Consider the following 72,089-nt stretch of genomic DNA (forward strand, 5'->3'; position numbering starts at 1 on the left):
CCGAAAAATTCAATCCCAAAAATAATTAAACCAAAAAATTGTATATAACAAAACTATTATTTTGTTAATTACGAAATGATACGCAAATTTGGCTCGACACCACTTAGTCAAAATTTTTGTTATTTACTTACGAGGCTTGATGAAGTTATTCTAAAACAATAATCTAGTTCTTTTGATTTTTACGTATATTACTTCCTATACAAACAAATATATCAGTTTTTCTGCAGCATACCAGCGTTAGACATTTTCTGCTTGTACGGCAGTAATTATGTGAATACAAAATAAAAAGTGTACATTGTTTATGCTGTTGGCGGCAAGTTTACAATTTATCTTTTACCCGAAAGTATAAATATATAAGAGGTCGATATTCAGGTAAAAGATAAGTTATAAATTAGCCGCCACTTTTATCGTCGATATAAAATAAAAATTTTACGTTGTTTGTGATGTTTGCGGCAAGTTTTTAATACATCTTCTACCTATATGTTGATCTTTTATATATTTGTACTTTCGGGTAAAAGATGAATGGTAAACTTGCCGCCAATAACGCAAACGAAATCATCTTTTTATTTTACATCTATGAAAATTGTTGCGGCTGGTTTCTAATTTATTATTTGGCTCTAGGGCCAAAAATGCCTAAAACTCTCGTTGAGAATTTTAGGGCTACTTTTTAGTTCAAAAATCCGCAACGCTAGATGGTGCTGATCAAATAAATTGTTACTAATACTTACAGAAGAGCCATTTTATCAATTATAAACCAGCCGCAACTAATTTTGTAGATATAAAACAAAAAGATAACTTTGATTGTACTGTTTGCGGCAAGTTAACAATTTATCTTTTTTCCGAAAATCCACCTCCAAAAGTGTAAATATGTAGGAGGTCGATCACTCAAAAGTGCGCAGCACAATGGTATTTTTAAAAAATGTATACTTTCATAAATAGGTACTACTTGATGTGATAACTGTTTCTTGAAACACGGCTAAAATATTAAATAATAAATAGGCCTCACCACGTGATCTAGACATATTTTAAGAAAAAACGTGAAATTTGTTAATCCAAGTAAAAAAAAAAGTTTTTGCGCCTAAGAAAATATATTTATATTGTTACCTACGAAGTTGTATCAAAGTTATTGTTGATTCTGTTAATTTCAAGTAATATTTTTATACTTTGGTGTAAAATATTTTGCCTTTACTCAAAAAACCCAACTTGTAGCGATTAATTTAAAACTTATGTGTGTTTTATAACCACACTTGTTTTCTTGGATGACAAATGGATTGATTGTACGTTTGTATATTAAAGCATATATATTTTTGTTATCAGTACAACAGTCACTGTACCAAATTATACGAAAAATTAAATAGCACAGCATGAAATTTTTATCAGATGTGAAACAAAAACCAAAATCATAAGTAAAGTGGTGTAAAATTTATTTTAAAAAAATATATACATATATAAATATTAGACTGTTACAGGATACGTATTCATGACAAACTGTATCGATTGTAGAACTTAATTGGTTTTAAAATTTTGCAAAGACTACTTGTGTTACTAAAGATGTACATCATTTTGGAGCAAAAAAACAAATTGCACCAAATCTTACATGTAACGACATACTTTTCAAAGAGTCTAACAATACAATTCAATTATATGACATAGAAAATCACATATTCTGTGTTACAAAAAAAAATATATACATATATTAAGTACATCGATCTGTACCGATTTAGTTCTCTTATATTTACATACTATACAAGTCACGCACAACGGGTAAAACGTAAAATGTCCATTTTTGGCAACGTAGTCAACAACATTGGGAGACCACTGCCTTGAAAATATCAAAAAAAATCGGATGCTGGGTCGACATTAAATCTACAAAATCCGGCTTATTGATGATATTCTTCGCATTAGTCGCGATAAACCGAATAGCCCTGTGCCTCAACCTGTCGACGTTGTGTCTATCCGCGAGGATCATGTACTCGACAACGTTGTCGGCGCTCACTTTTTTCACGAGTTTGTCCACACACATCTTTTTCAGCTGCTCGATCTGGTACTTGTCCGCCGCGTACAAAAGGTCAACGGCCACGTCACCCAAACCCTTGACCTCCCCGGTGTACATGAACCGCAGCATTTCCCGCAGAGTTTTGTACTCAATGTCATCGACGTGGATGGTGCTCGTCTTCTGCTCCACCATCAAAGTGCGGAACATGCTGGCGAACACCGGACTCTTCACCGCCAGGACGCACCGGTGGGCGTACATCATTTTACCACCAGCCACGACAACCACGTCGCTGAACTGCTCGTTGTCCAGGAGCATCTTGTAGTCGTCGAACGCCTTGGCTTTTTGCCGCAACAGAGCGTACTTTTTCGGGTGTTCGTCCAACTCCTCCCAGTCGCTTCCCGAATCGTCGTCCTCCTCGACATCCGTCGTCAGATAAACGTCGACCTTGTGGAACCAAAACTCCACCATGAACACCTGTGGCCCGGCCCTCGTGTCGAAGCAATCGCACTCCAGCATCGTGGACTCGCTCGACCATTCGGTCCGTGAGAATTGGAAGCTCCGCGTGCCCGTGTTGTTGAGGAACCGCACTTCCACGTCGCCCTCGATTTTTTCCTCGTTTTTCAAATTACAATGCAATATCTGTTCGTATTCCGTTTTTTCGGAAGACTGTGCAAACAGGAACGATTGGGTGGTCAGTTGAAGCTGCCACTTGTAGCCCAGACAAGGGTCCTTGAACACTGGCGACACTACTCTTCCGTTTTGGCTGATGTCGCTCAGGAATACCGTCCACTGGTAGTGGTTCAGTTTCTGACCGATCACGCCGGACGTGCAATCGGTGTCCAAGTTGAATGATGCCATTTTTTTTCTTGTATTGAAGTCGCACTGCACAACCAGTCCTTGGTCAACTGTTTGTTTTGGTATTCTTTGACTGATGCCTTTGCGATAATTTTCAAAAAGTGAATATTTGAGGTGATACTCGTGGAACAGATAACTATTCTTTGACACTAACTTATTGTGGAGAACATAAGCTACGACTGATGCCTTTGCAATGATTTTCAACGTACAAATGTAACGAAGTGAAAATGGATATTTATCATCGTTCATTTAGTTGGTCGTTAATAGCCAAGTCGGTCTTGGGATTGGTCAGCTACCTGATAAGCGCTTAATGAATTTGGCCCCGGGGCCTTTCTTTTAGACCTCTGCGTGCGCTTTCGCTATGAGGTGGCGTACAAACTTCATGCCAGAAATTACGTCAACTTTTAGTCCGAATTCGCTTCTCGACTTTCTAAGCGTTCATCGACAACTTTCTTCATGGCTATACTGATAAATGCACATACTATGCAAACAGCCCAATCGTTATATAAATATAACCCAAATATAGCCCAATATTTGTCACTACTTAATGCAGTTGCTGGCAGGTATAAAAGGCATCCATTAATACTTAAAATAGTAAAAAGGAGTTTTCAAGTTAATATTTAAAATAAATATTAGTAATAAATTAACGACACAATTTCAATAAATTACATAAACATATTTTTCGGTGTTCTAAATGTCTAAATAAAGAGGAGCAGTACAAGTCGTTACTCATCGCTACTTTCGATCCGAGATTACTTAGTATTTAATATTAGGCAGCAACGTAGTGACGTAAAATGAAATGACTCAAGGCTTGTTATAGACCACTGACGTTGTTAACACGTAGGAGAAGAAATCGATTTTTAATTTTAATTGTGTTTAACTGTGGTTACATGTAAAACGTATTTCAAGAAAAGAAAATTTCTCAAAAATATTCATGACAAGCCGTAAGAGGGGTTTTTATTAGTTGTTGACAGCATCAATTTTATAATTGTAATACATTTATTTTGAATAAGTACAACCTATTTTTTTAAACACACGCACAATTTGGTTTGTGATGTTGTGGCTTGTTAAAAATTCAATGAAAATTATCGACTCACTGATTTGATTTTCTCAATAAGTTATAAATGGAATATGATACTTTCAAAATCTGCAAACAAAAATGTAATCATGAATTTTATAAATCGAACAATATTGGTAAATACTACGGATGATTTAATTACGGAAATATAAGAAACGATGTCTTATGCTTTGCTCATCACACAGATAGGCTCACGGACACAATACACTACTGTAAATTTGACGGTGTGTAAGTGCAACGGCCATGACAACCGCGACGTGCCCTGGCACCATCTGATTCAAGCTTGACGGTAGAAGAGCCTCATAGATGTTAACCATAACTATTTTTGTTATTTATAAAGTTGCTATTATAGTACAGCAATACTATATGATCTATAGTAATAATAATAATGATAATTATAACAATAAAATTATTATTATTACAATAATAATAATAATAATAATAATAATAATAATAATAAAACTTAATATGATTACTATTATTAATTACTGAAATGACAAAATATTGTAACTACTCGCATGGAATTCTCAATTTTTTAATTTTTGGTCTTGAAATAAGGATTTGTCATTATAATATTCCGAAAAATTCAATCCCAAAAATAATTAAACCAAAAAATTGTAAATAACAAGACTATTATTTTGTTAATTACGAAATGATACGCAAATTTGGCTCGACACCACTTAGTCAAAATTTTTGTTATTTACTTACGAGGCTTGATGAAGTTATTCTAAAACAATAATCTAGTTCTTTTGATCTTTACGTATATTACTTCCTATACAAACAAATATATCAGTTTTTCTGCAGCATACCAGCGTTAGACATTTTCTGCTTGTACGGCAGTAATTATGTGAATACAAAATAAAAAGTGTACATTGTTTATGCTGTTGGCGGCAAGTTTACAATTTATCTTTTACCCGAAAGTATAAATATATAAGAGGTCGATATTCAGGTAAAAGATAAGTTATAAACCAGCCGCCACTTCTATCGTCGATATAAAATAAAAATTTTACGTTGTTTGTGATGTTTGCGGCAAGTTTTCAATACATCTTCTACCTAAATGTTGATCTTTTATATATTTGTACTTTCGGGTAAAAGATGAATGGTAAACTTGCCGCCAATAGTGCAAACGAAATAATCTTTTTATTTTACATCTATGAAAATTGTTGCGGCTGGTTTCTAATTTATTATTTGGCTCTAGGGCCAAAAATGCCTAAAACTCTCGTTGAGAATTTTAGGGCTACTTTTTAGTTCAAAAATCCGCAACGCTAGATGGTGCTGATCAAATAAATTGTTACTAATACTTACAGTAGAGCCATTTTATTGATTATAAACCAGCCGCAACTAATTTTGTAGATATAAAACAAAAAGATAACTTTGATTGTACTGTTTGCGGCAAGTTAACAATTTATCTTTTTTCCGAAAATCCACCTCCAAAAGTGTAAATATGTAGGAGGTCGATCACTCAAAAGTGCGCAGCACAATGGTATTTTTGAAAAATGTATACTCTCATAAATAGGTACTACTTGATGTGATAACTGTTTCTTTAAACACGGCTAAAATATTAAATAATAAATAGGCCTCACCACGTGATCTTAGCATATTTTAAGAAAAAACGTGAAATTTGTTAATCCAAGTAAAAAAAAAAGTTTTTGCGCCTAAGAAAATATATTTTTATTGTTACCTACGAAGTTGTATCAAAGTTATTGTTGATTCTGTTAATTTCAAGTAATATTTTTATACTTTGGTGTAAAATATTTTGCCTTTACTCAAAAAACCCAACTTGTAGCGATTAATTTAAAACTTATGTGTGTTTTATAACCACACTTGTTTTCTTGGATGACAAATGGATTGATTGTACGTTTGTATATTAAAGCATATATATTTTTGTTATCAGTACAACAGTCACTGTACCAAATTATACGAAAAATTAAATAGCACAGCATGAAATTTTTATCAGATGTGAAACAAAAACCAAAATCATAAGTAAAGTGGTGTAAAATTTATTTTAAAAAAATATATACATATATAAATATTAGACTGTTACAGGATACGTATTCATGACAAACTGTATCGATTGTAGAACTTAATTGGTTTTAAAATTTTGCAAAGACTACTTGTGTTACTAAAGATGTACATTATTTTGGAGCAAAAAAACAAATTGCACCAAATCTTACATGTAACGACATACTTTTCAAAGAGTCTAACAATACAATTCAATTATATGACATAGAAAATCACATATTCTGTGTTACAAAAAAAAATATATACATATATTAAGTACATCGATCTGTACCGATTTAGTTCTCTTATATTTACATACTATACAAGTCACGCACAACGGGTAAAACGTAAAATGTCCATTTTTGGCAACGTAGTCAACAACATTGGGAGACCACTGCCTTGAAAATATCAAAAAAAATCGGATGCTGGGTCGACATTAAATCTACAAAATCCGGCTTATTGATGATATTCTTCGCATTAGTCGCGATAAACCGAATAGCCCTGTGCCTCAACCTGTCGACGTTGTGTCTATCCGCGAGGATCATGTACTCGACAACGTTGTCGGCGCTCACTTTTTTCACGAGTTTGTCCACACACATCTTTTTCAGCTGCTCGATCTGGTACTTGTCCGCCGCGTACAAAAGGTCAACGGCCACGTCACCCAAACCCTTGACCTCCCCGGTGTACATGAACCGCAGCATTTCCCGCAGAGTTTTGTACTCAATGTCATCGACGTGGATGGTGCTCGTCTTCTGCTCCACCATCAAAGTGCGGAACATGCTGGCGAACACCGGACTCTTCACCGCCAGGACGCACCGGTGGGCGTACATCATTTTACCACCAGCCACGACAACCACGTCGCTGAACTGCTCGTTGTCCAGGAGCATCTTGTAGTCGTCGAACGCCTTGGCTTTTTGCCGCAACAGAGCGTACTTTTTCGGGTGTTCGTCCAACTCCTCCCAGTCGCTTCCCGAATCGTCGTCCTCCTCGACATCCGTCGTCAGATAAACGTCGACCTTGTGGAACCAAAACTCCACCATGAACACCTGTGGCCCGGCCCTCGTGTCGAAGCAATCGCACTCCAGCATCGTGGACTCGCTCGACCATTCGGTCCGTGAGAATTGGAAGCTCCGCGTGCCCGTGTTGTTGAGGAACCGCACTTCCACGTCGCCCTCGATTTTTTCCTCGTTTTTCAAATTACAATGCAATATCTGTTCGTATTCCGTTTTTTCGGAAGACTGTGCAAACGGGAACGATTGGGTGGTCAGTTGAAGCTGCCACTTGTAGCCCAGACAAGGGTCCTTGAACACTGGCGACACTACTCTTCCGTTTTGGCTGATGTCGCTCAGGAATACCGTCCACTGGTAGTGGTTCAGTTTCTGACCGATCACGCCGGACGTGCAATCGGTGTCCAAGTTGAATGATGCCATTTTTTTTCTTGTATTGAAGTCGCACTGCACAACCAGTCCTTGGTCAACTGTTTGTTTTGGTATTCTTTGACTGATGCCTTTGCGATGATTTTCAAAAAGTGAATATTTGAGGTGATACTCGTGGAACAGATAACTATTCTTTGACACTAACTTATTGTGGAGAACATAAGCTACGACTGATGCCTTTGCAATGATTTTCAACGTACAAATGTAACGAAGTGAAAATGGATATTTATCATCGTTCATTTAGTTGGTCGTTAATAGCCAAGTCGGTCTTGGGATTGGTCAGCTACCTGATAAGCGCTTAATGAATTTGGCCCCGGGGCCTTTCTTTTAGACCTCTGCGTGCGCTTTCGCTATGAGGTGGCGTACAAACTTCATGCCAGAAATTACGTCAACTTTTAGTCCGAATTCGCTTCTCGACTTTCTAAGCGTTCATCGACAACTTTCTTCATGGCTATACTGATAAATGCACATACTATGCAAACAGCCCAATGCGCCTATCTTCGAATATCTTGTATTCACCAATTTTTTCAAACTTTTCGCAAAAATATTTAATCTAACGGCCTTTATTTGTCAATTTTTTTAGCAAAATTTGGTACAACTGATGGAGTAGTCGACAAAAGATTGGTCTGGTTACTTGTAGGAAACACTACAAAGTATTTATGGAAAAAGATATTTATATAAACTAGAGTTTTACCAATGTGCAAGCTTATAAGGACCATAAAGGCTTTAGGCAGTTTAGCCCTAGAGCCATTTACTGAATGAAGTTTATAGAGCGGCTAGTATATGTTTTACATCGTGTTATTGAATTGCAATTTAAAAACTACTTCTTAAAGATAAAATATTAATTAATAATTCTTAATTACTCTGTTTATGTGCTTTCTTGACTGGTTAGGATGCATTTTTCGTCCTTCTAAATAAAATGAAGGAAAAAGTAATTGTTTTACTTTTCTGTCGTAAATTTTATAAATTTAGTTTTTTTTTTTTTTTTTTTTTTTTTTTATTAAATGGGGGAACTATTTGGAAAAAAATTAATGAATCAAACGAAAAAAAAAAAATTGTCAATTTATTGTTTGCAATGGTAAAATAAAATTTAAATACTTTTCTTATGAAATGCAAGTGCCATCCTGTTTAATGTTTAGTGATGATTATTGTTTTATCTTGCAGAGTATGAATTTTCAAGGTTCCATATGTAATACAGAGTGGATAAATCTAAGCACTTCTTCACGTAAAAGTGTTGTATTAGTTATGATGCGTGCTGCCAAACCCATTGTAATAAAATGCGGTCCCCTGATACATTTCATACTCGTTTCTTATATTTCCGTAATTAAATCATCCGTAGTATTTACCAATATTGTTCGATTTATAAAATTCATGATTACATTTTTGTTTGCAGATTTTGAAAGTATCATATTCCATTTATAACTTACTGAAAAAATCAAATCAGTGAGTCGATAATTTTCATTGAATTTTTAACAAGCCACAACATCACAAACCAAATTGTGCGTGTGTTTAAAAAAATAGGTTGTACTTATTCAAAATAAATGTATTACAATTATAAAATTGATGCTGTCAACAACTAATAAAAACCCCTCTAACGGCTTGTCATGAATATTTTTGAGAAATTTTCTTTTCTTGAAATACGTTTTACATGTAACCACAGTTAAACACAATTAAAATTAAACCTACGTTGCTGCCTAATATTAAATACTAAGTAATCTCGGATCGAAAGTAGCGATGAGTAACGACTTGTACTGCTCCTCTTTATTTAGACATTTAGAACACCGAAAAATATGTTTATGTAATTTATTGAAATTGTGTCGTTAATTTATTACTAATATTTATTTTAAATATTAACTTGAAAACTTCTTTTTACTATTTTAAGTATTAATGGATGCCTTTTATACCTGCCAGCAACTGCATTAAGTAGTGACAAATATTAGGCTATATTTGGGTTATATTTATATAACGATTGGGCTGTTTGCATAGTATGTGCATTTATCAGTATAGCCATGAAGAAAGTTGTCGATGAACGCTTAGAAAGTCGAGAAGCGAATTCGGACTAAAAGTTGACGTAATTTCTGGCATGAAGTTTGTACGCCACCTCATAGCGAAAGCGCACGCAGAGGTCTAAAAGAAAGGCCCCGGGGCCAAATTCATTAAGCGCTTATCAGGTAGCTGACCAATCCCAAGACCGACTTGGCTATTAACGACCAACTAAATGAACAATGATAAATATCCATTTTCACTTCGTTACATTTGTACGTTGAAAATCATTGCAAAGGCATCAGTCGTAGCTTATGTTCTCCACAATAAGTTAGTGTCAAAGAATAGTTATCTGTTCCACGAGTATCACCTCAAATATTCACTTTTTGAAAATCATCGCAAAGGCATCAGTCAAAGAATACCAAAACAAACAGTTGACCAAGGACTGGTTGTGCAGTGCGACTTCAATACAAGAAAAAAAATGGCATCATTCAACTTGGACACCGATTGCACGTCCGGCGTGATCGGTCAGAAACTGAACCACTACCAGTGGACGGTATTCCTGAGCGACATCAGCCAAAACGGAAGAGTAGTGTCGCCAGTGTTCAAGGACCCTTGTCTGGGCTACAAGTGGCAGCTTCAACTGACCACCCAATCGTTCCCGTTTGCACAGTCTTCCGAATAAACGGAATACGAACAGATATTGCATTGTAATTTGAAAAACGAGGAAAAAATCGAGGGCGACGTGGAAGTGCGGCTCCTCAACAACACGGGCACGCGGAGCTTCCAATTCTCACGGACCGAATGGTCGAGCGAGTCCACGATGCTGGAGTGCGATTGCTTCGACACGAGGGCCGGGCCACAGGTGTTCATGGTGGAGTTTTGGTTCCACAAGGTCGACGTTTATCTGACGACGGATGTCGAGGAGGACGACGATTCGGGAAGCGACTGGGAGGAGTTGGACGAACACCCGAAAAAGTACGCTCTGTTGCGGCAAAAAGCCAAGGCGTTCGACGACTACAAGATGCTCCTGGACAACGAGCAGTTCAGCGACGTGGTTGTCGTGGCTGGTGGTAAAATGATGTACGCCCACCGGTGCGTCCTGGCGGTGAAGAGTCCGGTGTTCGCCAGCATGTTCCGCACTTTGATGGTGGAGCAGAAGACGAGCACCATCCACGTCGATGACATTGAGTACAAAACTCTGCGGGAAATGCTGCGGTTCATGTACACCGGGGAGGTCAAGGGTTTGGGTGACGTGGCCGTTGACCTTTTGTACGCGGCGGACAAGTACCAGATCGAGCAGCTGAAAAAGATGTGTGTGGACAAACTCGTGAAAAAAGTGAGCGCCGACAACGTTGTCGAGTACATGATCCTCGCGGATAGACACAACGTCGACAGGTTGAGGCACAGGGCTATTCGGTTTATCGCGACTAATGCGAAGAATATCATCAATAAGCCGGATTTTGTAGATTTAATGTCGACCCAGCATCTGATTTTTTTTGATATTTTCAAGGCAGTGGTCTCCCAATGTTGTTGACTACGTTGCCAAAAATGGACATTTTACGTTTTACCCGTTGTGCGTGACTTGTATAGTATGTAAATATAAGAGAACTAAATCGGTACAGATCGATGTACTTAATATATGTATATATTTTTTTTTGTAACACAGAATATGTGATTTTCTATGTCATATAATTGAATTGTATTGTTAGACTCTTTGAAAAGTATGTCGTTACATGTAAGATTTGGTGCAATTTGTTTTTTTGCTCCAAAATGATGTACATCTTTAGTAACACAAGTAGTCTTTGCAAAATTTTAAAACCAATTAAGTTCTACAATCGATACAGTTTGTCATGAATACGTATCCTGTAACAGTCTAATATTTATATATGTATATATTTTTTTAAAATAAATTTTACACCACTTTACTTATGATTTTGGTTTTTGTTTCACATCTGATAAAAATTTCATGCTGTGCTATTTAATTTTTCGTATAATTTGGTACAGTGACTGTTGTACTGATAACAAAAATATATATGCTTTAATATACAAACGTACAATCAATCCATTTGTCATCCAAGAAAACAAGTGTGGTTATAAAACACACATAAGTTTTAAATTAATCGCTACAAGTTGGGTTTTTTGAGTAAAGGCAAAATATTTTACACCAAAGTATAAAAATATTACTTGAAATTAACAGAATCAACAATAACTTTGATACAACTTCGTAGGTAACAATAAAAATATATTTTCTTAGGCGCAAAAACTTTTTTTTTTACTTGGATTAACAAATTTCACGTTTTTTCTTAAAATATGTCTAGATCACGTGGTGAGGCCTATTTATTATTTAATATTTTAGCCGTGTTTCAAGAAACAGTTATCACATCAAGTAGTACCTATTTATGAAAGTATACATTTTTCAAAAATACCATTGTGCTGCGCACTTTTGAGTGATCGACCTCCTACATATTTACACTTTTGGAGGTGGATTTTCGGAAAAAAGATAAATTGTTAACTTGCCGCAAACAGTACAATCAAAGTTATCTTTTTGTTTTATATCTACAAAATTAGTTGCGGCTGGTTTATAATTGATAAAATGGCTCTTCTGTAAGTATTAGTAACAATTTATTTGATCAGCACCATCTAGCGTTGCGGATTTTTGAACTAAAAAGTAGCCCTAAAATTCTCAACGAGAGTTTTAGGCATTTTTGGCCCTAGAGCCAAATAATAAATTATAAACCAGCCGCAACAATTTTCATAGATGTAAAATAAAAAGATGATTTCGTTTGCACTATTGGCGGCAAGTTTACCATTCATCTTTTACCCGAAAGTACAAATATATAAAAGATCAACATTTAGGTAGAAGATGTATTGAAAACTTGCCGCAAACATCACAAACAACGTAAAATTTTTATTTTATATCGACGATAGAAGTGGCGGCTGGTTTATAACTTATCTTTTACCTGAATATCGACCTCTTATATATTTATACTTTCGGGTAAAAGATAAATTGTAAACTTGCCGCCAACAGCATAAACAATGTAAACTTTTTATTTTGTATTCACATAATTACTGCCGTACAAGCAGAAAATGTCTAACGCTGGTATGCTGCAGAAAAACTGATATATTTGTTTGTATAGGAAGTAATATACTTAAAGATCAAAAGAACTAGATTATTGTTTTAGAATAACTTCATCAAGCCTCGTAAGTGAATAACAAAAATTTTGACTAAGTGGTGTTTTTAATTGTCGAGCCAAATTTGCGTATCATTTCGTAATTAACAAAATAATAGTCTTGTTATACACAATTTTTTGGTTTAATTATTTTTGGGATTGAATTTTTCGGTATATTATAATGACAAATCCTTATTTCAAGACCAAAAATTAAAAAATTGAGAATTTCATGCGAGTAGTTACAATATTTTGTCATTTCAGTAATTAATAATAGTAATCATATTAAGTTTTATTATTATTATTATTATTATTGTAATAATAATAATTTTATTGTTATAATTATCATTATTATTATTACTATAGATCATATAGTATTGCTGTACTATAATAGCAACTTTATAAATAACAAAAATAGTTATGGTTAACATCTATGAGGCTCTTTTACCGTTAAGCTTGAATCAGATGGCGCCAGGGTACGTCGCGGCTGTCATGGCCGTCTCACTCACACAACATTACTTTTCAGTATTGTATGTACATAGGAAATTAAAATGTAGTGGTAAAGCGCAATATTTGAAATTTTGAAATGTATAAGGAAGACAAGAAAGAATATTATGGGAGCTTAAAAGTTTCAGAATTGAAGAAGCTTTTAAAAGGGAAAGGAGCAAGAGTCAGTGGAAGAAAAGCAGAACTCGTGGACAGGTAAGTGTACATTTTAGTTTATATTTACAAGGCTATTTATGTATTTGTTTACTAATGATTGGTCTCTCAATTGCTTCGAGCCACTTTTTTTTATCACACTCTCAGAAGGAAATTTAAATTGCACTTTGTTATCGTAGGATATTACACTGCACTTCATTTTTCCTACTATCTTTAAACGTAAATGCAAACAAAAATTGTCTGCAAACAACAGCAATCATTTACAAAGGTTATGTCTTATGCTTTGCTCATCACACAGATAGGCTCACGGACACAATACACTACTACTGTAAATTTGACGGTGTGTAAGTGCAACGGCCATGACAGCCGCGACGTGCCCTGGCACCATCTGATTCAAGCTTGACGGTAAAAGAGCCTCATTAAAATCGAATATTAGATTATGTATTAGTAATTATACAAATATATTTACAAATTATACATTACTGCTCTCTAATGCAATTTGTACTGGCTTCCCTATGATTATACATTTTTTTTTTTTTTCAAGTGTCTATAAATTGTAATTCAAATTCTCGCGCTTTAGAACGGGAGCGGTTTGGACTTGGGAACTGGAATCGGAGATGCAAGGTGCTACCAACTTAAACCTTGCATCCTCGGAAAAAATATTTTGTCTCTGAGCGCTGGACGTAAAGTACTATCATACGAAATAACTATATATACTAATATACGGTCCTAGCTCTAGCTGCTAATTTCGCCATCTGTCTGATATTTAATGAAATAGCACAAATATTTCACAAAAAACCATAGATGTATAAGAAACATAGACTGCTCAGAAAGAGACATAGCATAGCACCACAGAGATGTAAGAATTATATTATCTGATGTCTATATGCATAGCATCGAGCGGGGGTATCTGTCTCTCTCGCACGTTGCCAACTGTGGGAGGTTGCATCAGCCAGACTTAGTTTACTGACTCAACCTCCACACCGTTGGAAATTCGCAAGAGAGACAGATATCCACGCTCGATGTAGTATCTCTTTCTACTTGTGCTTCAGTATGCCGTACATAAAAACGAGCAGTCGAGTTGTCGAGTAGTCTAAACTTCTTACATGTCTATGTGTTTGATTGGATATAGTGTCACATTGCTTGGTGGTTGTGAGTCACAGTGAGTGTGAGTGGTTGCCGTGTTGACTGTTGGAATTTGGACTTGGCAGTAGGAATTAAGACTTGTCAGAGGAGGAAGGTGTAATAAATACAACTTTAGAGCTTTAGACGTCCAGACTCATGAGATACATCTCACTCCCCTGCATGGTGAAAGTTTACGCCAGTTACGCCATATTATAAAGCATGCGTCTTATTTACCTGATTAACAGATATATTATCAATGATTCAGTGCAGTTTGTTTGGTCTTCCCTTTGTTTATTCTTAACAAGGTGAGAGGTAGCAAAATTTATCAGTAATCAAGTCATGTAGCCGTTGGTTAAAGGTTTAAGTAGCAGAAAAATGCCTAAATTGCAAGACTTACGAATCGACTTTAACAAGCCCGGTGCCATCTATTTACCTGGAGAAATTGTCTCGGGCAGAGTGTTTTTAAGGCTTTCCGGGTCAAAAAACATACGAGGTAAGTGTATTCCATGTACTGAAGCTTACATCCACATAAGATTTGAATGCATTTTGTTTTTCGCATCTAAGTAGCCATAGCTCGTTCGGGGATGAGTGTCATACCGTGCCCCCGGATATGATACTCGTGCCGACATTTACGTTGTCGTTTATCGGTTTCATGTTCTCAAACGTAAACAATAACATATAAACCTCAAATTAATGCGTAGTCTACCCAATATTGAATAACTAGCCGTTTCTACAGTCATACACTTTAGGTGATCGGGGTGATATATCACAGAGTACCTACACATACTTAAGTATTATACATTGTAGTACAAATAAAAACTGCCGAACGGGCTGATAAACAATAAAAAAAAAACAAGCTTTTTTGGACTCCTATTCTGCTAATATTTAACTAGGGTACATTGTTGTGGTTCTTAGTAATTTAAAACTCTGTATTGCGTCATGTAATTTCAGCTTCAATGGAAAACTTACACCCGTCATTGTTTTTAAATTAAAATGCTAGAAATTCGTCGCTAACTTTTTAATTAGAATTTGGATATGCATCAAATCTATTGTATATTCATATTAATTAAATAAAATTTAATGAATGAATTTTGGGAATAAGTATCCAAGCAAAAATTATCTCATTAATTTAATTATTTATCAAATAAGCAATATTTGTCAGTTGCTCAAAAATTTTTTGATTATTCATAGATAATAATCAGTACACATAATAAGCTATAAATTTCAATTTATTATAATTTGTAACAGTTAATATCAACTGTTATGTTTTTGTACTATTGTCTCCTTATAAAAAATATCCAATATATTGCAAAATTACTTACAAACTCCGATCGAAGCATCGTATTAAGAGAATCATTTAATACTATAGTTAAGATAACGATTGAAGATAATGTCTTTGTCTGTACGACATCGATACTATGCTCTTGCAGTTATTGCGCAGCGAAAATTTGCAATCGCATGTATGAAATCATGTGATGTTATCATCACAGCCCGATCCGATCCAAAAGACGCTGTAAACGTCTGAAGACTAAAATCGATCACGGGGAGAGTACGATTTCCGTGGCGCCGTTGTATACATAGATATATTCGGTTATTGGACAGTAAAGGATAGAAATATTGAGCGCCACGGAAATTGTACTCGTGCCGTGAGAAATCGGGAGAAATTATTCCCACCCATTTTTTTGGGCTTACTTGCTCAAAATGTGGTACTGTTATACCTAAAAGTTCATCCTGCTACCCAGGAATGTGGTCAGGTATTATTTAAACAGTTTTTTGTTAACAACTTCGTCAAAGTTGTTTTTTTTATCTGAAAAAAAATATTTTCATATTTTTTGGCACATTAGGAACAAAAAACCACTTGGGATGTATATAAGTACCTAAGCCCCACAGTTTTCGGGTAAAAAATTCCTGAAGTTTTGAAAAATGCGATTTTTCAGAGCTCGGTGACAATAATTCTAAAAAAAACACTTTCATACGTTACACAAAAACAAACCATTAATTTTCCTTTACCATCTCCGAAAAAAATATCTGTTAATTGAAAAGCAACATTGTTTTTTGCTATGTACGTTCGGGGCGTTTTAGCGAGCGCGCCCATACGAGTGTATACCTATATATTATTATTTCTACATGAGCCACGTACTGTAAGTACGGATACACAGGTACACTTTAAATACTATATTTGCTAAAACACCCTGATTGTTTATTGCAAAAAACAATGTTGCCACTCATTTTTTCAATATTTTCGTTCTTACGAGTTGTATAGAAAGTTTTATTGTGTATAGTTGTGCATTGTAACATATGAAAAGATGTTAAATACTTTCGTGGAGCTATGAAAATCAGAAAAATTGCCTTTACTACTTAGTATTTTTCACTAAAGTTTTGACTTATATACCAAAGATTCTTTCATCCGAGGTAGTTCATTCATTAGCAAAAGGTTACATACACGTTTTAAGGCATCATGTATTACATTTTTCGCTAGGATGTCCTAGAATGTGTTACGTATGAGTTGACAAAAAATAATGAATTTTTTGACACATTAGCTACAAGCATTGCCAGGCATCAATCATCTACGATATTACAATAAATATTTTGAATTTATTTGCTTATCGTACTAGAGCATGTTATATTACTTGAATAAAAATCTATGTTTACCGTGTAAAATAGTATATTTTGTACTAGTATACGTTCTGAAAGCTCGAAGAGCGCGCTAGTTGAGAACATTTTTCTGTACTTAAGGGGACGCAAAGTGCCGTTTAGGACCAATAGACACACTGCGACGTATGATGTGATTGTTTGTGTCATTAATTGAAAATTAATTATTTATCAAGTTTACACCGCTGTTTGGTCTTGTAAATGACGATGCTAAATGTTTGGGAAAATTTAACGTTGTAGAAATAACTAAACGAGAAGAAGAGTTTGTTATACAATTCAATTCGTAAGTGACGGCACAAGAAAAAAGGAATAACTACTTTGTTAAAACTAAAATTCCATGTAAATGTAAAAATTTACAGCATCAATTAACTACATTTTTGTACGAAATATACATAACCACACATTTAGACAGTAAAAGTTTGTTGGAAAAGTTGGAAATAGTTCTGATTTCTATCGATAATAAAATAAATGAAAAAGTACATCTCAATGCCAGTGTAAGTAGATACTGCGTAGTTATAAAATAAAGATATATTTCTAAGAATTCTGACTCGGCACAACTACTAACGTTTGCACCCCCTTCGGATCTCCATCTCTTCGACTTAATGTTGTGCTCATATAATTGTTATAGATAGGAGTATAAGTATATACATATAAGGAGTGCGTACATAATAACGTATAATATATCATCTACTCAGTCGTACTCACAAACAAATGCGAGTGCACTGTGTAGTTGTGTGAAAAATGCAGTTGCACGTTGCACTCTTATCATTTACTTCTGTGAGGTCATTCCTCCCTTTATTCATTATACCTCTCTATTTACCGTTGTTCACGAGTAACGTTATATCGCGTACACGTCATTCGGTACTCAAGTTTCAATTGCAAAACTATTTTTAATTAAAAAATTTTATGATTATTGCCCTAAATTTTCAAATTCATGTAAGTATGAACGAACTAAACTGATTTTTCATAACTGAACTATAAACCACTATAAAATTTTGTATATTTATTTTATTTTTTTGTGAGCCTGTTAAATTTTCAAAAAATCTACAAGTTTGAGATGACTTAAAAATTTGTTTTGTCGTTTCAAAATGTATTTTGTTAAATTTTATTAATAATTTCTTTTAGTAAAAAGCTGTTGAATGTATAAAACTATGCCAAAGGTCTCATTTCACTCGTTTTCAAACGTTTAAGTTTGCTTATTAAATATTGAATAACAAAGTCGAACGATATTTTTCTTACTGAGTACACATAACTTCTGTTTTGCGCACTAGGCCGTAAAGTACTTTGGACTCGATGGATCGAAATAATAGATTTGGTACTAGTGGTGCTTATCGCTAGGGCAAGCACTGGTACCAAAGGACACCTTATGCTTGCCCCTGGTTGTATGCGCATCAAAAGTAAATGTTACTTTGTCAAAAAAAATTTTCTAATGCATACTATTTCTATGTAATTTTCTAATGTATATTGTATATTATTCAGCAACTGTGCGATCTTTATTTTCGCACTTAGTGCCGACTTGTCAAAAAAAGTGATCTACACGTGATACATATTTTGGACTCATAAACACTTCTCAATTAAAAAAAATCGCGAAAACAGAATGAAATTGAGGTGGCTTGGACGGTTGTTACCGAACCTAGGGCAGGGTGCAATATGGGCCCCTAAAAAGTCAACGCTCTTCGACTGTGAATTTTTCAATAAATATAGTTTTTTTTTTTTTTATATATATTATAGTGCTCTATGTCCGGCTCCTTTAATAAGGGCACTACTATAGGCACTTAGCACTTGGGAAAGGGATGGGAGGCCTCCCATTACTGGGAGGGGGTAGGGGGAAATTAGGCAATTTTTGCTGCGAGAAGATTACCTAAACCCTCCTCGAGGGGCATTGCGTGGTGAAAAAGCACATATGAATGTCACAGAGGTACTTGCCCCAAAAGTCGCACTGGCCGGGAATCAAACCACGGTCTCCCGCGTGCCAATCCACGGCCTAGCCGACTGAGCCACCGCACGCTCAATAAATATAGTTATTTCGATAAAACCAAAGTACAAGATCAAGAAATCGCCAGAAAAGTACCGTGAAATTATATTAAGTGATGTTGCGAGGCAAATCAGATTAATATTTCATGTTTTTCTTCTAATTTTCTCTTAAATTAAGTCGTTGACCGTATATTTTTAAGAATTTATTAGATTCTTTGTAAAAAAAAATAACAAAAGTTATTTTAAATTTTTGAAGTTAATCAAAGATTTCCGAAGACATAGTCGATTTTATGACCACTGTCCATAAGAGTAGGTGTTAAATTGGGGAATTTTCAGTAGCGATTTGCGAAAAAATGAGGTCGTTGACCCCAGTATTTTCTTATCACAAATGAATTCGGCATGCTTTCTTTACATAATTCTAGAATCTTAAAAGTTTTGATCAAGCCAATAAAAATTGCTCAAGCCACCTTAATTTAAAAAAAACATACTTTTTGTGTCCTCTTCAGCTTAAGGGAAGACTGTTTGTTCATTCATGACGTCACAAAGGTTATAACTAACAGGAAGCGTTTTGGTGGTCCACGTGATACAATTCAATTTTTAATAATTATATTATTGTAATGAAAATGGCATCAAAAAGTTCTGGGGGAAAAAACTTATAACAAACATGAAGGATCTAGATTCAGAAAATAATTAATTTGAAATTCATAGCATTGTGCCAGCAAAAGTCCTGAAATTACGCAATTTTCTCTCACAATGGGCTCTTCGGTCGCTTTCTGATGTGACCCCCACCAACTACTTTCACGAAGCGGATAAGCGAGTTAAAAGCATTTTTCACTGTTGCCACAGATTTAATTTTTACCTGAGGTGTTAAGAAAACTTATCAAATAAAAATGTTTACCACAACAGCAACAATAATAATAATTATTATTATAATAATAGTATTATTGATAATAACGATAGTAAAAGCAATAAACATTAGTTTTTATCTCTGAAAATTTTATAATTAAATACGCGAGTACACTAAACCGAACATATGTCTGAAATTTTCAGAAATTCGCATGGAAGCTTGCGGTGAAGCCGAAACTCATTGGACGAAAAAAAAAAGAGATAAAGACAGCAGTGGACGAAGTCAGACTCGGATTGAACATTACAGAGGCAACCAGCATTATTTTAGCGTTACTAATCGACTGCTTGGCAATGGTATAGGCAAGTTGACTTGAATTTCGTTACATACTAATTCTAAATTTTATATTAAGTTTTGTTTTCCACGGAGAAAATATGTAAGTATTTTCAATCCTGAACGATATGTCAGAAGGGTGTTTCAAATGATGGTACAACTTCAAACGTACTATTTACAAAATATGCATTAGAAAATCCTCATTCTTAATTTGGGACAAAAAAATAAAATTTTCTAAACATAAGGACACACTTTTATGTAAATAACAAGTTTAAAAATTAAAAAAAAAATTTAAGTTTTTTAACCGAGTAGTCTGGGATCCAAATACGATTCCGTGAATAACAAGAGGCCCATCGATAAACCCAGATGTTTCTATGTTTTATGTATGGAATTAAATTGTCCAGTTAAAACTGTCTCAGAGTGGAATCATTTATGTAAAATTTTAGTTTTCGCGACACAAAATTGGTTCACAAACAAGAAATTTAATTTTTTACTGGTTGAAAAGTCGTTCGAATACTATGGTTTATTAAAAATACAAAAGTTGAAAAAAAAAAAAAAAATCGAAAACTTCGACTTGTATTATTCTTTGATTGTTAAGTGTTTCGTTAATTTAAAAAACAGAAAATATTTTTCCTTGAATCGATTTCAGACTTCGATATTATGATTGCAACATAAACATACTAAAAGTATGTCCGAGGAATGTATATACAAGTACGCCACTTTGGCTGAGTCAGCTGAAAAATGTGAATCTCTCAATAAAACCATGACCCACATGGCTGCGTAAACTTTAACAAAGAAATGTAGGCTCTTGATTTAAAAAATTGCGAAAATTGAATACAATTAAAAAATGGAAGAGGTCGTTATTTTTTCGAAAAGCTAGTTCTTGCAGTACTTAGAGTAGTAATGGACAACCTCAATTAAATAGTAAGATACTACATCCAATGAATTTATAGACAAAGATTTTAGTACTTTTTCCTTGTAGATTGACGATGAAAAGTTTTTAATAAACTCAATGGAAAATACTATGCACGTCCTTTACACCGATTCTGTGAAAAAATATGCAAAACGGAAAATTGACAGTCATATTCAACATCAAATATCGACAAGTGCTGCAAGTCGAAATGGTCGAGATTACATATCCAATGTTTAATATGTAGTGTCCAACTTGCAGCCATTTGATCCAAGATATGAATGACTATACGAATATCGCGAATTGAAAAACATTGATTCATATCGACTATTTTTTCCGGCTGCCACATTAGTCAACTTTGTTACACGATCATTCATATGAAATTTCGATCTATGGTCGACAGTGAACTTTTAATGCTTATATCGATTTGGAACGACTACTTTATTTGTTCACACCACAAGAACCTCCTTTATGATTTATGCAACCCTATGATTTATGTAACAATTTATGATTATATAAATTGCATATAATACAAAATGATGATTCTTTCACACAACAGGAGACGAGCATTCGACGCTACCCTCTGGTGAACATTCGTATCACTTTAGCTTCCAACTACCCTCAAACATTCCATGCAGTATCGAACATGAACTAGGATTTGTTCGGTACACCGTGAGAGTCCTTCTAACTCGCCCTTGGAAATTCGATCACAAAGTGATATCGGCCTTCTCTGTCATCTCATCTTACGACTTGAACGCTGTTTACGATCTATCGGTAAGACACGTGCACACATGGTAATGTAATTATACTCATTATACGAATGTATTATTTTTCCTTGTAAAAGTACACAATGAATAATGATATTAGACGGGCATCAGCGAAGAGTTCCGGCGCAACTTTCGCTACTGGTGTGTACTCAGCGATGGCGGAGTAAATATTCGTTTGGGAAGCCGAGTCAAGGGCTTCGTTCCTGGGGAGACGATTGAGCTGGTCGTCAAGTACGATAACAACTCCACTCGAGTTGACTTTACCAAAATGAAGCTCAATCTGGAAAAGGTGCTTGGGCCCTACTTTTTAGCATCATATTGCCTGTACTCTCTTGTTTTTCCAGTAACGTTTTTGCAACTTTTTTTTGTTGACAAAGAGTTTTGAGTCCGAACTATTTTGTTATCTGCACAACTTTCCCATCACTCGTACTTTAATTGTACACACACGGTATTTTGATTCTTTCCCCGCAAAATTCAAAAATTGCCATGTTTACCATCCGGGTAACAGTGATTCTCAAATTAAATTTGAATTTCGCAGGGAACGAATCAATAAGATTACACTACAGAAGGTCAAGGGGTAGTGTGGCAAATGCGGGAGCTTCTCTTGATTATCTCTGCCATATTCAGGACCAACACGCACACGATCCTAATCAGCCAATCACTGGCTCGAAATCTCACGTCTGTGAGCTTAATAAGTTGAATGACATACATAGACATACAGTTTCTGTGTTGAAGTCCTGAAAATGGTGGCCGATCTTGGCCCTCTGTAGTGTATACATCTTGCAGAGCTCAACTAGCTCCAAAAACATTTTTTTCCTCCTACAAACGTCTGATGCACACGCGAATCATAACTAGACTTAATATCACATTTTATTATTATTTTACCGTGAATTTGCTCAATTTTTTGAAGAGCATGACATTCTACACGTCGTCGCCGAAAGACAAAAAGCTCAGCAGCGAGATCGTAAAGAAGACTAAAGTAGTGGGGCCCTTTCCAAAAATCGGCGAGACCATATTGAAACTGGAGGTGCCGCCGGTGCCACCCTCACGCCTGGAAAACTGCTCTCTCATAGACCTTTGCTACAAGCTCCACCTAACTTTGAGCGTATCCGGATTGTGAGTATCTATCTCCAATAAATACACTGAAATCAAACGCTCATGTGACGATAAAAACAAAATGGTTGATGCCCACAGACGCTTCCCGATTAAAAAGTCTTACCCCGTTGAGATCGGCACCGTGCCGATTTACGGCCGTGCGGCTGCGGCCGGCACGATCCCGGCACCACCGTGCGCCGCCCCCGCGGCACCACTCATCGAACAGATGAGCCCAGCTGTTGGGCAACACATGTCCCAACCCGTAAACCCGATTGGCTTCGTCATCGTGGGCGCACCGCCTTCTGTCACCAGTGGAGTCCCACAACTTGTACCGATGGACGCTATGCGTGAGTTTGTTCTTCAATAATGCAGCAAGATCATTAAAGTGAAATACATAAGATAGGCACAGCGTGTGTCCGCTCAACTGATACTTTTTTTCAACGATGAATACTAATCTAAAATTTAAATCGCTCCGACACGTCGCAGTTTTCGTTCTATTTTATGGTAACGTTTTTCTTATTAATCAAAATGAAAATGTAACGTGATCAAGAAATGTGAGCTGTTGATTCGTAATTAGCAACGAAAAAAAAATGCATTAAGCGACATGTGTTATTCTTGTGCTTGACCAATTTTAACTAACTTACTACAAACATGATTGTTTCAATAATTCATATTAAATATTTTTTCATCTCATAGCTCCTCCAGCCTATGAGGAGTGCATTTCTGGAAGTAAAACGATTACACCAAACGAACAGGGCATGTATGGAGCCGATGTCCAGTTTGCTCCTAGATATCCTGTCTACAGATTTCCCACGCCAATGCCTTGTAAGTGCGGATTTTCTTAATGTTAAAAATGTTAAATTTTATCTCTAATGTCCGTCAACTACTCTATTAGTTTTATAACTCCTGATTAAATTTCTTCGCAGATTCCACATAGATACTTTATAGTACTTGGTTTGACTGAACAGGATTGTGATAATAGACTTACTAAGACAATACTCGCTTCAAAGACTATGAAAGAAACTATGTAATTTCTACGAAACGTTTGACGCTCAAGTAGTGCTTCATTGTGAATACGAATTATATATTCTTAAAAATATATTTATTACGTATATGTTAATATATAAACTAAACTGTAAGGCACAAATCTGATTGTTTAAATGAGATTTAATGATTATTGTACATGCGCTAGCCAATGTACACGTTATTTTAGTGTACGTTTGAACAAAAAGCTATACAACTTCGTTAAAACGATTAAAACGTGATGCGCTTATTCATGTTAATGTAAGTATCATCTTCTTTTAAATGATCATGAAGCTTGTTTACTTATACATAATTCATTTCACAAAAAATGCGGTAATTTAAGTTATAAAATAAAATTGTCGAAATTCCGTGCTTAATATTTTTTTTACAACTTTTTCCATGTGACACAAGGCCCAAACAAGCTAACAACCTTTGGTTTTGCATCTTACGGCCCCGCAAAAAATTAATTCAAATGTATTTAGGGAATACTAATGCGCACATTTGAAAGAAAGTATTTTTTTGAAATAGTTTAATTCACCATTTTGAAATATAAGCTTCATGGAATATCACGGTTTTTGTGAAATGACAAAAATAATAATAAGAAAGTATTTGTTCTAAATAATTGTATTACTGAAAAGTCATGCAAATTTGCCAAGTAGTTACACTACTTTACCAATCGTACGTTGCACTTTTTATACTGCTTAAGTTTTTTGAAATTAAATTTTTCAAATTTTGTGATGACACTTGTTTTATATATCATGCATTTAAATGCAAAAATACATTGTATCATATTAAATTGGTCTCAATTTTTTTCTCCCAATTCATCTAAATTAAATGTATTTTTCAAGGCTATTTTCTGTGGAGCAAAGAACTACGCAGTAGCAAAAATATTATTGTATAGAGTTGGAAATTTGAAAAAAAGAAAGCAGATTTCATGTATTTACACAATTTATTTTATATTTCAACATCTTAATATTGTTATAATCATCATCATGATCATTGTCATCATGATCTTCGTCATATTATCATCATCTGTCATCATCGAGTCATACTAGCAGTCAGTAGCAAAAGTAAATCTTAATTTACTATAAATAGTAAAAGCATAATATTGTTATAACTTTAAATAATTCAAGATGACGTGAAAGAACACTCATTTCTATTAGCTTCAGAGATAATTTTGATAAAATTGAAATGGTGATAAACAAATTATGGAAATATAAGTCGAATTCCACGAAATAACTACAAAAGTTAGTCATAATAGTTTTTTGGCGATCAAGACAATTTCTACAATATATTTATTCACCAAAAAATGTTCGGTATATTTTAGTCTATTAAAACAACGCTTCCATCTTTTTTTATCTTTTATCTTATAATCTTATTGATGGTTTAAACAATTTTTTTAATCACAAACTAATTACGTTATTTCGAAGTTACTCAAGTTTTACCGTCTTACAGAGTATAGACACCGTTACGCTCGCTTAATAAGTCAATACAAACGGTTTTGTATAAAACGATAAGGTCTTAACAACTATTTATGTGTCTCAATTTAAAGAAATTCGATTAAAAAATGTTACAAAGTGTACATATCTTGCATCAAAAACATTTCAAGATAAAAAATTTAAATTATGATATAGAACTTTACAAAAAAATATCATCGAAAAACAATAATTACAAGTCTAAATTACGGTAAATTTATTGTAAGACTCGACAGTGCGTCTTTAACCGATATTCACTTCTTCAAACTTTTATTTGTTTTTATTTATTATTTTTTTTAATTTTTTTTTTTTTTTTTCATCAAACACGTTTCTTATCTATTTGCATTTTTCTTTTTTTTTTCTACAATGGTCCTGTATTTTATGAAGAGGAAAAGGAACTGTGCGCTCCAGCTTTACAAAATTTGCTCACTTTATGATACAATAATCCATTTTCCTCGATTTAGGACTAACAACCTTTTAATGTATTATTATCATAAATAAATTTGGTCTATCGGTAATAATACGAATACGCCAATATAATTACCACACTGGCAGTATTTGGTTATGTAAAGACATGATTGCTATAAATCATAACGCTTAGAGATTTCATTGCATTCTATTATTTTTTTGATAAATTTTGTACAATAGAGAAAGGATCACAGAGAAAAAAGGAATATTGCATTAAGGGCGTTATGACTTATAATAAAAACGTCTTTAATTTTCATAAACAATAAACCAGAAATCTAATAAGTTTGTAGAAATAGGTGAAAATTTAGTTGTAAAACACAGGAATCAAGGGTGAATTTCACATAGAAAAGGTATCCAATAAAGAAAAAGCAATAAATGCTTATATATTTGAATATGTCACGTTGTGCAACTTCAAATGAGACTTTCGATGTTTTTTTACAATAAACTTGATTCACTATGTGAACTTTACTTCTACTATTATAAATAGTTTAAGTCTGTTTAGAGCTTTCCCAAAAATACAATTAATGGAATCGGTTAAGCTAAGAAAGACAATCATTAACAAACAGCACAATGATACAGTGAAATTGAATAATAAAATTTTTTCCAACTTGCAACTTATTAAATGTATTCATATCTAATAATGATATTGGTTGTATTAATCCTAATCAAGAATCAGAGGTCAGTAATTCTAGTGCAAGTATTTTCAAAATTTCTATGGTATCTTTATGTGTTGTTTTTATAACGCAATCACTTTACAACACTCTTGCATAATTCACGTACCCTCCAAAATATCTGAAAATGAATAAAATATTTTTGCTTAATACGTCAAATTTTATACTATAATGTCCGTATTTCAAAGGAAGTAATGGAAAAATAAATTTTTCAAGTTAGTCGTGGCTTGACTAAGTTATTTCATTATTTTCAATATCAATGACATTACATGGTAATAAGTTGGCTCAGAAAGTTTCAAAACATGACAAAACTATACTCATCTGTTCTAGAAAATTTAGAAACAGTCACATTTCTCATAATTTGTTATAGTGATGCAAAAACTTTATAAGCTTACATATGTATGATATCACACACATATGTGTCAAAAAATCAATAAAAATATTTTCTTAGCAAAAATCACCTTACATACGAATACCATACTGGAGGAATTAAATGTTATCAGAATAAAAATATATATGAACTCACCAAAATTAATCACTAACAGTTAACCTTCTCTTTTGATGGCATTAGGAGCTTCTGCCAAGCCCTTGACTTTTAGTCGATCTGCTGTTTTTAAAAATGCTGGTAATTGGTCCTGTGATACGTTCACTTCACCAGCATACATAAACTCTAAAATAGCTTGGAGATGAGGGTATGCAACATCTTTCAATATAATAATTGGGTGTTTGGACGGATTTTCCTGTAACAGAGAATTTAAAATAATAATCAGTTGAGTGAAAGTGTTTATTTTTATTTTTTTAATTATCATCATTCATGTTTCAATACTCAAATAAATCCAAGAGTTTCATAAGACAAATACAAAAAATACTTGTACATAGATCAAAATGTGCTTTATCGTAGCAAAAATGATATAGGTAGAATGTTTAACAAGAAATACTCTATTTTAAATAAAACAAACAAATAATGATCAATGCATCATAAAAAGTTACTACATAGGTAGAGTACATAAACTAAAAGATGTAAAGGTGATTGAAAGTCATGTATGGTAACATATAAACGAAGGGTTGAATGACAAATAATTAAAAAAAAAAAAAAAAAATAAGCAGTGTATGTATGATTCTATTGAAAAGTTTAACGCAATAAAGTAGCTGAATTCCAATAACAAAACTTACTTCCAGCAGTGATTTGAAGTATGGACTGCACGCCGAAAGGACCATTTTGTGTGCCTTGCAGGTCTGTCCATCACATGCTAAAGTGACATCCGTAAAACTCTTTTCATCTCGAAGATGTTTGAAGGACGATACCATATTAGACTGGAAATCATTCCATTTGAGAAAGAACTGCTGTTGTTCTCCAGCCATTCTGCTTTGAATTGTGTATCCCCTGACTCAGTATCCCTGTGACAACTACTACCTGCAAATATTGAAAATCAATTCCCTCTGCATAATGAAGAAGCTCATTAGGTATAGGTACTATTTTGCAAACACATCTAAAATGTATACTATGCAGGTGAATGTACTCTCGTTGCCACCTACGACCCTCCTCCCCTCCTGTGGGCGATTGACGAGGGGACGATCGAGCAATCTGTTTTCAAGCCATGGCCCGCGCGCTCCGAAACAGCGCCATCACAATCTCTATACAGCGCCCCGTGACTCCCGTGAGAGTCTCCCACGGATTCGTTTGAATGTCATGATTACCCATTTAGCACACGAAAATAAAGGCAGAGCTCGCGACAATCGATACCATTAATTTCCTCTCCTCCTGCTCCAGAGCTTTACCAATAACAGAGCGCCTACCTCATAAATAGACCCTATAACTGTATAGCTTCGACTCTTCTGCTTCGTTCAGAGTTCGTGTCGATTCATCACAAACAAGCAAACGAACCGAGGGAGAGAGAGAGAGAGAGAGTAAAGCCAAAAAACCGCACGTAACCTCCTGATACGTAACGGTACAACGGGGCAAAAAAAAGTATAACTACACGTCTCTCTACCGAGGGCCCAGCATCTATTTTAGGTTAGCTCCGGAGGTTCATGTTCTTCCGCTTTCCCGCGTCGTTGTCATCCACTTTCGCCTTAGGCCGTCAACAAAGGCTGCAACTACCTCTTGGAACAGAGCTGGGAAACCGATTTTCGGTTCGGCGATGTGTGTGACCGTTACTAGTAAGAAGCACAATTGCGACTTGAAAGTAGGTACGTCGAACATGAGCTTGTTGACGTGCTACTGTTACCTCGTTACAGCACCAACACGCGGTAATGATCCCCCTCCCCTGCGAGTACTCAAAAAACAAGAGACACAACAACAACCAGCCCACAACTCACCAGCAACTCACCTTCGTCCGCGTCGTCTTGGCGCGTCCTCGTCCTCGTCGTCGTCGTCGTCGTCGTCGTTGTCGTAATTTTACGTCAACAGCAGATGCTAAGGCAATATATTTTTCTAAACACAAGCACTGCAACACAACAACGGAACACAGTAGATGACTTGACAGAGCAAAATCACTAAATTCAACAGTTTAAGGCCTTCTTCAGGTCCAACAACTTCAACGTGATCCAAATGTCTAAGTCTAGTCATGCAGGGTCACAGTTGTTCTCGTTTCCTGTATTAGAGTACAATATAGGTATACTTGACTCTGGGAAAACATTGGCACAAAAATTATTCGAGCAGCAGCTAGTAAAAAATTCATACTCTAGTGTAGTGGGTAGCAGGTATTTACCTTACCTATTGTAGGCTACTACTCCTCGTGTTCGTATATCGTTTATCGTATGCGCTGATTATGGTCAAGCGTCAAGCAAATATAGATGTCCTCAGCGGAATACTTACAATGATATAATTGATTATTTCTGGATGAGGCGATTCCTAGTTCAGATCTTTTTGGACTGTTTAAATCCAAATGTCAATATGATAATGAAACCAAACTAAAAGAGCTTGCACATTCTAAGGGAACAGAGTATTTCAAATTCTATCACACTAGGTACAAGTTCCCATGGTTTCGAAACTCAGGCTTTGACAGGAAGTCGATAGTTATTTTTAACAGAATGAGAAGTGGCCACATGTCCCTTAATTATTACTTGTATAAATATCATATTACAAATAGTGATCTATGTAAATGTGGTGGAACACAAGACACAATTGACCATGTATTCTGGCACTGTCGACTATATGAAAAGGAAAGAGCCGTTATGCGGGATAAGCTAAAGAATCTAGTGACATTTCAAGAAATTGGCAACTTTTCCATGATTTTTATGCTAAGTGTTATGGATAAAGATATGCTGAGAATATTAGCAGAATTTATTCATGGGGCTAAGCTGAGCATATAATGGTTTATATTTATACTTAGGAGCTATAGAGGTATATATTATACTAACACTAAATTCCATTCAGTTCTAAAAGAGAAATTTAAGTTACTTAATCTTACTTAACAATAGTTAATAATTTACTTAACAGATCACTTAAGTTAAAATGTATGGGTCTACTAGACTCACAACGTCTTGCAATTTGTATTTATGTATAACCTTATGCATTGTTCATAACTATTTGGTTTCCTTCTTATGTAAAACTTTATTTATTGTATTTAAAAAGGGCGCCTTTATACTCCATTAATTTGATATGTATATATCATATGTATATATATGTAATGGAATTAAATGTGTAATATAATTTTAATTGTATTTGTGTTATGGCAAAAATGTACTCAAACTGCCAATAAAAATTTTATTCAATCGATATAATTGATAAATGATTATATTGCCTACAACTGCGCTATGGCTTTTAAGCGCTTTTAAGGTTAAAGAGAGGACTTGAAAGCCTCACAGTGCGCCAAAACGTGACCAGCTGATTAACTATTGTTTACATGTGCGAACGCACAGTCAGTTAGTTAAGCCAGGGTGGGGGTAGGTACCAACTTAATACTTAACCAAAGTATCATTTCCGAACAGAGCCAGTATGTAGGTACACTCACCGTACCTTGATTCGCAAACCGCGAAGTTTGAATTCTTGAAGTAATTTATCGTATTAAAACACGAGGAACAACCATAACCATAAAATAAAAATATAATGATAAACAACTATCATATTAACAACTATTGAACAATCTTAAAATCATACTTTATGTTTATTTGTCATTAAAAAATTTAAGAATTTAAACTTCGCGGTTTGCGAATCAAGGTACGGCGAGTGTACGTTTTCAATTTTTATCAATTTTTTGACTACCTGAAGTAATTCTTATTCAAATAGGCTCGAACTTTGTAAGTAACTTCAAGTTCAACGTCAAAACTTATGCGTTGCATTCGGTCAGTTTTCAATCGGAAAAAAGATTTTGGCAGCATTTTTACTACAGCACTCTAAAATTAAAAAACAAGTTTTTTAGCTCTAAATTTCAGCACATACATTTTACACGTTTGCGTTCAATGACAAAGTTGTAGATCACAAAAAAACACAACATTTTCGTAGGACACTCTTTATACTGGAGTCTTAATGCCATAAATGGTAATAATAGGTTTCATGATAGCTAAAAACTCGTTTTTCCTAACTTGAGCGTTTTTAGAGGCTGGTGTGCTCTCGGTAGGAAAAATAGGGTCCGCACCTGGTGCTCATGGTAACCAGGGTAAGCACAAGGAGTCCTTAGGGCTGTGCTCCGCAGGTCCCTCGGAGCTGGTGCTTGTCCTGGCGACATGTGCCACCAGGTACGAAAACTACCATTACTGCATCCTACTTTTCTACGCTATATTTGTAGTTAACATTTTATATACAATTAAAAGTTGTAGATCTCATTAAAATATAGTTTTGTTAAAAAAAATCGTTTTATAGCAGATTAATTTTTTACGTGTCATTTTCTGACCCAAGTTTTAGTATAAAACTTATCAATCTTATGAGACATTTGTGTTCGCCATTCATATCTTCAGTATCATCCTCTAACATAAGATTCAACAAAAAGCGTTTTGAAATGGCAGACAAATTGATTTGTAACATGTAATATTTTTGGTGAAAAAATGAAATATAACCTCCAACTAAAATCCTACAGTTAAATCGTACTTTCTGCTCTGGCAAACCGTGGATTGGTCATACCTTAAATGCATAAATTTGACCGCTTGTTTAATGTTTTTCTTGTGACTGCGTTTAAGTGGACATCGTACTTACACAATAATTTTTATTATAAAAAAACATTACATTTAAAGTGCAGTGTAGAGAGGAGACACAATAAAATGATTAAAAAAGCATTGTGAAGAAATTTTTTGTTACACAATTTTAGGACACCATAAATTTTACCAGATGAAATAAAAAATATTGCAAACGAATCATTCCTAATTAATTATGTGAATCATATATTCTCTAAACAGTAAAGAAGTTTGTCGAGGAGATTCAACTAAGAGAGATGCGGAGGAAGAAGAAGAAAGAGGACGAACAAGATGAGAATAATGATGATGACGATGATGAAAACGATTGTCAATTAACAGCTCCCTTATGACACAAATGAGGAAAACGTCGATTATGACGAGCTGATATGAAAAAAGTGATTTAGAAATCTGATATTTTTTTAGGGATATTAAGATAAAGTGTAAAAAAGATGTGGCTGCGTCTGTTAATTAAAGGAGACCCAGTCTACGACCATTAGGTGAAATCTTACCCGAGATCTGAGGGAACTATTTCATACCAAAACACACCTGAGATTTCTTCCAAAGTATTCTTGTAATAGTGAAAGTTAATATTTTACCGCGGTTAATACATGCAGAAAGTCTTTATTTGTATAGGTACGAAGAAAATAACATTGATTGATTATTGCATTCAAGTAGGTGTATTTGAGATGTAATCCGACTCCTAGCGCCCCTAGCGTATTTTATCTGAACTCGAGTTGGGTCCAAAAAATTGAAAGGGAATCGTCTGGTTTTAATGCTTACGTCAGTGTACTACTGTGATTATTTGTAAGGTTGTAGTTAATAATGGTTTGTAAGATAAATACCTAAGCATTGCGAAAAAATTCGTGCAGGACGAAGAAAGAGCAGATTAAAATAGCTACGTGCACTGAGGAAGCAAACTTGGGAAAAGTTAAAATCAGATGTAAAATCTATGTATGAAGTGGTGCCCTTACACAGAATGCCAATTTGCCACACTCTCGCCTTCAATATATTTTCGAGAACCTGGCCCCACGTATTCAACCACATCACTTAAATTAACTAAATAAAGCATTATTAACTGCAACCCTACAAACAATCACAGTCGTACAGACGTACATGAAAACCAGACGATTCCGTTAAAATTTAAATCATTGGCGGCTGGACCCAACTCGAGTTCAGATTAAATACGCTAGGGGCGCTAGGAGTCGGTTTACACCTCGAATTATTCATTATAGGCAATAATTTATTGCTCTGGCGTATTGCACCCCAGATTCCCGCTCTTTCTTTTCTCTCCATTTTTATTGTCTTTTTTTCTTTCATACACACACCATAACTTTTAACGCAACGTTGGCTTTCGATTCTCGATATTTTTTATGGATGGTTTTTCTTCTCCCGCTCGATCATTATAGGCTTTGCGCCGTTGCATTATTGCTTTACGCGCTTTACTCGAACATCTTTTTGTTGTGTGTATACGCACTTACGACGCGACTAGCAGGTAATACTCCTTGAAAGCGCTCGTTGGTAAATTAAATCAAGGAATTTCCATAATTTCGCTTATAAGTTTCAATGATTAATTTCGTAATGTGGACTCGATAGTTAACGTTATGCATCGTAATTAATAGCGAATTTCTTTTTGAGCTACTTTAATATTTAGAGCCAAAGGTGTCATTTTATTTCATTTTCTGAATAAAAAACTTGCTCATTACAACGAGTTAGAATATGACGTTATGTACAATATTTTTGGAAAAAATAGTATTTTGCACAACAAGGGGCAGAAAATTGAATTTTCTGCACCGCCAGACATATCATGTTTCGCAGTGCAGGGCTTTCAACATTCCTTTACACTTTGCTTCAGCACCGTCTTTGGAAACAACGAAGGCTCGTGAAGTTTCGTATGTCTTTCTTATGTATATAGTCACTGAGTAGTTCTCTTGTTTGGCAGTTTGGCAGTCATCAAAACACAAATATCGTCTTTTTATGCACATACACATTTCCTCACTTGTCGATAAGACATTTAGTTTTTACTAGATGCATTAGTTTCATTTTATTAGTTGTCACCTTTTTTCTTACCAAGTATCTGGTTCGTGTTTACATAAGTATTGCCTCTTTTTTGTCTCAGTCAAGCGTGTGCCCGAATAAATACGTTATTTGTAAGCGACCAAAGGCACTGTACTATGCAGGCGTAACAGTTATGGGATGATTGATTTGCCACACCGTATACGATGATCAATAAACCCGAAAGGATTACTCATAACTATCTTTTATGTAAATGAACGGCTGAAGTTTAAGGCAAAGTAAAATAGTATACGGAGGAGATGTGCCGATATCAGGACAAGATGTGAGGACCTCGTTTACTGCCACGCCATTTGCACGTTTAATATTGCACTCTAACAATAAATCGTACACATGTAATTTAAGAGAAATTGTAATTGTAAGCTCAGCGTCAGCACAGCGCGATTGTTAATTCAAAATGTTCAAACGGCGCGCGAATAAGTACACTGGTTAGGCTGCGTATACATGGAGTCTTGAACTTCCAGGACCAGCCCATATGCCCGTGTAAGTGCGAGAAAGAGAGTAATATGTTCTTGCTTTTCACTCGCACTCACACGGGCTTATGGCTGGTCCTGGAAGTTCAAGACTCCATGTATACGCAGCCTTATGCGACGAGATGGTAGAGGGTGGAGCGTATGGGTCGACAGCACGGCGGCGAAGCAATAAGTCAAGCAAGTTGAGTTTTAGTACTTGTGAGACCACGAGAGCGATAGGTGATAGGTAGGTATAAGTGCTAGCACGAGCACCTCTATGTTATAAACTTACGCCAATAAAGGGGTTTTTAGTAAATGAATATTTGTTACTTCCCCTTAATTCTCAATTCCTTTAAACATGGAGCTATGGCCTGCGTCCGATAAGTCCGAAAGTGAAAAGAAAAATTTTCGAAATTTGGACGAAGAAGCGATATCTATTATAAATTAGATTTTTCACGGGATATTACTATCAACTTTCATTATTATTATGGTAAAGATTCTAAAAAATAAAAATAAACGCTTGGATTATTTGAAATGAAAAAATAAAAATTATTTGTATGTTTTATTGCTAATTGAATAAAAAATGTATGATTAAAAGTAAAAGTACAGTTTTTTCATACACTGTAGTGTCTGCAGAAGGCGTGATTGTTGGTCTACCAATACCAATTCACAAATCTTCAGTTTTCGGCATTGGTATCGATGCAGAAAGTACGTCCTTTTGACCAAGGTATGATGAAAAAATTTATTTTTCCGACCTTGGGCGTTTTACATCAAAGTCGGGTGTGCCCTCGGTAGGACAAATAGGATTCGCCACATAAGTGCCATTACTTCGCGGCTATCTTATACGCCCCTCGGGCCGCAAAATAGCCCCAGAGACGATGGCACTTATCCGTCGAAAACTAGTACCTATTTCTTACTTTAGGCGTTTTTTTTAACGTTTGAGCTAGCCCCCTCAGTAGGAAAGACAGAGTTCATACCTGATGTACATCCTGCCATGGCAAGTACAATGATATGAGTCCCTCGGGTTTGGTGTTTGTTCTGGTAACATGTCTTACCAAGTACGAAAACTATTATTTTCTACCTTTGGGCATTTTTACGATATTTGGACGTTTACTGCCCCCTTGCACTCGCTAAGAAAAATAGTGTTACCCCATAATTGCCATACAGCTGTGATTACTTATCCTTCCATCTTCCAGGCCGAAAAAAAGTATTGCGCTTGAAGTAGCTTGTTGATTCACAAAAATATATCTGTAAATATTACAAGGTATCAAAGTGCGACTCAAGGGTAAAAAGTTATTGTTTTATTGATTTCGTCACAAAAACACCATCGCCACGGGGGTTATTTTGCAGCCGAGGGATCGTAGGATAGCCCTGGTTGTGTGGCGCTTGTGTGGCGAATACTAATGTCTCTACAAGGGGTCAGAAAACGTCCAAATATCCAGAAAAACGCTTCGAGATAAGAAATACATTATTATGTTTGACTGTACAGTTATTTAATTAACAAGTAAAAAAAGATTCTCCAATTCCTTAGTTTTTTCAACAATTTATTTTGAAATAGTCGGAATATAGGTGCTATTATGACGTAGTGACGAACATTGATGAATTTATGTTACAACAAATGTTGATGTACTGTTACACTAAACGTAAAGAGTTTTGATTTTGCTACCTAAAACTTTAGAGTAATTTATTACTTTATTATTAAGATGTTATTCATTTTGACAAGTATACTTGTGATTTTCTGAACGGTGCGTTATCTAATACTAGTACTAATATATAAAGAAAAGTTTCAAAAACCGTTGCAATCGCTAACCGCAAAAATTACTCAACCTACAGTTTTTATCTTAAAATAATTAATAACAATAGCGATAAATAAGCTCAAAGTTTTGTAAAAATACGATAGCTTTTCACTTTATTTCAGTAGGATCTACTAGGTGGCGTCTATAATAAAATCGAAGCCACCTGCATTCGAAGTCAGTGACACTGGTGAGAATACTCCCGAGCAAATGGTTGATTTCGATATAGTCGTCAGCGTTGTTTTACCAAGTGTATCACACATATAGTCTATGACTGAAGAACTGAAGCGCCACGCAACGGCAGCGTCAGTGTATACATAATAATTATGTAAATAATTGTTAAAAAAAAATTTATTTATTTTTTATTACATGAACATAATTATTGAGCGATTTTTATCATAAATTTCTTATTGCGTTATCATTACATTAGTAACTTATAAAGTTTTCACGATAAAACTGACGCACCGTTGCGTGGCGCTTCAGTTCTTCAGTCGTAGAATATGTGCCTGATACACTTGGTAAAACAACGCTGATAGTCGTTCACTGACAGTACATCAAAAACAAAGTTGTTAGCCGTACAGCTGGGTATCCTGGCTACCGACGTTACTCTCCTCTAGTAGAAAAGCGACCTACGTCGAATTCCACCCTGAACTTCCAATATTTCCAAGTGCCACGAAAAAATAAGCTTTCTGAATGCCAATGTCTCTGGCGTATTACCCGGAGACGTCCAGCCAGAGCACAATCTCCTCTCACACTTTCAGCGTTTGTGATTGTTCTTCCAACCAAGCTGTTGTTACCAGAGCACCTTTTGCTACAATAGCAAATCAGGGAAAACAACCCTGAGGAGTTCGGCCGTCCCAGAGAAAAAAATCGTTAAGTGACATTTTGGTCGAAAATGAGTTTTTTATATCCATCGATTCGTAAGGTGATTTCCAATCTAACTGTGTTTGTAAAAATCATGAAAAGTTTTTCAATTATTACTTCCCCGATCAACGGTGAGCGGTTGGTTATCCGGGGAACGACCCAATGATAAGATAGTCTTCTGCCAGCGACCGACGGCGTACATTCCTTCAGCGTGGTCTCCGTACGCAGGAACTCCAAAGGTAAGAAAATAATTGTATACGCAGATGATTATCCTGTCAAACTTTTTATTTGTTGAACAACGCCTCAGCCCACATAGAACAAGTTATGCATTACCATCTTGACTCTAAGCATTCGACCAGGAATCACCAATCCTCTCCAAAGTCTGCGCTGGGCGAACTTAACAGTGAAACTATAAAGGAAAAATAAACTTGAGAAAACGGGACAGTCTCCAACAGGCAAACGTTACGAACCATTCTTCCTACTTTAGATCACCAAAAAAACCGAGCTCTGCGAAAAAAGAAGGTGCTTTGGACACGAGTCAGTCTGGTGCTACAACAGCAGGCTAGAAAAGATCACCCTGAGGTATCTAGGCAGTCACATTTGCTGGAAACTTCAGTCAAGAAAGAGGTTTAGCTCACCTGTCCTTTGTAGGGCTATTGAATGTCGAACTACCTTGCCAACAAATATATTACAACTTAACAAAGTTAGTAGATAACAGCCCTTAAGGCTCACAAAAATTTGAACAATGGCTATAGTCATAAAAAGATGAATTAGACGAAAAATTTTAATGCTTCAAAAATATACAATTTTAAGCCTTAATAAACTGACGCAGAACATTGATGGAGATTGAAATGGGATAAATTTGATGACCATCTTAACTTCAAGAGATTAAGGTGGTTCATAGAATTCGTCTATTTTTTTTTGTATAACGCCATACCATGAAACTAATATTATATTTCATTTTTAGAGAGATTGACAATTTTTTTTTGCAATGAAATAAAAAAAATTGTCAGACCCATAGATATATTTATGGGTCATTCTAATGAAAACGGCATATTTCGAGGGCCGGAATGGACAAACACTTAAAACAGGTTTTTAATTTTTCTAAAAAGTTTTTTGTATTATCTGTGACCAAAATAAGCTAAATTTTTTTGGGCCCTGCTGGATCTGCACCAAAAAACTTTTTAAGACTTTTTTACTGTATTTTTTGAAAATAGTAGCGTTACGGGTTGGAAAAATAATCTTAAGATCATGATTATACCACTCACAGTAAAATTTTATCTATATGCTTGCACTTGTAAGATGTACTAAGCCCCTACTATTATACACTACACTCTCTGAGTTGATAATAAAACAGTACGCAAAGGTATTATGCGATTCGTTCAAAAAAGGAGCGTTATGGGTTCGAAAAATCATCTTAAAATTGTGATGTTACCACTCACAGTGAAAATTTAACTTTATTCTTGTCTTTTACGATGTACTGTATCCCTATTATTATGTACTATATACTATTCCAGCTGATAAGCTAAGACTCAGTGAAGATGCAATGGGTTTTGTATCGTTACGGGATAGCGTTACGGGCTCTTAGCAAAAAAAAGAGCGTTGCGGGCTCTTATAAAATCATCAAAAAATCGAGATTGTAACGCACCGAACACAAATTGAACTTTGTCACTGCACTTATGTTATATAAAAAACAGCTCAATTTAAAGCCGTCACCTTACAAGTCGGTAATCGAACGCTTCAAAAAGTTAACATCCTCAACCTTTGTAGAATACAAAACGCCCTAATTGGAATACCCACATTCAATTGCGTGCGTTTGTGAGAGTGTTTTTCGTTGAAATTTTCAATTTATAAGATTTTGGTCCCACAACTTTAACAGCAGCCAACTCTTGGATACAATTTTTTTGGCTGTCTAAAATGCGTGAAAATGTTGTTTGCATTAATTAATTTGAGATCCCATACCGTAAAAATTAGAATCTCCGTGTTTTGATTCCAGGTGTCGTCAAAACTGAAAATTTTCGAATGAGGCATGAGCCCGTAACGCTAATTTAGCCTTTTTTTGCATCTCAAACCAAAGAAATACTTTTTATGGTCTGTATTATGTTGTACCTTTAAAAGTAAACATTCCTTGAATAATTAAAAAGATGTCCAGATCAATATTTCCTTAAACGGCTTTGTAATCGACTAGGACATGAAATATGCCATTTTTAGTAGAATGACCCTTACATATAGGTATACTAATGCATGCAAAACAGTTACCAGCGCTACCGCATGCTCGCTCTATCCCGTCTCTACTTCCATCGCTACTCTGACTGTAATGAACATCCTTAATAAAGCTTTCATATGTCTCTTGGCATGAAAAATTTAAGATATTCGCTGGGTTCATAGTACGTATAGCACTACCAGTACAGCGTCGAAAAAGTGAAATTCGGGTACCAAAATGTGCAGACGACAGACCACAGCTGAGAGGAAAATCTTGCAGGTAAGAACAGTTTCAAGGTTACTTGACAAGTGTATTGGCCAGGTGCATGTCATGCAGCGCCACCCTTGGTGTCAAAATCATGCGACCCCACGTTGGCCGCGATGGTCAAAACTTTGCTGTCAACCGCAACCTTCAGAGCGCTTCTTTATCAGCGCCACCACTGGCCCAGCTGTGAACTATCGCTGATGTACACATTCGTACATATCTATATACAGTTCACAGCGATAGTTCACAGCTTGGCCCTTGGTGGCGCTGATAAAGAAGTGCTCTGAAGGTTGTGGTTGGCAGCAAACTTTTGACAAAAAAAAAGTTGGTGTCAAAATCATGCAACCGCGGGTACCCTCATTATACATCAACAGCATATACCGATGCACACTTTTAGTAATAATCAATTAATTAGCAAAAAATTAGTGTATTTATTCATCTGATAATGGATGTTATCATAAAAACAGGCTTTAGGAATATCACACACTCGATTTGTTTTAACTCTGAAGCCTTAAAAAAAGGTAAACAGTTGGTTGAAAGTAGTCATGGGTGCAATATTACAGAATTTCAAAGTGATAGAGTTAGCAATTTGACAAGTGCCGTCGTAATAAGGCAGACCTCGATCGGTAACTTCAGCTTCCTACAAAGTTGACCTGAATGAACGTTTTATTCAGATTATTTTGAAAATTGTCTAAGTTGCAATGCACATGAAAATTACCTTTATTTACAGTTGGATAATCATCGAAATTTATGTAATTTTACTCCATTTGTATTTGCCCTACTGTTACACTGAACAACACAGCACTTTCTTACACCCACATTTCATAAACGTTTAAATAATAGAAATCAAAATGATCATGTCTTATTTCGCGTATTTATCTTTCTTTTTGCCGTCTGCTTCTGAGAGTATGCTCTGGATAAAAAACTAACGAGGCTTCATTAATACATTCTTACATTCAAACATTTTACAACCGACCGTTCTTAGCACCACATAGTTTATTTTTTTACATTTGTGTAACTGCAATTTCATAATATTGATACTATTTATGCATATGTGATGATAACATCTGTAAATTTAACGAAATACTGTTATTCTTTCCTTAATTAAGCAAAAATGAAAGTAATTTGGTACCCGGTTTCCTGTTTTCGCCGCTACGTACGCTGGCGTCGACTCATCTATCCCCTCCCATCACTTGCACCTGGCCAATACACACGTTGATGGCGTCGTCTGCATGCTTCGACATCCGAGTTGTACTAAATTTTCACCATGAGCGCTTAGATCGTTTCGGCTATCCCCTCCAGTCACCTGCCCCCCGCGAATAGACTTATTAAATAGAATACTTAAGGTGGTTCTTTCATGAAATGATTATGAACAGAATGGCACGAAATCTTGAGGAATCATTTATTGAGCTACAATACACTACCCCTCAAAATTTCAGAGTAGGCTGACGAATATAAACGCAATTCCAAACATTTTTTTTGCTATCTTGAAATATATATTTATGTTCACGGACTTAATCAAAAGATATTAAAAGAAACACAGCATACATTTTCGTTTCATATGTTGAAAGCGTAGGTAAGCATCCGCTGCTGGTATTTTGAGGTTAAGCGCGAATTTTAGATAATCATTCCTACGAACTTTTATATCGTATATTATGATCTAAAATTTTGAATCAGTCCTTAATTTGCCTTAATACACAATATTAACAAATAATCGTTAAAAATTTAAGCAGCATTAATAAATATCAACTTGACAGTCGCACCTTTGACTCGGGAGTCATGAAAGAACCACCTTGATCATTTAGCATAGGCTTTTATTGACGAACTCAATTTTGTCACCAGAAGCCAGAAATCGTGCGATTATTCTTAGCAGACCTGGGCCAGAATGATCAAAAACTAAAGTAATAAACTAGAAGTTGTCTTATTTGTAATGGTGTTTTAATAACCTGATAGGACAAAATCCAAAGATATTTAATGACTAAGTTTATTCACGTATGTGTATACACAGGTGATTATGTTAGAGTACGTCAGATTATGTTATATACGCGCATCAGCAATACCGCAGATAACACAAGTTTTCGATTTGCACACACTACACATATAGACAAATCAATACATGTATTATTATATAACTTAAAGCGTGCTAAAAATAAAAAATTTTTAAATGTTTTTTACACGTACATTTGTTTATAGTTTGATTCTTTTTCTCATTTCTTATTTCTGTACATCACATTGACCTCAGAGTCACGCATATGAACCACCTTTATTTAGTACTTTATATTCATTTATTTAGAAATTACGAATAACTTAGTATACAAAAACCTCTCTTGTCCTTATATAAGGTGGTTTTAGGACAAAATTTAAAGTGATGTATAATTAAAAAATTATATATAAAAACCATGCCAAATTCAAGGCAGAATTACTGATTACTACAGATTGAAAACTCTGTATTGTTGGGTAACTATCCGCACGAGTTATACATTTTTTAGATGAGTTAACGTACAATTAAACTTAATATTAAATTCAAGGCAGATTTTCCCTCATTTCTGGCATAAAATATTTGCACTACAAAAAGTTTGCACCAAAAAATCGTACACGACAAGATCATTGTTAAATCTCGTAAAAATAGAAAACTTTCGACGGAAAAATCACTCGTTTTTGTAAATTCTTACTATTAAATTCCAAACACAAAAGACCTCAGGAATTTCAAAGTCACATATTGATGAATCCTTACAAAATCCTAATATTTGGAAGTTTATCACGCGCATGCTTTTTGCATTCTGAAAACTAACTGTAATTATCTCTTTAAAATGAAAAATAAATGAAAAGCCAGTACCAAACTGTACATTTAATACTCCCAAAAATCATGAAAGTACTAACGCAACACACTGTACGAATAATTATTTGTTCTTGTTCTTGAATATCGTCTCATTCTTGTAAATTTTATGAATTCCATGGTAATCATATCCTTAGTTGTTATTTTGGCACGGATAATGGCTACATCTTTGCAACATGTGAGTAATCATATCGAACTCAACTGATGTACTTTTCATGATGGCATGATGATAATATTTACAAATACCCGTACCTACCTATTATATTATATATCATACACACGTTCAATGTGCCTATGAAGGTACTTACCTGTATATTATATACGTGCTTTCTCGTTCTCGGCCACGCGCCCACGGACAGGTATAAGCGGCTTCATGTTATGCACGGCTGCTAACACACAAATGTCATAACCACTCGTAACTCGTGCAGCAGCTCCTATAATGAAGTACGTTGGAGCGTGATTCGTGGGATTTCTACCCACCGGTACCAGTTTTCCCGTCCTTGGCCCATATTGAGGCTTTTCCCTCTCGTATTGGCGCACGCGAGGATCTCGCAGGTAAATACGTATACGTGTATACGGCGCACACTGGTCTAATACAGAGGAATTCTAGGGGATTTTTCTGTTTATTATTACTGTTATTATTCATATAGCGTCATCGTGCATAATGAGATGATTCCAGATAAGGCTTGAGCGTCGAGTCGAAAGCAAACTGCTGCGTCTCCTTATCCCTACCCCTAGACTCGATTTTTTGCGGTATATATACATAGTATATGTTCCTGATTGAAAAGTCTTCGGAAATCATGTAGATTTTATATGGAATTTGCATGGAAGACTCGGAACTAATAGAAATTTGTATGAAATGCATGTAATTCTTTTTTTTTCTAGGTATGCGTACGGCACATGCTGTATATTACGCTTTAAATTTTGCCATGTTTTCGATACGATTTAACAAATATTTTACATAAATTTTTATAATTTGAATAGTCGTTTAGCACACGATATTTACAAATTGATACATGCTTTTTCATTAGGATGAGATTGGGTCAATAAAAGTCTAATGAAGGTAAAATATTTTTAAATGGACCAAAAATCGCAAATCGAGATAGCATATATTGATGAGTATCTTTACTGAACTTGAGAAACAAACTACATAAATTCGGTAAATATATCGGTCTGTACGTGTTTATATGTGAGTATGTAATCAGCCACATCTCAGAATTCCTTCGACTGATTTCGATGAAACATGGCCCGTTTGAAATATTTCGTTAGCAGGTTCTTATAACTACGGTAACGTACGTAAAAAACTATGAAAGATCATAAAGTTGCCTGTAAAAAAATGTACATGTATGAAAATAAAAATATTTGTGTGTGGATGTGTATACGTACACGTATAGTTTACTTGATGTATTGATGTCCTATAGCGTTGGGTAAATCATAATTTGATATAGTTAAAGAAAAAGATTACAGTTGAAAATTTATGAGAAAGCTTAACAAAATGGAAGCTGTTTCTTCACTGCTGTACATATATATACTTATTGTTGTTTTGTCGTTGATAGAAATTTTCGTGCCCCCTTGTCCCAAGAATAAATAAATGTATTATTTAGTTGCACAACAATTTTATGAAAACATTGCAAAAAGATAATTAAAAGGTGGAATACACACAGTGTATCTGGTGCAAGAGTTGATAGCAGTTTCTCTTTCAGCAGAAAATCCTTCACAGCGAGCGGTAACGATTGGGTTGCGGAAAATCGGCAGAGCGCGTCGGGTCCGAGCATTGCCCAATAACTTTTTCCGTCCCGGGCCCGTGGTCAAGCAAGCGGAGCACTCTCAAACTCTATCTAAGTTTAATTTATGAGTATTAAGGGGGTGAGCGGCAAGGTGGGAGTGGTTTTATCAGCAGTAAGTAAAGTCAAGTTACCTAATCAGAAGTGAGCTACATCGTAAGCTCTGCCGAGTAACTGGGTCGAGAGTCCCGATGTTTGATGGTATAGATATTGGTCATACCTGCCACTAAACTAGGTTTTTTTTCTTTTTTTTTTTGGCTGGTGTAAGTATATGTATGTGTAATGTCGATCATAACTTTTTTCATTTTTTAACTTCATCACCTCCCCTACTGTATTTCTTCCTTTTTTCACTCGTTGTTCCTTTAATAACTCTCTTATTCCGTATGACTTTAATTCTATATACTGACCTTTTTATAATAAATGTGTGTAAGTTTCCTGAAAAAAAAAAAAAAAAAAAAAAGATTTTTTTCTTTCGGCATCATACGATTTTCAAGTAGTCAACAAGGAATGTTACAGTGATAACATGTTAATATATTAATATTTTAAACAGTTGGTGTATAACAGAGTACTTAAAATTTATATAAACATAAGCCTTATGTATTTATCAAAGCAGAAAGTGTAAGCACTTATAAATTTCACTTTAAACTAAATTTGAAATCCAGTTATCTTAGTAAGTACGAGGATGGCCGATGTCGAGTTTGTTTCTTATAGATATAGCATTTAATTCGTGACGATCAAATTTATTATTTTTTCAAACATGCCAATAATTAAAATTTTTGTACTGCCAGTCCAGAGCCTGCATGGTTGCAGTGTAACGGGTAAAGCAATAAATGTCATATATATAGAGCAGTCTTATCATTCGGGAGTCAACTCGACCATAGATTTTTATCAGTTCAGAACCAACTCGACACTTTTTTTTAAATTTGGAAACCAACTAAACATTTCTGATGAGGACGATCCGTATTGGTCACACATTGCATGTATGTGAGACATCATTAAGTATTTTTATAACTAACTAAAGTGACTATAATTTTTAGTCGAGTTTCGTAATGCCATTCTTCATACGGTTTTGTATATTATACATACATCATACAGTGAATCTGGAAGTTATGACCTATTTTCGGATAAAATAAGTGAGAACAACAATGCAGAGCCTTTGTATACGCACAGTTTGTTAGTAGAAAAATTCATAAACATTTGGAGGAAAATAAACTATATTTAATATTCACTGCTGGAACAAGTACTTAGCATTTCAACGTAATTTATGAGATCAGCAAGCCCATCTTTGTACAAGCCCTATATATACAAAGTTTCAAAGGTCAAGGTAGCCTAGTTAGAAATATCCACCGTTTTCTTGGTTAAAGGCGTGATTGTTTCGTGGACAGCCAGCTGTCAGGATGATTTTTAGTTTAACGCAACTAAATAAAAGTTTTGGACAGTCATTGAGTAAGCAAATACTTTTATCATCATTTTAAATCATTGACCTTTGGTTTTGCAACACTATGGCTCATCGGCGTATTATAGAAAAGCAAGTGTAAAGAAAAAAAGAAACTGACATTAATTGGAGCGGCGTCGGTGGGGAGTTGCATAGGTGTCTTCGTAATTCTTTTTCTCCTTTACTCTCGCTAAATAGAGTTGGTACAAGTTAATTTCGCAATTTTCCCAGGCCCCGTGCGACGGCTGTTTTGCTTGTACAAAAGAGTTACATGCAAATTGAGCAACAATTGAGAAATTATCGAGCTTTTTTTTAACCATCATAGGATATGACATTGATTCTCGAATTTTAAATTGTTTTTTTCAACTGCAGTGTACTGTTCAAAATGGGTTTTTAAATAGGAATATACAAGATTTTAGACTGTGAATATTATCAATTTAAAAGGTATATTAATTAAAGAAAAGGTCACTGTTAGCTTGAACACTGATTTCAGCGACGAAATGTTTTTTTAAATTAAACAAAGTGTATCTTTTGTGATTTTATTTTCCATTTTCGTGCAAACCATTGATCTTTCTAGATAGGTATTTTAATGACATAATATTAGACTTGCTCTTATCACTCACAATGATATAAAACAAATGTATTCCTTCAAATAGATCATGCTATTGATACAATGTATTACAAAAAAGCATTTGAAATTGTATCTAAGTATAAATTTGGTAAGGAGGAAAACACCTTAACACAACATGGCACCTATAATCCTCACTCTCACTCGCCTCTCATCACTTTTTTTGTCTCTCTCTTTCTCTCTCTTTTGCTCTTTCACTCCCTCACTCGTAAACATATTTTAAGCATGAAAATATAGTGAAACGAAAAAAAAGGATGTAAATTAAATACACCGCAGCGGCTTCTCGTAAATGTAATTTAAGTGAGACACTTATCATAATCATCATTACGGCTCGCTTACTGGCATAGCGTTTAAAGCATTGAAATGAACAAAAAACTGTATGTTTTTCAAACATTAATGAAAAATAAAATACTTTGCTTACTTTTCTACATTTTCTTAATAAGGTAAAATCTTTTCTGAACCGGTAGAGTGTTTCAAAAAAGTGTTTGTAACTCTCAACCGAATTTGATGTACATGCCATAAAACAAAAAAATCTTGAAACTGCATCGTAAAACTTAATTGTAAGGTCTGTAATCACACCGGAAAAGTCAATTTTCAATAACTCGTGAATAAATTTTAACTACGTGCCAAATTTATCTACGCATCCTCAATTTGTATTGGTGATTTATTAAAATTTTATTGGAATCACAGCAATTTCTCTCTGTTAACGAAGAAAAATTTTATTAATAAAATAAGAGTAAAGTACCATTGATCGACATTAATTTTACAGTTAACAATCGCAAAATTTCTTAACGATTGACGAGTATCAGAAGAAAATGAAATTACTTGATGCAGAGCACAGTTCTTTAACGAAAGCGAGGTGTCTATGCTCCGTGCAAAAGGAGGAGCTCGCCGATCTGCCAGACCAGATAGCAAAAGGAGGTAAGTAAGCTGGCTTGGGGAGGATCAAGCGGTAGAAGTGAAAGTAAATCGAGGTAAGTATTGTTTCAGAAGTGCAAAGTAGAAGCAGCGACGCCAGTACAGTGGCTCTCACCCGACCCAAAAATTTCATAATGCGCAGTAAGTTACGCTACTCGTTGAATTTTGTATGCAACGCACTGCGTACTTATAGGCTGCGTGCACGTATATACTTACGAGTCAGTACCATCTTAATACATTTTTAAGGTTGAAAACACGTTGACATTTCGTTTGTGTTGATAGAGTGGACACTTGTGCATATCAGAAAGCAGAAAAAGGTGGATATAATTATATAGAGACTGCTTGAAGATAACCGCTCGAAGAATCATTTAAACAACCGATCCTAATATGACCCTAAGAATAGAAACAATTATTCTTACATTCACTGATAAATAATACATATCGAAGAAATTTTCGCAAAGATTTTATTTATGTAAGTGAAAAAGTTTAACGGGAACAATATTATTACAAATGGTACGAAAAGTTTTCTGTAGACATAGGGAGTGAATAATTAGTAAATAAATACCAAATTAGTAATTAGTAAGAGAGGATTAAATCGGGAATCGACTACCTCGACTGAATTTATGTTAACCATTCGACCATGACAGCCACATTGAGTGACTGCACACTTACACTTTTTGTAAAATGCAGTAATCGGTTACTCATCACATGTCAGTTTTCTGACGTTTGTTTGGCTTGGAGCGCCAGGTTACTTAAGCTACAGAGACTAATTATTAAGCGAAGAACTCAAAGAAAATGAGTGGTACACAATTTTAAAAAAGACCAGTTTAAATGATTTTTAAACCCCTCGTACAACTCTGAGCGCAAAAATAAGCTTACTTTGTACAATGCATAGCTTATACAAATTTCCAAAAATAAAATACAATATCAAGAGAAATACGAAAATTTCAAATTGGTTTTAACACAAAAAACTTGCAAGTAGAAATTTAAAATAATGAAAAACTATGGAATTAAAGTATGATAAGAGCCAATTAAAAATAGCTGGACTCTAGATGTATATACAAACTCATGTGAATAACACATTTTCCTTGTTTTGACGTGCGTTTCATTTAATAATATTAATAAGGAGCGTTCCCGGATGCATTTATTGGTTGCATTACATGTTACTTTATTTGACCATTTTTTCGCTGTATTAGGGTGGTAAGGGTTGTGAGAAAATCAAAATCATTCTTTAGATGTCTATGCAACTTATTCACCTTTTACAGTACTACGGTAAAAACATTTTAAAAAGTTAGTCACTGCTATGATCACCTACAGCGAACAACTTTTTTTAGGCTCAAGCTAGAAAAATAACAATTTATCAGTAAAAAAAAAAAAGATAAAAAATGTTAAATTAATACTGTACACTTGAAAAAAGAAAATGTATTGCAGAGATCAAGGTGTTTTAAATAGATATTATGTTTAGTGTCTTTAATAAAAAGTTTTTTTTTACAATCTATTATTTGACTTGGTTTTCTGTCTGGGACAAATATCGCGATAAATTTTTCGAATACTTTTTGATATCTGATAATTTAAACAGTTGAAAAATATGCACACTGTCGCTTTGAAATAAGCAAAAGAAAATATGACTATACTTAAGATTATCTGTATTCACTCAAGTAGTTTTATGTCAGGACTTTATTTGAAGGATTTTTGGTGAGCATAAGAATATAAATACATAACAAATAATGTATGTTTATATGTTTTTTAAATTATTGCAACGTTTCGTCCGAGTTTCCCAGATCTCATCAGGCCAACTAAAATGACGTCTATTCACATCAACAAATAAAAATAACAATGAGTTATGATTGAAGACCGACGCAAATACTCTATGAACATAACCTGATGAAAAATAATAAGTTAAATTAATAACTAAATAAATACTACTTCAAACTTGGGAAAAGAGCATGACTGTATTAATATAATAATACATAATACTATTGCTGTTTTTCTGACGTAGTATTTACTTATTTTTCGACAAAGAAGCAAGTGTTTGGGAGATTTTCACTTTAAATTAATAACTGGTTGAGAAATGTTCTCAATCGATAATTGAAACCCTACACTGAGAAAAGTGGTGTTAGAAAAAGTGTTACAACTATAATAAAAATTACTATATTTTTTAGGAAAGCTGAGACATACTCGCCATATTATAAAAACTACTATGCTACAAAGCATAACAAGATGATATTAAAATTTTGCTATTCAACATAGTAATTCTTACTTTGCTCAGAAATAATTACATATAAGAAAGAGAAAAACATGTATTTATATTATTCATCTGCAAAGAATATTGTAACTATAACAGATGATTAATATATAGTTTTTATTCATACAGATATTTTTTTTCCTTAAGATTACAAATATAAGGTAAAGTAGGGTATATCTGAAAAGTTTTTAGAAGGAAAGAGTTATATTCTTTCTCTACGACAAAATATCACATTCTTACACCAAAAAAATCATTTTTTACTATTAAGGTAGCTTGGGTGTTTGGTGCCATACCAAACGAGGGGCCCTTTAAGGTTTTATGGATAATGAAAAAGATTCTTTGTTCATTGTCATGATTATTGAATATCTAAATCACATATTGAAATTCCAGAGTTGTATTGGCCTAAAAAATATAAAATATCGATAGAAAGAATAATAAAAACTTACCATTTTAACCTGCGCACGCGCAGAAGACGATAAATCACTTTTCTCTTGATTTTCTTTAAATCTACGTGGTTAACATATAATTTTTCCAATTCCAAAAGACTACTTATAAGAAAGGTACAAATACAATTTTTAAGTGTAGAGGTTTATCGTTTACTTTTGGAATTATAGTCGTTTTGGTAATAAATCCCATAAGACTACGTGTTAAATTGGTGAGTTTTCAGTAGCAATTTTCTGAAAATAAAGTGGTTGACTCTAGTATTTTTTTATGGCAAATTAATTGGGCGAACTTCGTTTACATAATTTTAAAATTTCGGAGATTATTATCGTTCCAATAAAAATCATCCAAGCCATCGTAAACAACGTTTTTATGTATCGATTGAAAAAAAATTATTGTTTTCACTCAAAAATAATTGAATAATTAATTTTAAAACTTGACGTCGTTTGTGGCTGAAGTCGGACACTTATGATAAGAACTAATAGAAGAGGAGGCAGTAGTCGGACAGGGGGAAGCATTACTCAGACAGTAATGTTAATCAAATGGGAATATTACCTTGATGAGGTTATATACGCTTTAAACGTAGTTACGCTGCTTGTAACTTGATTAATAAAATGATTACCACATGATATCATTATAAAAGTTACGTCTCGGGACCACTTCTAACGCAGTTTAAGTACTTGCAAACTTTTTATGCCATTATTATGTGAAAGGACCCGCGTATTATGTATTTTGAGTATGTCTAATGTCTGATACAAATTTCAAAGTTATACAACGGTAGATAATCTTGGATGGTCCAGAAATTTAAATGGGGAAGATTGACAAACCAAATCGTTTATTTATTTGATAATAATTAAGTTTCACACTAAAAACTTCGATTATTTACATAAATATTGATCTGCTGAGTTCAAATGTATATTTGTCTACTGTTAGTGATCTAAATTATTGTGGATTGAACTTTACAGCTATTTAGCTGTACCCTCCAATTTCTAAGTATCCAGATTTACCCTCCTATACCTTAGTTAAGTCTTAATTGGTTTTTTTACTGCAACTGTGTTGCATACATTTATTCTGCTACAAGATGCATGCGAAGTAACTTTACCTTCTCTATTTTCTCCCAAGAAACTGTAAAGAACGGGCCAATAACTTTTAAAATTCTAGAGTAATGTATTAAAAAATTATATTTAGGGCGTAAATTTTCAAGATGCATAGGACTTAGAAGTCTGAGATGGTAAAAAGTTTTAGTTTCAAGAACATACGCAACAGACTCATGATAAGCTGGACTTACAAATATCTCAGTAATTTGAGACAGTTGCTTTAGCCTTCTTAAATCCATATCTGCGCTTATGAGGTATCAATGACATATGTAAGTAAAATATGTGTACGTAAAAGTAAAAATATCTGAAAATATAAATGCTGGTGAAAGTTAAGAAAAAATTTTTTTTCTTTTGTCTTAACACACGAGACGAAAAATTTGCAATACCTTTGAATATGAAAATTTATTACAGTTATAGGATGTAGGCAATGATTATAATAAACTCATCAAAATTTATTTATTTCTTTATTTTTATTTTTTTAAGATTAATAAAGATTGATTTTCTTATCATTAACCAAGACTCCTCGTATTGCTTTGACAACACTATTTATTTATCATACTTACTCATACGATACTTTCGCTGTTCCTCGCAAATTTACATCTAGGATAAAATATACATGTTCACTACGTTTCGACAGCTCACGGGATAAACTCAATGGCTTACAATAAAAAAAAATTTCGTACTAAAAAAACACAAGTAATACACATATCGTTAGAATTCAAAGATGCATCAAATTGATCGAGCCTATGGACTCTTGAGTTTCTTAAAGTCTGACATAGTTTAAAATCCAACCAAACTTAACTTAGCAAATAAGTCAACCTCATACTTATACATACCTGAACAGCTACTTGATGTTTAATCCCACCTTCCAAAGATATGTTGTGCAATTCAATTCAAAGTAACACATAAAATTTGTTTTTCAAAGCGAACTGGACACTTTGTTTGTGATTGAATAATTTTCATTTTAAAATTATAATATTTTCAATGGTCATATCATCTCGTCTCTTGCACTCATTATACAGCATACGACCATGAGGCTGGACAGACAGAATATTGCCAATCACAATCCATGTATGTACCTAAATTCAGGCACTTTTTTTGTGCCAACTTAGTTTAGTGTATACAGTAGGGGGCTGCCCATTAAGTACGTAAACACCTTGAGGGAGGGGTAGTATGTTATTTGTTTACTATTTATTAAGTTAGGGGTAAGGAATATTTCAATATTACATAATCAAATTTGACATCTAATATGATATAATTTTTATCTGTCCCTTCTTTCATACTTTCTCTAATTTATACCTGGCAAGTAGTCGATCCTATAACTTAAATCGACACTGCAGATCTGTTAGTTAGTCGACTAACATGTGTGGTTTCTTCTGCTAGGAGCTCGATACAACAGATTCGTTAACTTATATTCTAATTAAATATTATTTGAATAAAATTTTTTAGTATTAAATTATTGTTATGGACTCAAGTATACTCATAAAAATGCATTATAATATACGTTCACTGTAAATCCAAGCATGCTGAAATAACCTGTTCATAGTGTGCAGTAAAATGTTTGTTTTTTATAAAACACATAGTGGTAGCGTGAATAGAAATTTTATAAACAACCAAATTTATGATCCTCCAAACGGTTAACCAGTTTCATTAAACTGGACACTTTTAAATAGGAAAAACTAATGTAGGAAAGCTGAGGAGTGAAAAAACTTGACCGTTACAGATCTAACACGCTCACATTCTCACATACATGTGTAAGATCTGTGACAGCAATTTTTTACTCTTTACAGCTTTCTTATGCCAATCATTAAAGCAAAAAAGTTGTTTATTTTCATAGAAAAGGTAAAATAGTTTACGAAGTATTTATTTATTTATTCTTAAAACGTTTATCAAGACTACTATGAAGTATTTTATAGAAACGGAAATAGGATTACACGCTTTGAACGTGTACTTAAACACACTTGGATTTTACTGTGTGGAGAATAAATATATCTCTAGACCGATACGGTGGCGCAGCGATAGAGATGCAGTCTCGTCGATCTGTGGAAGGTTAAGCAGAGTTGGCCGCGGTTGGTGCTCGGATGGGTGACCGCTCGACTATTATTTCGTTCGCTTGCGCTGGTGATTTTTTCAGATCGATTGACTGTCTCTTTATAGTTACGACAACGTGAGCGGGAGGTGTGCCTAGAAGCTCGGCCTAATGTCTATAGACAATATAGACATTTGTTTGGAACTTAGGCAATACACCGGCCGTTTCGGGATGGGTTTTTCCCGAGTGTTTTCCGTACCCACAGGTCTGATTATCCTGACGAATGCGGAACGGCATCCCCTTACACCCTTCCCATCCACATCCCTCCTCAGTCTCCAAAGTACCGAGTGCCCAGATAAGGATGTGCTATATATATTTAAAAAAGTACAAAAGTGCACTCAATAGAAAAAAAAAAATTATGTCTAAAATATAACTCTATAAATATAACAAAGAAAATCGCTTTTTAATTGTAGTTTTTTTTTTTCATAATTTCAATATTTATAGATATTTCTTTTTAATGAAATAATTTTTACCATAACTATTTTTACTATAAGGAAAGGGGGGTCGCAAATTATTACTGTAGTTTACGTAGGAGCGAAAGAGGGGTTAAAAAGAAAAAAAACGTGTTAACGTATAGTTAACGGACAGTCCCTATTAGTTTTTTTTGTGTACACGCAAACTATGTAAAACGACAAGAATCTACTCATGACAGGTTACGATAAGTTTTAACGGCTATGGTCTAAATGAAAGCATCTGAACATAAATCTATTGAGGATACCTCCTTAGTTCGTGAGGACCTCTATAGGTATCCTACAGCGGACCTACTGAGGCAAAGTAACGCGGCGTACAGTTGGTCCTCTTTAGGTATCCTAAATAACCGTGTACATAACCAAACTTAAAGCATTTTTCCAGTCAATAAATATATGTATAAATTCAATAAAAGCGAGGGACAGAAATAAAGTTAATTTGTCAGAGTAAAAAAGCTGCTAGATTCAGTAAACAAATTATGATGACAATCGTAATAAATGAAAAACAATGTAACCTTTATATATATATAAATATATATGTAAATTATTGGTTAAATGAGATGTTTTGTGTCTCAAAAGTACTTTGATTGCTTATACTTTTAATACTTAATGTAGTTATTTAACATATATGTATCTATTAAGTATTGAAAGTATAAGCAACGTCAGTACTTTTGAGATACAATATCTCAAAACTATATACAATAGGCTTAAGTATAATGTTACAAGTTTACATTTTTCGTCACTCGGCACATTTCCATTAAATAATGATTATAATTGCAGCGTTAAAGTAGTCGTAATTTCTTTAATTATTGTACAGCACGTAAAAGTCATTTAAACAAGTATATATTTTTTGCACCAATCTATTTCTTATTCTATAAATAAAACGCCTGTAGGTATAATCATGTATTCATTATAATTCTATCTCACATTGAATTTATATATATATTTTAACTCTAGAGACTCTTCAAGTTTGGTTAGGTACACAGTTATTTAGGATACCTAAAGAGGACCAACTGTACGCCGCGTTACTTTGCCTCAGTAGGTCCTCCATAGGCTAAAGGCTATTTAGGTATTCTCTAGAGGGCCTTTCGATCGCCTCAACAAGATTTCTGTTCGGGCATAGTTCATCCGTTGCTTACTTAGATGTAAAAATAATGCATGTGCAAAAACGATAATGATGGCTTTAAGATGTGCACGTATAGCCAAGTATAGTTTTTAGTATGGTAGAATTAGCTAAAATTCATAACGATATCCCCAAAATTCTGATTAGCTCGAAAAAAAATAAAGTACTAGTTTCAACTTATTATAACGAATTGAAACAGAATTTAACAAGTAGAAATGTCAGCAAGAGCCCCCCAAAAAATGGAAAAAATGGCCAATACATGTTTTTCCCATCTAGACGAAAACCGAAGAATCATACATAAAAAAGTGTTGCGTCAAAAAGATGCACAATTTTAAGACAAACAAAATGAGCCACGTTGGGTTAAGATCGGTTTAGCCGTTTTTTCGCAAATCGCAAAAAACTGCCATTTTTAACCATTTTTTTGAAATTCAGTAACTCGCATTCTATACAATATTTAGAGCTGACATTTTTACGCAACACATATATCATATCTCTTATCATACACATAAAATTTCAGCTCAATCGGTTCTAAACTTTCCACGAACCGCAACAAAAACAAAACACTGGGAATCGGTGGCTCGATTAGCCGCCGCTGATGGAGGCCTCACCCATTTTCCACATACATGTTTTCCTCAAGCGCATTCAAAACGAAATGTGCTTTCTTTGCAATCAATTTTTAAGATACTTCTAATTGGTAAAAATGAATGGCATCTTAGGTAGTTGTAAAGTATATACAGGCAAAGTGAAGTACGTTTGAAAAATGTACCTATGTTGGCTAACAACTTTTTTATGGCAGTTTTTCGAGAGGACCTTTTTTCGGTTTTTGCTGATATATTATAAATATCTTTTACACAACGGATAAGCAGTTGCACGATTGTACTCTTGTTCAGTAAAATTAGAGACCACATATTCCTATCAACTTCAAATAAAAATGTCGTGAAGAAGTAAAATTTCTTCCGATATTAATATTGTTTTCAAAGGGATGAAAATTATTTTGTTGGAATAGGAAATCATTATAAGTAAAAATCAATGGGAAGGAACATTAATCAAGTGTTCTATTAAATTAACCTTGCTTATAAGAGAAACATCTACTATTGCGTACCTCTTTTTTTTTTTTATTTTTCAACGAAGCAAATTTTCTGTCTCGTCTTTTTATTTTTCTACTGCTACTGCACTACCAAGATTAAAACTTTTGATTTTATTATTTTTTAGATACTGAGTTATACAAAATAAATATTACGTTGCAAATGTATACTTACGTGCAATTTTTCGTACTCATAGTTTTTGCGAATAATTAAATAAAAAATTTTTTTATGGCAGCATATAAAGAATCAATAACAAGTATAAAATCTCAGCTATGCTAAATCTCTAAGGAAATTGAAGAGTAAATTCTTTATCACATAAAAAAGTTTTAAAATACCAACAAAAAAAATTTTTAAATAAAAATAAATGCTAAGTAGTTGTCCAAAGTATTTTTATGTTGCAATCATTAAAAAATTGCTTTACTGTTTTTTTTTAAATTGTTATAATTAGGAATAAATCTTATAACACTACACGGAATTCATTTTTACTATTCATGATATTCGATATTAAGTAAGGTAGTACTGTCGTATATTGATTGACCTACAAGATTTCGATCAAATTAAAAACATAAGATTATAAGTACCCAAAAATGATGTAGTTAAATTTTTGCGGACCAGGGGGTGTAGGAAGAAATTCATGGGTATTTTACTACTCATCAGTTCAACACATAATCTTATGAAAGACGGCGATTTATTTTGTACTTCTAAACACTGACCAGCAAGATGTTTGTAAGAGTCTAAATAAATGACATTTTGGTTACTTCAAAATATTTATTAGGCGTTTGTGAGATCTTTAATCAGCGATTAATTGAATAAAATTAAGAGGTTCAGCACGGATGTATATATATATATCGCCAATGGAGAGCCACTGCAGTGTCAGTAGTTGACCGGACGCCTTCATGACTCGGGAGCCAATTCAACATTATCTCTCAATGCCTCGGGAGCGAAAGTATGTATAGAAAAGGTTAAAAAACGATTGATTTTAATAATGCATTTTGAACATTACAAAAGTGAAAGTTATATTCTGTTAGACCCTGTTTTCTGTCACAACATATAATTATAAATACGACCGCGGTAGAATTTTCTTCAAGCAGAGAACCTTCCAACTTGAATATTCTTATTTGCCAAAAAAAAAAAAAAAAAGAAAATTAATTCATGAAAATGAGAACTCAGCAATACATGTTCACGTGAAAAAATAGGTCACCATAAATATTTTAAAATCGAAAGGATTGCCTCTCTTGCCATGTTGAGAAAACAATAGGAGATTGGAAATGGTGCCACGCTTATTTTCTCTAGCATATGAAAAAAAAAAAAAAAAATCCAAAGATGATTCTTGCGAATGTAACGTGATTTTAAATAGCACGACTGCTCGCAGATAAGTTAACTTTCTCGCGTGGGATTTCCGCTGAACACAAACGGTCCGACCTTCACCGTATACCAACCGACCGTCCATTGTTGTCAATTATGCAATGAATTACATGACTGTGACATCAGCAGACGTAGGCACGAGGAACTCTTTCTCCTCCTCGAATCCCTCGGGGGTTTCCGTTTGCCATAGCCGAGAGATACAATGGGATGCAAATCGGTGTATTAACTTCTTTTTTTCTATATGCTTTCCGATTATTTATAGCTCCTTATTCGTTGTTGCGTCAGAAGAGTTCCTGCAGTTCTTGAATCTTATTTAAAGGTTTTAAGCAGCCATGCTCGAACATTTCATATTGTTACAATTAACACAAAGATTGGGCTATGATAAAATTGAAAGAGAGAGTAAGCTTTCAAGATCAAACGTAAAGTAATAGTGAAACTAAACTCCCAACAGAGGTTTTCCGTCACTTTTTAAAGTGAAATTGTTCTATTTGTGCATTTGAATTAAGCGAAATAATCCAAAACCAACGGCACCATTGACATTGACTATTCAAGTGCATTAAACTATACTCTATGACTCGTGCACACACGTGCGTATTGGACACCAAAATAAATCAAATCAAGGTTACTAACCCCTTGGTTGTTTTTTTTTTTTCCAAGTTCCTCTCTGTCGGCACTTTTTGTATCCCGTTTCTCGCGGTAAAGAAGCCTCAGCTTCATATACTTATGCCGCGCATCTATTGGTTGGCTGGCTACGTCTCTACCGTCCTACTCTATTATATACCTGTTTTGCAGGTGATGTCCAAGTCCTTTGACCTTCTCTTGGGCCAGAGCCGGCGTTAACTCTTCACAGAAATCGTTTAAGCCATACGGAACAGCGTCTAATTTCTTCCAAGAAGCTTGAAAATTAAATATCTTTGGCTCCGATGGTCTCGTTTTCTAACAGCAAATAGTAATTCGTACACCAAATATCTAGTCGTTAATTTCAAGCTTGAGATGGCAATTCACAGAAAATATAGGCTTAATCACAACCTTGTAGTAAATGTTTGATGAGGTTTAAGTTTAGTGTATCTTTTGCCTCATGGTAAATCGTGGCCTAATAGATTTGTTTAATTATTTTTCATTTGTGAATTAAATCTAATCTTATCGCATGGTATCTTGTAATTCATAACACTACAACGTACTTGCTATACGCCCGGTTTTAACCAGTTTTACGGTTTTGACGAAAAATCTATTCCAAAATTTTTTATTTTTCATGAATAATATAGTAATGTCATGCATTATAATGTTTCTATGAAATCACATCCGTGATTTTTTGCAAAAGACATTTACTTTAAACTCGAGAGTCAAGTTTTTTGTCCATTCAAAGTATGTGCTATTTCCATAATTTGGGCTGGCAACGATTTTTTGCCAATGTGTCAAATTAGAAAAAAAAAAAAAAAATCTCAATCGGTGGCGTTGAATTAAATTCACCTTAGTTAAATTCATCTAAATTGAATTTTCCAGTTTATAAAACTTAGTAAAACTTATTTACTACAGGATACATATAATGCCTTAACTACATATTTTACAGTTTCCCTATGAGCAAAAAGAAAAAATTAACCGACCATTTAACTTTATTCCTCATTTTTTTCACAACATTTAGTTCTGCCAGCAAATGCATTTTCATTTAAAAATCACGTAATCGATCTTCAGTGAGAACACAATATTCGTAAAGGACTAATGATGATAGGAGGCAAAGCAGCAAAAATCCGTAATTGGTGAAACACATTAATCTCCACTATAGCGCTGAGTTGGAAAACAGCCAATATTTAAATGCTTCAATCATGTCTGCGAAACAAGATAAGTAAACTCTTGTTAAACATATGCGGTTCAATATATTTTCGAGCAAGTCATTCGCTTCAAATCAAAGTAAAGAAAATAAATTTGTGTTGTATTATCCATAAAATTTTATAATAGCAAAGTCATGTCAAAGGTTAACAACATCACGTGCATCGCACCTATACAGATAATTTCGAGACTTTGTAGAAACAGTACGGCTCACAAAACTTCACCGTCTGAGAGTGATCTTTTCTTATCACCATGTGGTGGTCTACAATGGTGGTGAGAATAAAAAAGCAACATGTACCGTTACGCAGTCGCAGGGTTATTTAACCTCGGAAGCAAGAGGGACGAAGCGGAGGAAGGAAAAAAACGGGCTCTATTGTACAAGGATGAAATACGATAATTTAAAATGCACGTTGCACCTATCCGACTTCATGCGACGTCGAACGAAGCAAATATTTGTGGGTGTGAGCTCTTTTGGCCGCAGGGTCAACGACCCCCGCGGTGCACCCGAACAGCTAGGAATTCGGTGCAGGTGAGATATCAGGCAGACAACGTCCCACCGAGCGCTGAACTGCACCTTTATTCTTTATCTCTTGCTGCGCTTTTTTCCTCTCCTCCTCTACCTTTCCACTTCCTTCCGAACGGCTGTTGCTTCCACAAGTAAGCTCGGCGGGGGCCAACGACCCCACGAAAAGTTGCTAGAGACGCGTTTTTCATTCGATCAGCCTTGGATAAGGCGTTTTTCCGGTATCGTCGACGCGTCGCTCCAAAGACTCTCGCTTGGCGAAATTCGCGCGGCGTATGACAGCAGGTGCGTCGCGTCCGTGTACCCCTGGGCTAAGTGCTCGGGAAGTGTTCCGTTCCGTTCGCATACGTTTCCAGCAAGATGCTTCACGGATTGTTTTTGTTGGCGTTCAGATGTTTGTTCGATACGAGTGAGATAAGCGCGCCGCTACACTCGGCTTATCGCGTACGAAGCGCGCCTTGATAATGAACCGGGAATTATTGATCTTGATATTTCTGCGGACACTTTTTTTTTTTTTTTTTTTTTTTTTTTTCAACGAGGTTCCCTTGACACCTGATTACGTAAGTTTGGATTGTCAAAGTATATACAATTGCAATATTCTTTGTATCCATCGCCACCGATACATTCTCATTCTTACACTCGTACCGGCACCGCGTTTTTACAGGACACTGCGTACTTTTTGGAAAGTCTGTAAAAATACTGATAAAACATGTATTATTGTTGCCCCGATGATGCGAGTTCCTTCATTACTTTCAATATTTACGATAATCATACGTGGGTAGTGATCTTAAAATCCATTCGGCAGTCGCTCGTGGAAGATTCTTTGATTCATCGCTCTATTATGTTCCCGAAAAGAAAAAAAAAGAAAAAAAAAAATTAGCTGAGCCGGTCGAGTTTTGACCTTGATGCGAGCCCAAAAATATTCAAAGGTAAATCGAACACGTCTGGATACTCACGCATGAGAAAAAGGGGAAATAGTACCGCGGCTGCGTGTACGGTCGCACTACTTTGACCTGTGCCACATCGATGGAGCCCTTTGGATGCTGCCTCGTGCGGAGAGTCCTTTGTTCGTTTGGTGGCAAGTGGTACACATACACACCCATAGAGGCCAGTTCCTTGAATCTCGATGGCTCACGAAACACGTTGTAGGATCATAGAGAAGAGGTCGATGGCCTGTCCTGGCCACCGGCACTCGGATGAAAACTAATGAAACTAGACCCTGCTCGGAGCGCCGTTGGAGGGCTCGCCCTCTCTGCGTTCTCCTGTTACCTGCCGGGCTCGCGCCACCCGGTCTTTTGCTTCCTTACCTTTTTTTTCCTTCACTTGGTCCTGGAAACTCTCAGTGCTATGCTTTTATTTAGATTGACGTGTTGACACTTGCGGTATATTTTGTATGATGCTCAACTGGAAAACGCTACAATTTTTACATCTACATAAATCATTAAACGTTGGTTAGGCAAAAACCTTTTCTTTTTTTTTTTAGTAACGAATACCTTTAAATAGTTCAAAATAGTAAAATAAGCACGAATTGAAAAAAAAACAAAGTTTACTTAAAAGCCTAGTCGCTCGTACAATTTTGAATATAATCTTCCAGGATTTAAATAGTTGTACATGATGTAATATTATAAAAAAAACCATGATGATTACATTTAAGTATGGGTACAACCTTTTGTAAGTAATATTAGCTACGAATAAAGAGTTTTAAGTATGGTACATGGTTATTACTACAAAAATAATATTACCAGTAACAAGATTTTTTTAAAGATTTTGTTTTTGAAACATTTACGAACAAAAATGGATTGCATGGGAATTTCAGCTGTCATCAGAGCAATTGTAGTCTAAAGGATTACTGAAAATATAATATTAAAAAAATGATTGAGTAAGGAGACCATGGTAATGCAATCCATTTTCTAAAAAATGGACAGTGAATCCTTTTCCATCCTGTAAATAAACTATCGTAGACAAACAAGCGAAATACACTTGTAACTAACGATATTCATGATAAAGAAACTGTAATGGAAAAAAAAACTAGCCATTCGACGAACAAAGTGTTGTCAATCATTTTGGATGAGAAATTGATGACTGGCGTTGAGTCACAAAGGATCAACAAAGGAGCGGTGGATGCGTGAATGTACCGTAAAGTTAGATCGACGTGTAAGTACGGAGCAGTAGGTCAATGCACACGCGATATCAGTTGCCCGTGGTTTTATCGGTCAAAGAAGAGACGTATCCCTGCGCTTAGCAGGTATGACGATTGTGATTCAAAGATAATCAGATGTATGTACGATACTGAGAAATGTGTTATGACTTATCGTTGTGTGCTGTGTGTACTCTGTTTCTTCATAAATAGGTGCAAAATTCGTGTACAATGCATCTATTATTTTCAAAATTCAGTTGTGTATTGACATACGAGTACTTTGTTTTTCAAATTAGTAAATTTTTAATATTACAGAAATGATTACTTGTATTGAAAAAAAAAAAAAAGAGAGAGAGAGAGAAAAAATTAAAAATTTCAACCATCTTTTGTCTTTTGATGCTGGAAATGGAAGCAACTTTACCAGATACCAAATGCCATAAAGGGTAAAGTTCCATACACTTCTTATTTTTGGAATTTGTACGGTGCAAGTCGACTTGTTAGAAAAAGGGTGGTTTGTAAAAAAATTATGAGCAGCTACTATAATACATGCAATATAATACAAAATATTAATAGACTAGACAGATCAGCTGCACTTTGCGCTCTCGTTAATCATATTTTTGAACATTGCATACTTTAAAAAGTAGTTTTTTAATTGACAAATAGTATCGACTATTTTATTGTTATATTTTTCAACTTCGTAGTACATATAATTTTATCTTGTTAAAATACTGGCTACCGTACTCAACTTAATATTGTAGTGTTATTGTCGTTATTTATATTTTACATTTCATTTTATGTCCGAGCTAAGTATAGTTTAATGAAATTGTATTTTCAATTTTATCATTTTCAATAATATCATTTGAATAATAACTACGTTATCTCAGCTTAAACCAATTAATTACATAATGAATTAAATTCTTCATTCAAGATTATTCTTCTTTTTCGTATAGCATTTTAAATATCAAAGTTTTTGGAGATTCACGAAATAAAAGTAACATCGATTATTGAATAAAAGAAATATAGCACATTGAAAACAATATTGCCTCTAATTTTCATAGCTCTTATGAAAAGTCTACAACCTTGTGGAAATGTTAATTTTTTTTTGTTATTGTACTGCGTGGCCATTGAATTTATCTTGAGGGGTTCTACCGGTTGAGAAATTAACAGTAAGAACCGGATGAAACTTTTTTAGTAAGTAAACAAAATGTCCAAGATTACGCTGTCTAAATTTGGAGACACGAAGTTGACCAAGAGCCCAGAAGTTAGTATATTTAGTCAGATTTTACATGTTAGCAAATGGGAAGTTATAGCTTTGAGTGCCATCACTGTATTTTTCTCGTTCGTAATATAGTTCACATACAGAACAATAACGAGAATTCATTCAATGCATTTATAAGAAAAAAAAAATTATTGTAGTCCCTACTTATATTTAGTTGTGACATTTTGTTGTTTTCATGCTAAAGTGTTCTTGTATTTTTATATGTGCTGAAAAATTGGTCATTCAAAGTACGCTCCAATAAGAATTCGTTTCCCGATAAACTTTGATACATGAGTTCATTGATATTTATGAAAAAAGATAAAAACGAGGACAGCCAACTTTGATAATATTTGCGATACAGTAATCACTAAATTATTTTAATCTTTCCAGAAAAAAACTTTTAAAAGCAGATATGTAAACATTCGGAAACGAATTCCTTTGACGTCATTAATATCTACTTTCGAACAGTTATGTAATTCACTTTATATGGAGATATAAAGATAATTTATTTTTCAATGTTTTGAAGGTCTCTTTCAAACACAGTAAGTCAGATAAGAAAAAAAATTGATTCTTTTATTTCTTTTTCTTACGAACACTCAAAGTATGGCTTTAATTTTATGAGAAATTGTTAGAACTTGGCATGTACTGAGAAACATTTTCGTAGAAATGAAGCATCATTTTTTCCAACAAAATTTTGCATGTCTTATCCAATCGTAAATTTTAGTCATTGTTTGTAATAAAAAAAAAGAAAGGGTAATTTTCTGTTAGACGGAACGTTGCTTACCAAAAATGGGAACAAAATGATGTTTAAAATCATTAATTGAGCTGCATTATTTTTAACGCATAGTTAGTGTACTGCGATTATCGAGGGTATATTATACATCGAGGGTATTATTACCCCAGTTCAAATGTTCCCAAGTAGACCGATTACATTTTTAAACCAAGTCAGTCACTTCTCGTAAGATTCCTAAATTCGTAAACAAATGTGAATATTAAAAGATGTTGAGGAAAAAATGGTCGAGTGTCGCGATACGCGAACTTATTTTGGCTCATCAAAGCAGAAAAAAAACCATTGAGGAAAAGTCGAGTTCAGGCACACACAACGAGCTGATATCGCGGTCTCTGTCACGGCGATGCGCTTCAAGAATCGGCGCGATATATAAATTCAATTTATCTGTAAGCGTGCAGTTCACGATGTGCACAATAATCGCTCGCCATGTGCTGTTGGGTGTTCTCGGCGTCACGGATGGACCAACGCGAAGCTAGCGCAAACAGCGGCTCCGGCTCCGATTGGCCGACACCTCGGTCGAGCCTACAATTAACCCACACACATGCCGTTTTTACTGCTATCAACGCTACTTACTCGCTGTGTAGTTGTAATTGATTCAAGCACACTGTGCAAACAAGAAACCACGGGGATAACAACGATATCGCGGGGGCAGAAGTTTCGAGAATTCAGAAAAACAGAGAAGCCACGTTTCTTTTTTTCTTGAAACCGTGATTAGCATTATTATGTACGTCAACGATGTGCATGACTATATGTCAACGATCTTTTATTTAGAAATGTCAATGAAATATATTTTTCCAGTGATAGTTACAAGTAGCGTCCAATACCTAGTGTATGTGTGAATAGAATTGACTTGATTTGTATTAGCTGGCTGTGTTTTCCTTTAAGCAAACCCCCATAACAATGGTGTGATATTTTCTATTTTACTTTTGGATCGAAAAAAGCCACACCTTTTTAAGAAGTTTGATTTAGTTAAATTATGACAGTAAACAATTTTATCAGAGCTTTCTTGCAAATGTTCGAAATTCGAAATTGTTGAAAATTTGAATTTCACGAGATTGACAACACGTGACATTAATTTTGAGCGTATGAAAGTAATCTAGATGGTAAGAAAATTTCAGATTTACGGAGATTTTTTGCTTGTGATAACGTATTTTATTTATCTAGAACTACTATTATAAACGTTTACTTTTACACTTTACTTAAACTGGATCCATGAATACCTCTTTAAACAAACTTTGGTTTCAATGAATACTCAATTTTCACTCATCTTTGTCAATTCATACATGTCTGAATGCATTATTAGTTGATATGCTAGTTTTAACTATATTTCCAATGGCTCGAGAAAACGGTATCTTTAATACATGATTGGGTCAATGTATACACAAACAACAATCGTTGCTGCTTGTTAACTTTATTATAATTAAAGCAGCTCTAGACACTTCCAACACCTTAGCATCGTATATACGTATGTATCTATTGATTTACTATAACTGACTATAATCCTTACGGTATAAATTCAACTGTTTATGTGCATCAAGTCGTTTTTCCGCAAAGTACTTAACTTAAAAAATTCGTTTGAATTCGGACTACAAGTAAACTTTAGAAAAAATTTGTGACATTTGATTTTTTTAAATTCACCATTAATACTTTCTGATATTTCAGCACAGTAAAAATCTAAAAACATTGAAATCAACATATATTCTGGACTTTATTCAACAATGAAAACTTCTTTAAATTTCATCAATGAGTCTTATCTTTTTTTTTTTTTTTTAATTTTTCCTTGAAAACACGATGCAATGTATTGTCCTGCTATTATAAAAGCCTGGGTCAGCTCTAGACTGTGCAATAACATCTTCGTTGGTATTGAAGCTTTATAATTTGTATGTTGTGAAATATGTACGTATATACAACTTTAATTCTAATCTTATAGTTTAAAATGCTTCTACCAATAAGACAAAGTTTCACAAAGAAATTAAAGAAAAATTGATTTTCTAACCTGAATCCATCCAGGACCTAACCTTTTTCTGACTTGTATGTAAATGATATGCGTTCTTAAGTTATAGCGAATTTTGTTTATTTTTGGTTGCCAAAGACGTCAGTTTGCGATAAATTATCGTGGCTATGAGGCTCTTTTACAGTCAAGCTTGAATCAGATGGCGCCAGGGTACGTCGCGGCTGTCATGGCCGTCTCACTCACACAACATTACTTTTCAGTATTGTATGTACATAGGAAATTAAAATGTAGTGGTAAAGCGCAATATTTGAAATTTTGAAATGAATAAGGAAGACAAGAAAGAATATTATGGGAGCTTAAAAGTTTCAGAATTGAAGAAGCTTTTAAAAGGGAAAGGAGCAAGAGTCAGTGGAAGAAAAGCAGAACTCGTGGACAGGTAAGTGTACATTTTAGTTCATATTTACAAGGCTATTTATGTATTTGTTTACTAATGATTGGTCTCCAAATTGCTTCGAGCCACTTTTTTTTATCACACTATCAGAAGGAAATTTAAATTGCACTTTCTTATCGCAGGATATTACACTGCACTTCATTTTTCCTACTATCTTTAAACGTAAATGCAAACAAAAATTGTCTGCAAACAACAGCAATCATTTACAAAAGTTATGTCTTATGCTTTGCTCATCACACAGATAGGCTCACGGACACAATACACAACTGTAAATTTGACGGTGTGTAAGTGCGACGGCCATGACAGCCGCGACGTGCCCTGACGCCATCTGATTCAAGCTTGACTGTAAAAGAGCCTCATAAGTGACACTTTTTTGCTAACAATAAATTTCAGCCTTTAATTAAAAAAAATTATTTTAAATGTTTCATTTCTCTGAGTGGAGCTTGTTTTACGTAATCTGATACAAGATACTTTCTAGATGCTTACTAGATGCAGTATCTAAATTCTACAAAGATTCTTTGACAATTTTATGCAAAACAAATTTACAAACTAAAAACATTGTAGAGAATATGAGGTTACAAAAAACATCGAACGTTTTATCGAAAACTAAGTTTAAAGTAAAGTAGTCTTCCTCAAGGTAATTCAATGATCCATTTAAGTCGTTTTCTGATTTTTGTTCAAAAGAAGCTTGGTACATACTATACAATAATCATATTTGCTAATGTAAGTGAAGTCAAATATTTATAAACAAAGTTTTTTGTTCATATACGATCGTTAATATAGTTCGTGTCACAAAAAATTAGCCACTTAAATGCGTCCAAATATTAATAGCTTTTAAAACTTAGAATTATCATTAAGTCCTTTTTATTAAATCGTCCATGAATTTTTCAAAAGAATTCTAATATGAAAAGCCTTTTGCTGTTAAATCCAGTAATTTCAAAAAATATTGTAAATTTTTTTATTGAATTGTTAATTGTGCTTCTTAATTAACATAGCGTCATAGAAATATCCAAGATTAATAGAGTCTTGAAATTAAATAAATTGTTAGAGTTATAGAAGTCTTATTGGCTTAAATATGATTCAACCAATAGCACATTTTCTTAATTACTAAATCGAAAAATTAACTACAGTTTTAGCTGTTCAATACTTTTTTTTCTTTTTTACGGCGACGTTTCGGCTGCTATGTCGTTCAGCCCTTTTCTAAGCACAATTAATAGACATAACAATATGTCATTTATTAAAACCTAATTTTCAACAGAATCAGGGGACCGTCAAAAATGTTGTCTATTTCTTACAGTTTAACGTTAAAATTTTAACTGAATTTTTCAATCTTTCGAATTTCAACGTTTACAGTTAAACTGTAAGAAATTGATAACGTTTTTGACGGTTCCCTAATTCTGTTAAAAATTAGGTTTCAATAAAATGACGTTTTGTTAAGAGTTATGATATTAATTGTGCTTGAAAAGGGCTAAACGACATAGCAGTCGGAACGTCGCTGTAAAAGAAAAAAAAAGTTTCAAACAGCTTAAAGCAGTTAATCTTTTATTTAAGTGATTTAAATTATAGAAGTTGTAGATAAAATTTAGATGGCAGGATTCGTAATGAGAAAGTAAAAAAAAAAATTGTAATAACATGGTTTTTCTTGTGTAACCCTTGTTAACTTTCTAAATCATCACAATATTTATCCTTACGTTTTCCTTCATCCCAGTTCTTGATCCTCCCGTCTTCTTTGATTATTTTCTACTTCTCTTTCTTTTCTAGTCTCTTTGTATTTTCCTTCTGTATGGATATGTCTTATGTCTACGTAATATAGTGAGCTTGACAGCACCTTATATCTGGTATCGTCTTTTTCTCTTTTTTTATCTTATATATTATTTTCTTTTTCTATCTTTCTGCCTCTCCCTCTACTTTTTGTTAAAGCAGAAAGCGGGACAAACTCTTGTGGACTTACACTTGAAAACAAACTCAGACTTTATACAATTATTATCGAGCACAAATCTAACCCAAAAAGAAGATTACTTGAAAAAGATATGTTGCACCAGAATAAAGAAATATTTAAGATCAATAACATACATTAAGAGAGATTTTGAAACTATTTGTACCGAACCGATGGGAACCCAAAGTCCAATACATTCCTTTATTATACCTCATTAAAGAATATAATATGTGATGTGTAAGATTTGGAAGGAACACACAAGAAGGACACAATTGGAAGGATTAGATGAAGATCAGCTTGAATATATCTACTACGCTCTTTTTTAAGGGTTTAATGATGTTTTGCTTCTTTTATTTTGAATGACAGGATTCAAATAAATGTATGAATGATACAGGTTTTAAAACAAAATAGTTAATCAATTTCTGAATCCTAATAAGCAGGTTAATCTCATCGCTCTTCTGCTAAACAAATAGTTCTTTTCCACATGACTGTTGTCGGTTGGATCTTAGTTTTACAAAAGCTGCATTTAATGTTCCTGTACTGAACTCTTTTTTCGTTTTTCTTCTCCTTTAAACTTTGTTACCATAGATAACACTCTACTGGTGCAGTATCATACGCCAGTTTGACATTCTAATTTCCCTAACTGTATTTGAAAATAAGGTTAAGGATTTTTCAACCTTAAATGAATAATTGATGATCTGATACTTAGCTGTATGCAGTATTGTTACTGCTCTTACATGAAAAAAAAGTAAATCGATGATTTTTGCTGATCCCATGTACTACACATCCTTCGCACGCTTTTTATCTTCATATATTCGGAAAAATTGTGTGTTGATTTCTTTTGGCAACTTGTCAGAAGGTCCTGATGAGGATTATTTGGAGTTTTTACAGTATTCTTACTTCCATACTCATGGAAAGAAGTCTTATCTTACTTTATATTATTTTTTGACAGTGGTAGATGATTAGCATCCGTTTCTATAAAGCAAACAAAATACAGCCATGTTAGAGCAATCAAGAATTAAAATGATAAACATATCGTAAATCCCCATTGTTAGTCGGGACTGCAGAAAGTAATCTCAACGGCTGTCATCGCGGATCCCTAGATCCAAGTCTAAAAATGTTTAAAGGAAGTAGTTATCCTTTAGAACTGTCAAGTATACGTAATTAGTGCATGACGAATGTTTGGGCTGGTTAGACAAAATCTTGATGTCTTCTTAGTGTCTTGCAGTTTTTCAAGCAAATTTTCTTGTATTCAAACTATGCTGATGTAAGAAGTTTGGCAGTGTTTTTCATGAAAAAAATTACTCTCGTACTTTTTGATATCGTTTTGTTCAAAATACTCCCAGGCTTATAACTTAGTTCTTAAAATATTTGTATTTTACACCTAAAATTACAAGTAAATTTTAGCTTCACACGAAAAATATTAGCTACAAATACATCCTTAGCGTTTAGTTTATTTAGTAGTTAATTAAAAAGTTGATATATACATGACGCGTCTCAAAATGAAATTGATCAGTCCTAGTCAATGAAAATAAATAAAAATAAAATCAATTACTCTCAGCCAATTACAAATCTTAAAAATAAGCTGTAAGGAAAAAAAGATCTCATGAAGATGGATTCAACTTAAAGTGATTTCCATGAAACTCAAATTTAAAAAAAAACAAAAGTAAAGATATTTTAATCAAAGATATAACGTTTCAGCTAAATTTTGCAAAACTTGCGCGAGTCAGAGTGAACATAGAAACTATACACATATACAAGAGGGATTCATTCAGTACATGCATGCACCTCTGTATACCTATGACTATTACATAGGAGAATCGTAAGCGTATCTAATATGGAAATTGGTATTACGGCATTTGCAACAGCACGTATCAATCGTTACTCTATGTTCTATACACTCCATACAGCCAGATTGTAAGTACGTGCATGTTTGTGTGGGCTGTTGTATAAGCGGCCGGCCTTGATCCTTGTATTGGCGTTGCAGTCGCCTGGAGCAGCTGGAGCACATTTCGCGTTCACTAGGCACTTTCACTAACTTCTCTCTCGCTCACTCCTACTCTCATCTCTTCGTTGTTGTCGTACAATCTTGTATAGGTACATGTTCGTACGTACGGCGTCCGCTCATGAACATAGGCCTCCTGGTTGGCCTTTCGTTTGCTCTATCTGCTCAAGTGTGGGTACATATATTATAAACATACGGACTTTTGGAGCGGACCGCAAATATAGATAAACCGGGCTCGAGTGCCGCTAAAGCGGCTCTTGACCGGAAACGCTCTGCAAGAAACTTTTTGCTGCTATGGTCTCGCTAAATAAACCGATCCGGATCTAAAGTGTAGCGAAGTAAAGAAATGATCGCAATTAATTTGTAGTGTGAGTCAAGGGAATCATAAACGCGAATTAAAATATGTATACGGGAGACCGGAGCAGTATAGCTCACCATTGGATTAACATCACTTGGAAATTGAAAATATTATCGTTAATAATTAACTAAAACACTAAATAAATTCTTTGACAACCCAGAAACAAAGTTCACCCACTTAAAAAATAGTTAGCTGAATGCTTTATTCACGAAAAAACATGAAAGTTTAGTATCTCAAAAAATCCATACCACCCCAGGACCGCAGGGTGGTATGGGTCTTATGACGGGGCTTAATGAGCTTGTGTATTTTAAATGGAGACACCCCGACTTTAGGTGCAATTATATTTACATAAGGCAATTGTTTATGAAGTAACAATTTTTATTTCTTTTTTAGTCAATCGAAAACGTTATTACTTAAGTTATTACTTAAATTGAACGTATGTTTTGAAAAGTATATGATTAAAGTTTTTGCTCGTATAACTTAAAAAAAAATTTTGTTGCAAAACATTACATTGTATTAACAATTTAGTATAAAAATTTCACACTTGGTTTGTATGTAAATTCATCCTTATCCTTCTGCTTTTGAAAAGTACAAATTTGTTGTCTCGAATGTTGTGCTTTTCAGCAGCAATTCTAATTTTCTCTTCATTCATTACCCAATTTATTGCATTTTGCAAGTCTTCCACAGACCACGGTTGTCTTTTGGTCTTTTTAATGAACGCCCTCACCATAATAACTTATGTTTAAACTTAAAATAAACTAAAACCTAAGTTAGAACAAACGAACTTTACTATTTTGACTACATGTCGCAGTCTTCATCAGTCATCAGCTTTCCTTTCGATGCCAACCCATACAGCCCCGCGAGACTGACCCATACCGTCTCATAAGTCGCTTTTATTTATATCAGTTACTAACAGTTAATTGTGGCAAAAAAAATTTGTTCGAGGCATTAAATTAAAATACACTAGTTTATCTATCGATATCAGTAGTTATGTTTATTATCAGTATCATATTCCCCAGTGACCCACCCCGCCGCGGTCTCTCCTATGTTATTTCTTATAATAATATCATGTATGCATCAATTAGTTTACCATCTAGGAAAAGTACACTAAAACGAAGCAATGGTGTAAAGATATTTGTCTGCAACTACTTATTTGTTATCACGAATCTAAAGAAAAAAATTTGTATGACCCTCTAAATTTTGAATGTTGCATCTTGAAGCAATCTTATGTGTGATATTATTGATCATTCTGGATTCTTAAATGATAAAAAATTATTGAATAACAAGTTACAATAATCATTCCACAAATGTATAATGAGTACTTCGTGCTTTGAGGTGTGATGCATGATTGCTATAAATTTCGTACTGACTTTTACTCATTCTTACGAAACTGACTTTTACAAATGAATATTTTTGAAAAATAATCTACCCATCGAGCTTTCAATTTTTGGAGACGTACAATTTGCACAGTTGTTAATTCACACTCGCTGAGACCTGCGATGAGTGATTCAATCAAAAACGGGCCGTACAGATGAATCTTTCTTAGTCTTGACAAAAAGACACCTCTCTATTCTTTGTATAAATCACATGTCTAGAAAATATTGTTTATAGTTTCTAGACTTTATTCACATTCGCATTTATGGCTTGCAACAATGTTGTGTCTAAGCAAGCTCCCTTTCAGAGACGTATGATTGGATCTTATTCTGTTTATACTGACCAACGTTTTTCTTGGGATGCTGGAATTGAGACCAGCAAACCGGGGTTATTTTTTGGAAAGAACGATTGAATATTTGGATTCCTAGCCCTTTATTTCGGATTCTTGTAGAAATTTTGATTCGTTCCTCTTTCAAATTTCCAATTAAAAACAGATTACTGTGTCGGAGTAAAGAAAAGGTATATTAAGAAGGCATCCGTTCTCAGCTGCCTCCCTGGTCTTTCTATTAGCCTCCTTGTTGACTCGAATTCTCACATGGAAAGGCACCCAAATAGGTTGAACATTTTTGCTTTCTAGGCAAAATTTTATGTATAAATTTTTGTTATCTAGGATGAGAGTTGAGAAGCTA

At 34.4% G+C, this 72,089-nt stretch overlaps 2 protein-coding genes across 7 annotated transcripts; one reads left to right on the plus strand and one right to left on the minus strand.

The window, feature by feature from the left end:
• The first annotated feature begins 14,340 nt into the window (after positions 1-14,340).
• LOC106642759 (arrestin domain-containing protein 2) lies at positions 14,341-24,643 on the plus strand. Its single transcript, XM_014357620.2, has 8 exons — positions 14,341-14,797; positions 19,981-20,136; positions 21,577-21,791; positions 21,885-22,073; positions 22,695-22,900; positions 22,979-23,226; positions 23,576-23,704; positions 23,806-24,643. The coding sequence occupies exons 1-8, from the start codon at positions 14,680-14,682 to the stop codon at positions 23,814-23,816; spliced, it is 1,272 nt and encodes a 423-aa protein (XP_014213106.2). The 5' UTR covers positions 14,341-14,679; the 3' UTR covers positions 23,817-24,643.
• Positions 24,644-24,846: 203 nt separating this feature from the next.
• Positions 24,847-29,144, minus strand: lolal (longitudinals lacking protein-like). 6 transcript variants are annotated; one of them, XM_014357616.3, is made up of 4 exons: positions 28,836-29,144; positions 27,690-27,930; positions 27,043-27,256; positions 24,847-26,637 (listed from the first exon to the last, which is right to left on the minus strand). In XM_014357616.3, the coding sequence occupies exons 2-3, from the start codon at positions 27,876-27,878 to the stop codon at positions 27,062-27,064; spliced, it is 384 nt and encodes a 127-aa protein (XP_014213102.1). In that variant the 5' UTR covers positions 27,879-27,930; positions 28,836-29,144; the 3' UTR covers positions 24,847-26,637; positions 27,043-27,061. The 6 variants fall into 6 exon arrangements, with proteins under 6 accessions (XP_014213102.1, XP_014213104.1, XP_089448076.1 ...); XM_014357618.3 differs by having other exon boundaries at positions 28,847-29,143; XM_089591950.1 differs by lacking the exon at positions 28,836-29,144 and adding an exon at positions 28,314-28,489.
• Between the last annotated feature and the right edge of the window lie 42,945 nt (positions 29,145-72,089).

Source organism: Copidosoma floridanum, unplaced genomic scaffold, assembly GCF_036245765.1.
Source record: "Copidosoma floridanum isolate Cflo_tuat_1 unplaced genomic scaffold, Cflo_Japanese_pri ptg000001l, whole genome shotgun sequence".
In the NCBI taxonomy this organism is placed as follows: domain Eukaryota; kingdom Metazoa; phylum Arthropoda; class Insecta; order Hymenoptera; family Encyrtidae; genus Copidosoma; species Copidosoma floridanum.

What these genes read in the sequence shown, in the direction of transcription:
- LOC106642759 (XM_014357620.2), top strand. Translation starts at nt 14,680, where the DNA reads ATGCCTAAATTGCAAGACTTACGAATCGACTTTAACAAGCCCGGTGCC. An exon ending in ACGCTGTTTACGATCTATCG is followed by an intron (nt 21,792 to 21,884) that starts GTAAGACACGTG and finishes TAATGATATTAG; the next exon opens with ACGGGCATCAGCGAAGAGTT. An exon ending in ACTTTGAGCGTATCCGGATT is followed by an intron (nt 22,901 to 22,978) that starts GTGAGTATCTAT and finishes TGATGCCCACAG; the next exon opens with ACGCTTCCCGATTAAAAAGT.
- lolal (XM_014357616.3), bottom strand. Translation starts at nt 27,878, where the DNA reads ATGGCTGGAGAACAACAGCAGTTCTTTCTCAAATGGAATGATTTCCAG. An exon ending in ACTTCAAATCACTGCTGGAA is followed by an intron (nt 27,257 to 27,689) that starts GTAAGTTTTGTT and finishes TCTCTGTTACAG; the next exon opens with GAAAATCCGTCCAAACACCC.